The following is a 72,089-nucleotide window of genomic DNA, read 5'->3' on the forward strand; positions in this document are numbered from 1 at the left end:
CATGCATCATTCATTTTCAAAATTCATAAAACAGCCGTAGCGGATTTATAAAACAAAACAACATAACACCAACATCTCAAGGTATAGCATCATAGACATCATGGTTTCTCAAAATAATTCAACAAAAGATAATAAAAAGAAATCCCAACAAAGTCCTAAATCAAAGCCTACAACTAGACTCCAAAAGAAAGCAAAAAGCGAGGAAGCATCAAGCTATCCTCGAGTACTCACAACGATCACACGTCCTCAATCCTGCACGTCTACACCACCCGATCGAATGGCGTAGGCGGAAACTCGCAAAAGGGTGAGAAATACTCAACATAGAAAATCATGAACATAAGAGTAAATTCAAGGCAACAATTATCATATATTCGACCGTTCAATATCTCGGATAATATTCTCTTACAATTAGGCATATCAATTCTCGAATTGCAATTTCAAGATATATCAAACCTTTACATCATCACCTTATCACCAAATCAATTTACATCATTCACAATTCAACACCATCATTACAAGTGCACAAAGATCACCAAGTATTCACATAATCTTCACATTTAATCACATAATTAAATACAAGACTCTCACATCAATCCATATGCATACAATGTGCTTGATAGACACTACTTTATATGCATGTGGTACCATTTGGATGTCAGAGTTTTATTACTGGTTGATCCCATCAACATCAAGACTCGTCGTCACTTAACATCAACACTTAGACTTGACCATGTATGCATGAACATATGACTCAACAATGCATATATTCATACACTACAACACACGTCATCAACATCGTCACTTTATACATATATATATTTACATCGTCGCTATTCAACATCATCGTCTTTCATCATCACTTTATATGTGTATATTCATCATCAAACATATACTTGATCCAGTAAGTATCACTTCATTTAGCATAATTAACATTTGAAAACGATTAATCATTTAAGCCTAGTTAATCCACATTTCAAGCATACATATCATAGCCAAATTAACCATCATTCATCATCTCATCAATAACAAATAATCGTTTTCAAGTTATCATAGCATAAATCATCATTTATCAAAGTCCGTCTATTTCTTACTTATGTCAAAGTTCGTCAATTTTCACAATTCCACAACATTCAATCCAATTCATCCTAAGCTAGATTAAACCCATCATAGTACTCAATTATCTAAGTTTAGGTGTTTGGGACCCATTCATATGTGTTAGGAACCTTAAAATGCAAGAAAAATTGGAGTTTCCCTAGGCAGAGGGGGCGCACAGTCGTGCCACAGGGGCACACGATCGTGCTCCCTAGGTGCGAAACACATATGTGGTTCGTGCCACAGGGGCGCAGGTCGTGCGTGTCCACCTGGACAAGGATTCTGCAGTTTTTCGTTTTCGTGCGCGAGACTCTGTTTTAGCACCTCTATCCACATGGGTGGACAATAAGCTTCATTTGGGTAACGTTGAAGCTCAAGTGTTGATTGTCGCTGTCATCTCATCATCATATTTTTTATATTTTAAATATTTTACTCAAATAAATAACAAATATTCAACAAAAACTAAGTACTACACAATGGTTGACTCTCATTAAAAATATTGATAAACTTTTTTTTATTTAGTTTCAAACATGTTATTAATATTTTATTTAAATTTTTAAAAATTAATTTAAATATTTTGATTTTGTTTTTCTTATTTTTTAGTTTTTTTATAAAGTTTATTAATATTTTGGCAAAACTGTTAAATTTACAAATAAAACATTTATATTTAATCTATTGGATTTATATTGTGATTGAATTGATCCATTGGATAAAAAATACGAGAGGATAGATTCAATCTAATTCATTAACTATTTGTTTGTTGGTGGGATAATTGAATGAATTAATGAGTGCATGATGATTATTGGATCAAATCGTCATCCCTAAATACTAGTATTCATCTCATAAATACCAGTGAAATACTCCCTCCGGTCCTTAATATAAGAAGAAAAACCAAAAAACATCAAAATCAATGTCAGCATTAATTGTTGTAACTTTTTAAACATTTTTACAAATATACCCTTATAGAATATTGTGAAACATTAAATACATCAACTCATGGAGAAACCAAATATTTGATGGAGAAACCAAAACTGTCAAATTTCAAATTAGAGGAACCAATTTTGCAAAATTATGAAAGTAGAAGGACTAAACCTGCAATTAAGCTTTTAATGTACATATAAATATAATCATGCAAAAGGCTCCCACAACCGAATCATGTATGAAAATACTTAAATTTATGAATATTTAGGTTTTCTTTAAGGCAATTGTCATACCCCAATTTTGGACCAGTCATTTCCTTTCCCAGTCGTTTTTAAAAAAAAATCTCAAACTTTTTTCCGCTTTATTCATTTAAAGTCATTTAGTCGTCTTTTTAAATGTTTGAGGCTTTATTTTATAGTTCAAAATGAATTTCTTTTTGTCCAAGTTTCGTGTAATTATTCCTTTTGCACGTCAGTTTTTTAAAATATTTTACGCGCTCTTTTTAAGTATTTAGCGTCTTATTTATATTTTAATTTTCTCTAAAAGCTTTTATTTTAAATCTTCCTCTTTGTCCGTGTTTAAACCGCTTTAAAAGATTTTTATTCGCGTTTTAAACGCCGCGTTATTTTTAGACATTTCAGTCAAAATTTCGGCAGAGAGGTATTTTAAAATACCTCATTTAAGATAATGTTTTCATTCTCGTTATCCTTTTATTATTATTATTAATTTTTTTATTATTATTATTATTATTATTACCTTTAGTATTATTATTATTATTATTATTATTATTAATTATTTTATTTCTTTTTCTTTTAGTCACGTGAGTGACCTTTTTCATTTTGTTTTTATTTATTTTATGTTTTGTGTTGGTTAAGTCCTTGGGTCCCTTTGTGTTCATGTGGCAGTCTCTTATTGGCTCAGTTTTAAAACTTGCTCTCCAATCCTCTTTTTGCCTTGCTGTTCACCTGTATCAGAGACTTTAAGGGTAATACTGTCTTTTGCATCAGAGTCAGGGTTAGCCCTACTTTTTGCTATTTAAGACACTGTTCAGTGTCAGAATTGGGGGGGAATCATTGACTGTAGCCGCAGCTTTTCCATCAGAAACCCTAATTTCTCTTTTCAATTCCCAATTTCGAATCAAACCACAAAAAAAATCAAAAAAAATCAAGAACACTAATCTGTGTTCATCATGAACACATCAAGATCAAAAATTACATAAACATTTCTTTTCAAATAATCTATCTTCGGATCCAGCGTATTCAACACCTTAATCGAATTCACACTAACTCATTTCGAATCATCCAACAATTTCATCTCGTTTTTGGATCTGGTTTAGCAAGCACAAAGAGTTTAAAACCGCAAAGAAGGAGGAGTTTGAAGCAGCTAGTGACTTGAAGTTTTCCCTTCACAGATTTGCCTCCGTATTTAAACGAAGGTAACTTCGTTTCATTTCCTCTTTCCTCTGATCTGTGATGTTACTATGTTTATGTCTGTGATGTTCTTAAAATGATATGAGATTGCATCTTCAAAATGGTTGTCAAAAAATCTAGATCTACGCTTTATTTTCGTGTTCCTTTTAAAAATGAAGTCGGATCCATCATCAACGTAAAAATGGATGTCTAGATCCGTCTCCTTTTTTCAAAAAAAAGTAAGTAAAATTTTTTTTACAAGTGTAGATCTAGACCGTTTTAAGAGTAATCTCAAGTTTTTAAGCCTGGATTTGTGTTTAGTTTAAAAAAGGATGTTCGAAAATGTAAAAAAAATTTAGAAACGGAGAGGTTTTACTCTCCGGTACGGTGGCGCCGCCACTGTTGGCCGGAAACCGCCGTACCGGAGCTATAAAGCTCGCCGAAATCTGGGTTTTGCTTATCATTCTCTTTGAAGAAGATGAAGATATTTAGAGAAAGAGAGAAGAACCGATCTGTTTGGAGAGAAGAAATTGGAAAAATGACTTAAAAAAAAACCAGAATGTGTTTTTATACTCATTTAAACCGGTTCGGTTCGCCTGTGAACCGATCCAGGCTTGAACCGAACCGGTTCCCTCTCTAGCCCATCGGACCTTTCCTCTAGGCCCTGATTTACTCCCTGGGCCCGATATGTTTTCTTCATTTTCTGCTTATTACTTTTTAGTTACTATTTGAACCTCCATTTGTAATCTCTGTACCTTTTCTTTCAATATTTTGTCCCCTCGTAACTGCTTTTCCTTCTTTAAGAACTTATGCATTTTTCCTTTTTTTTTATTAAAACGAAACTCATATAACTTGTTCTTTTTATGTTTCATGCATTTGTGATAATTTAATTTGCATGGTTTACATCCGTTTAAGATTGTTTAATCTCCTGCATCCTCATCTTTCTTACAACTCATATGATGTTTTACACATATTCCTGCATTTTTTTTCTTTGTCTAAATCATCCCTTCATACGCTGCATTACTTTATTGCATTTTGTTTAATTTCTAATCATGCTTCCACGTTCGTTAATTCATAGCCCTTTCTTCGCGTATCACACTTTGTTTTTATTAGGTAGTTTGCATAATTTTAGTTACGCCTTCATGCATTTTTCAGGTCAAATCCTATCTCATATCATGCATTTTTATCTAGTTTACTTAATGATTCAACTCCTATATCATGCATAGTATCTTTTTTTTTTAAAAATCATCACGTGCATATTTGATTCTTCTCATTTCACTTTAGTTAGCATATGTGCTCATTTTATGTTTTTTTACGTTTTATTTTAGTTGTTGCTTTGTTATTTTAATTTCATAATATTAGTGTGTATAACTAGGAAGCGGATGTATATATTTTTTACCATTGGCTTGTAGCTTGGCAAAGAGGCCATAGAATGTATCTAGGAATTTTTGTAATAATGTAGGTAACACAAGCACCGACACAAGCACCGACACTATCATTTTATTTATCGCTTTACTCTAGCTTTATTTTTCACGTTAGTACGCCAACTTTCCGTTAGTTAGAAAAATCACTTTTATCTCAAAATTCAAATAAGTAAAAGTCAAATTATTTTCATAATAAACCTTGGATCCAAATCCAAGTGATTTTCCCTTTATTTTCTTAATCAAATTCCTAATTGAACTTTAATTAAACTTAGATTCAATTTCTTAAATAAAATGAAACAACCTCACTTCTATTTTTATTTCTAGTGCCTTGAGGCCCCTCAATCTCCTTCTTGAAAACCATTTTTCAAAAATAATTAAAATCAACCTAACCCACAAAAATATTTTTTATAAGAGTGAACTACGGTGGTTTTGATCCCTTTTAAGGGTACGTAGGCAGAGGCTTTATTCCTTTCAAATCAATCAAATAAAAATAACCAAAACTCCTACTTCTTCTCCCTCCATTCTTTCACTCATACTTTAATCAATATTTTTTAAAATAAAATAAAGTTAGAAAGAGGTTCTCACGGAGTACCGTGAACGACGCGGGTGCCTAACACCTTCCCGAATCGTAACCAACCCCCGGATCCAAAAAGGGTTTTTCAATCTCTTTTTCCCTTCCCAAGAATAAAATCGAGCAAGTCCGGTAGATTGAAGGTTCAAGTCCAATTAATGGCTTGACACCCGAAAATCTTGGTCTACAAAAATGGCGACTTCACTGGGGATCCTACGCGGGTTTAGCCCACCTTTCTTTCTTTATTGCTTTTGCTTTATCATTTGTATATACTTTGTAAATATTTTTACGTGAGTGGTGAGACAAAGTCCTATACCCGGACTTGAGTGAAACATAGGATATAGGACGGGGTAAAATCATAGTGACATACCAAGAGCATTCTTGGACCATGTTTACAAGTGATAACCCTACTCGGCGGAGGCCTCACGGAAAGTAGTAGTCTTGTTAACATGAGCATTCGTGTTGGCGTTATTACTTTCAATGTGAGTGTCCGGTGAAGCCGTGGACCTTAGTAACCCTTAACCCCACTTGGCCTTTTTAGGACGTAGTGCGGAGACTGAACCAAGAGCATTCTTGACTTTAGTTGTCACGCGATACTACACTCAAACTAGACTTCCTTGTGGATGATATTGGACTAAGAGCATTCCTACGCACCGATAAATTCATAAGGGTAGTTGTAATTTGGGAACTTGGTAGAACCCTTGTTACATGTGCAATTAAAACCATAGTCCTTACCAAATGGCGTTGTTATCCCTTGACTCCAACATTGTTTACCTTAAACCTCATTATGTTTTCATTGCATAATCATGCATACATGCATACATCCATAAACCTTTTGCTCATCAAAAAAATCGAAGGACTTAGACAAGCTTTTGTAAACATTGTAGATATGGCTACTAGGAGTATTAAGAGGTATGGCTTCAAGAAACAAAATTTGGAAGACTTGAGGAAGTTAGCAGTCATCGTCTCTGACCCGGTGGGCTTTCGTGGCCGTCATGGAAAATTGCTAAACATTCTCAACCAGAAGTTTGACGAAGGAGTTCTCAAGACCTTGGTTCAATTCTATGATAACCGTTACCACAGTTTTACTTTCCCTGATTATCAGCTCATTCCTACCCTCGAAGAATATGCTTACCTGGTTGGTTTACCCGTGCTTAATGAAGTACCTTTCAGTGGTCTTGAGGAACCCCCCAAAGCAAAAGCTATTGCAAACTCTCTTCACCTCAAATTGACCGACGTAACGTCTAACCTCACTGCTAAAGGAAAAGAGAAGATCTTAGGTCTCACTTCTGGGTTCTTGATCGGTAAAGCTTACACTTGTGCTAATGCTGGTAACATCCACGCTTTTGAGTCTATACTCGCCCTACTCATCTATGGTCTTGTGCTCTTTCCCAATGTTGAAGGCTTTGTTGATGCCAATGCTATCCACATTTTCCTCGCAAAAAACCCGGTCCCTACCCTTCTTGGTGACATCTACCATTCCCTTCACTATAGGACCGAGAAGCAAGATGGAACTATCCTTGGTTGTGCACCGTTGTTATATCAGTGGTATACCTTACATCTACCCCGATCCTACCTCACCAAAGAAAAAGCCCAATACTCTGAAAAAATCATGGCCCTTACCCCTGACAATGTAGTTTGGTATAACCCGGCTTATGATACTGGAGTGATCATTGATCGTTGTGGAGAGTATGGTAACGTGCCTCTTCTTGGCATTCATGGGGGGATCACCTACAACCCTATCCTTGCAAGACGCCAGTTCGGGTATCCTATGAAGCAAAAGCCCCTCAACATTGCACTAGACAGCATATTCTATCACTATCATACCGACAGCAAGGGTTTGAGGGAGCAATTCGTGAAGGCTTGGCATACCATTCATAAGAAGGATAGCAATCAGTTGGGAGAGAAGTCAGACCTCACTTATGCAACCTATAACCAATGGATCATAGATGAAGCTGCTAAGTACAAGATGCCTTACCCTATACCGAGATACTTATCATCAACCACTCCAGAGCAACCTTTCCCTTTACTTCCTGCCACTCAAGAGAAATATCAGGAGAAAATGGCTGACCTAAGCCGAGTGTGTGATACGTGGAAAAGGAAGTATGAAAAAGCTATGGCTCAAGTAGCAGATAAGGACCTCGAGATAGAACTGCAACAAAGTACCATCCTCAAGCAAGGGGAGCAGCTGATTGAGAAAAATATCCAAATTCAAGCTCTAAGCAAGAGGCTTGCACCGTTCATTAGCACAAAGGAGCGTATGGATTTCTTTGCAGGAACACACCCAGATGGCGAGGAGTAGGAGCGTGAGAATTTCCCAGGCTTTTTTTTTTTATTTATGTTATAATTGTAGCTTTTGTTTATGAATTTTGGAGTCTATCCCTTGGATCAGTCTGTTAGAAAGGGAACTACCTTGTAGTATTTTCTATTTTGGAGTCTATCCCTTGGCTCAGTCTGTTAGAAAGGGAACTACCTTGTAGTATTTTCTATTTTGGAGTCCACCCCTTGGCTCAGTCTGTTAGAAAGGGATTTATCTTGTAGTATTTTATATTTGTAAGTTTATCCCTTGGCTTGGTTTTTAGAAAGGGAATTGTCTTGTAGTACTTTTATCATTAATGTAATGTTTAAGTTGTTATGTTTACAAAATTACTTCTATAAGTCCTTCGATAAAAAATGAAAAATGCATACTTGCGCATCTTGCATATCATGCATCATTTGCATTCATCAAGTGTCAAAATCAAGTCTCACACTTCACTCCTTTTCTGCCGCAGTAATTGAAAGTGGCCCGACGAATTCAATACAAGCCTACTCGCATCCATCACACAAGGGCTTACATTAAGAAGAAGATGGCAAATGCGGAACAGGAAAACGTTCAGCTCAGAGCAGATGTTAGTAATCTCAAGGCAGAATTAGAGAAGATGGCACTTATGATGGAAGTCCTGATGACTGAGAGAGAACAAGCAGCGGTCTCCGAGCCAGCTCCTACTGTGGTCGCTTCTGTGGCACTTAACGGTACTTCACAGCCGATACCTGCTGTTGTTACATCTGCTGGGCCTACACAACCTCTCATGGTGGGTTTCTCATCTGATGATATGAACAACCAGAGTTTCCGTCCTCCTGGTCCTCATGGTGTTACTTCCCAATACTACATGCCTCCCGGCTATCCTTGGGGCATGCCTCAGATGACCAATGATGGTGTCCGTCCTGGTACTACGGAAATGCCGTTCCCTTACGGCCAACAGTCAACCCCATTTGTTCAGCCGGGCCATCCAATTCCTCAGGCTGTTGTGACTCCTGCAGGACCCCATGTCCACGTCACACAACAAGAAGATGAACAGGTTTACCATTCAGGTAGTGTGGCAGGAAATAATGAAGTGGAAGACTTGCGTGAGAAATACGATGAAATGTGGCAAGAGGTGAAAGCCCTCCGTGCAAAAGATGCTGTTGGTCCAGAGGCCCATGAACTTTGCTTGGTCCCAGATGTTGTGATACCACCCAAGTTTAAGTTGCCAGAATTTGAGAAGTACAAGGGAAGCACTTGCCCTAAGCTTCATTTGGCTATGTATGTTCGAAAGATGTCAGCCCATGCTAGTGATGACAAGTTACTCATTCACTGTTTCCTCGACAGTTTGGCAGAGCCCGCGTCAAGGTGGTATATGAAGCTAGAGAAAGACAAGATCCATACTTTCAGAGATTTGGGGTTAGCTTTCATTCAGCAATATGACTACAACGGATTCCTGGTTCCAGATAGAGAACAACTCAGAGCTGAAAGTCAAGGAGACAAGGAAAGCTTTAGGGCATATGCCATGAGGTGGAGAGAGTTGGCATCACAGGTCGTCCCGACAATAGGAGACCCAGAGATGACCAAAATCTTTCTCAGAACTCTCAATCCGTTCTACTACCGAAACATGGTTGCCATAGCTCCTAACAATTTCAATGACATGGTGATTATGGGAATGCGTCTCGAAGAAGGGGTCCGAGAAGGGCGGTTAGTTGTTGAAGATGGGTCGTCAGGAAACTCGCCAGGGGGTACTTCGAGTGGTCCTTCGGGTGGTTCATCAAGTGGATCGTCTAATGGCAATAGGAGGTCTGGAAATGGATACCCAAGGAAGAATACTCAAGAGGTCAGCATGGTGGCCCAAGGCGGTCCCCAACCTGTGTACCCGAACTACCCTTATGTAGCCAATGTTGCACCACAAATGCCCCCTCCACGTAACCCAAGCTACCAACCTCAAAGGCCTCAGGCCCCTCCGCCTTATTATCCTCCATTATATCAACAACCTTATCAACCATATAATCCTCAACCATTCTACCAACACCCATACTACCCTCCACCACCTCAGCAACAACATCGTCCTCAAGCTCAACAACAGCCTCGCCCTCCCAGAAATCAATTTCCTCCGATACCTATGCTATATAAGGATTTGTTACCTTCCCTACTTGCCAGAAATCTGGTGCAACTCAAGGCACGCCCTGAAGTACCAAATCCTTTGCCTGGCTGGTACCGTGCTGACCGCACCTGTGAATTTCACCAAGGAGCTCCTGGCCATGACATTGAACACTGTTATCCTCTTAAGGACGCAGTTCAGAAGCTAATCCAAAATAAAGAACTAGCTTTCTCAGACCCCGACCCTGTTGTTCCAAACAACCCTCTGCCGCCACATGGGCCTGCTGTCAACATGATTCAAGAAGACAGCTATGTGCTCTATGCACGTGACATCAAGACTCCTCTGGTCCCGATTCACGTAAAGATGTGTGAAGCCGCCCTCTTCAGTCACAAGCATGATGCTTGTGTTGTATGTTCAGTGGATCCTCGCGGGTGTAAGCAAGTCCAGAACGATGTGCAGGGGTTACTGGAGAGGAAAGAACTTGTCGTCACTAGAAAGGAAAATGATAAGAATGTTTGTGTCGTTACCCCGGTGTTCAAAACTCGGGAGCCACTTGTGATAATGGTCAATCGTGCTAAGCCGGCCAGTACTCCCCTGGTGATCTGCCCGCCAGAACAGTTGCCTTATTCATCTCAAAAAGCTGTGCCGTATAACTACGAATACACCATTCTGGAAGATGGAAAAAAGGTACCTCTTGATTCGTCAGTCCCTGTAGACAACATTGCGGAAAATAGCAAGATCTTGAGAAGTGGACGGGTGTTCCCGGTTGTTAATCAGAAAGAAGTCGGAGCTCCAGCCGCAGAAACGGTGAAAGAGCGAAATCTTGATAAGGGTAAAGCTATCAGACAGCCCAATGAGATTGTCTATGAAGATAGTGATGAGATCTTGAAACTAATCAAGAGGAGCGAGTATAAGGTAGTGGATCAGTTGCTACAAACTCCTGCCAAAATCTCTATAATGTCTCTCCTATCCAGCTCTGATGCCCACAGAGATGCCTTGATGAAGGTGCTAGATCAAGCCTATGTGGAATATGATGTGACTCTGGGACAATTTGAAAGTATTGTGGGGAATGTGACTGCCTGCAACAATTTGAGCTTCAGTGACGAAGACCTCCCAGCGGAAGGAAAGAATCACAATCTGGCATTGCTTATCTCCGTCCTCTGCAAATCAGATTCTCTCTCTAATGTCTTGATAGATACTGGGTCCGCTTTAAATGTGATGCCTAAGTCCACTTTGGACCAGCTTTCATATCCAAAAGCTCTCTTGCAGCCCAGCACGGTGACGGTGAGAGCATTTGACGGAACTAGAAGGTCAGTATTTGGGGAAATAAAGTTGCCTATCTCAGTGGGCCCGCATGAATTTGAAGTTAAATTCCAAGTTATGGAGATTCAGGCCTCTTTCAGTTGCCTCCTTGGCCGGCCTTGGATCCATGATGCTGGGGCAGTGACATCCACTCTCCACCAGAAGCTGAAGTTTATAAGTCATGGAAAGTTAATAACCGTAAGTGGTGAGACGGCCTTGTTGGTCAGTAATCTGTCGGCTTTCTCTTACATTGGGGGTAGTAGCTCAGAGGGGTCGTCATTCCAGGGTCTCTCCGTTGAAGGGAGTGCAAAGAAAGCTGAGACTAGTATGGCTTCTTTGAAGGACGCTTAGAGGGTTATTCAAAAAGGCAAGACTGAAGCGTGGGGTCAGCTGGTGGAGCTGCACGAGAACAAACGCAAGGAGGGAATTGGTTTCCCGAATAGCAAGCCTGGGGCATTCAACCCTACTGGTTGTACTTTTTACAGTGCTGGTTTTATCTATGATCCACCGGAGACTAATGCGATCATTGAAGATCAATCTGATGAGGTGGCACCTGTCTTTGTGACACCCGGAGGAGTCTGCTGCAACTGGATCGCTGTGGATGTTCCTTCTGTGATACCTCGCTTTAAGTAATATGTTTGTCTTTGTTTTTTTGTTTTTTCTTTAAGAAAACTCCTTTCGTCCTGCCCCAGACGAAAATGAAACTTTGTAGGGCCTTATGTTTTGTTTCAAGTGCTTTTGGTTATTAATGAAATCGTCGTTTCTATCACGACCTTTTGCTTTATTTTATTTTATTTTAGTGCTTTTTCTGGAAAAAATGGTAATACATAAAACCAAAATTGTTTCTCTTTTTCTTTTAAAAATCAAACTCAAAGGTCCTGCATTTACTCATTTAAAATCAATCATAAATCATATGCAGGCTGAACATAAATGAGCCCGTTGAACACGGTAACCCTATGCTTCCTCCCAACTTTGAAGTTCCCGTTTATGAGGCTATGGTAGAAGGAGATGAAGAGATTCCTGATGAGATCAGATGGATGTTAGAACGAGAAAGAAAAGCTATTCAACCTCATCAGGAAGAGATAGAATTTGTCAACCTGGGTACGGAGGAAGATAAGAAAGAGATCAAGATTGGGGCATTATTGGATGCCACTGTTAAGGAAAGAATTATTGAGCTTCTCAAAGAGTATGCTGACATATTTGCGTGGTCATACCAGGATATGCCGGGTTTAGATGCTGAAGTTGTAGAACATCGTCTGCCTTTAAAGCCCGAGTGTCTTCCTGTTAAGCAAAAGTTGAGGAGATCTCATCCCGAGATGGCCCTCAAGATCAAGGAAGAAGTACGAAAGCAGATTGATGCCGGCTTCTTAATCACATCAGAATACCCTCAATGGTTAGCCAACATAGTGCCTGTCCCGAAGAAAGATGGTAAGGTCAGAATGTGTGTTGATTACAGAGATTTGAACAAAGCTAGTCCAAAAGATGATTTCCCTTTACCTCACATCGATGTATTGGTGGATAATACTGCTAAATGCAAAGTGTTCTCCTTCATGGATGGCTTCTCTGGATATAATCAGATCAAGATGGCTCCTGAAGATAGAGAGAAGACATCTTTCATCACGCCATGGGGCGCTTTCTGCTATAAGGTGATGCCATTCGGATTGATAAATGCTGGTGCCACTTACCAAAGGGGCATGACCAAGATATTCCATGATATGATACACAAAGAGATTGAGGTCTATGTGGATGATATGATTGTTAAATCAGGTACTGAAGAAGAGCATGTGGAATATTTGTTGAAGATGTTCCAGCGGTTAAGGAAGTACAAGCTCCGTTTGAATCCTAATAAGTGTACCTTTGGTGTCAGATCTGGGAAACTTCTTGGTTTTATCGTTAGTCAGAAGGGTATTGAAGTAGATCCCGACAAAGTCAAAGCTATCAGAGAAATGCCTGCTCCAAAAACAGAGAAACAAGTCAGAGGATTCCTTGGTAGGCTGAACTACATATCCCGGTTCATCTCTCATATGACTGCTACATGTGGGCCGATATTCAAGTTGCTTCGCAAAGATCAAGGGATTGTGTGGACCGATGAATGCCAAAAAGCCTTTGATAGTGTCAAGGAGTATTTGTTAGAACCTCCAATTCTTGTACCTCCAGTGGATGGAAGACCTTTGATCATGTATTTGACTGTGTTGGAAGACTCTATGGGCTGTGTACTTGGTCAGCAAGACGAGACTGGTAAGAAGGAACATGCAATTTACTACTTGAGCAAGAAGTTCACTGATTGTGAGACTCGATATTCCGCACTGGAGAAAACTTGTTGTGCTCTAGTCTGGGCTGCCAGGCGTCTCCGCCACTACATGATTAATCACACTACTTGGTTGATATCTAGAATGGATCCAATCAAATACCTCTTTGAGAAGCCTGTCTTGAATGGAAGAATTTCTCGTTGGCAGATGTTATTGTCCGAGTATGACATCGTATACCGCACTCAGAAAGCTATCAAAGGTAGTATCCTCGCTGATCATTTAGCTCATCAACCAATTGAAGATTACCAGCCTATCAAGTTTGACTTCCCAGATGAAGAGATCATGTATTTGAAGATGAAAGATTGTGATGAACCGTTGTTTGGTGAAGGTCCTGATCCTGAATCTGAATGGGGTTTGATATTTGATGGAGCTGTGAATGTCTATGGTAAAGGAATTGGGGCGATTCTCATCAAACCCAATGGCGAGCACATCCCTTTTACTGCAAGGTTACGTTTTGATTGTACAAATAACATTGCAGAGTATGAGGCTTGTATTATGGGTATTGAGGAAGCTATCGATTTGAGAATTAAGAAGATTAAGATATATGGTGATTCAGCTCTGGTGATTAACCAGATTAAGGGAAAGTGGGAGACTCATCATGACGGTTTGATACCTTACAGAGATTACGCCAGACGTCTGTTAACTTTCTTCAACAAAGTGGAATTGAACCACATTCCTAGGGAGGAGAATCAAATGGCAGATGCTTTAGCTACCTTATCCTCCATGATCAAGGTAAATTGCCCCAAAATGGTACCTTTGATTAGTGTCAAGTTCCTTGACAGGCCAGCTTATGTATTTGCTGCTGAAGCAGTCTTTGATGACAAACCATGGTTTCACGATATCAAGGTTTTCCTTCAAACTCAAGAGTATCCGCCTGGGGCATCTCGCAAAGATAAGAGGACTCTAAGAAGATTGTCTGGTAACTTTTTCTTGAATGGAGATGTGTTGTACAAAAGGAACTTCGATGAGGTTTTGCTCCGATGTATAGATCGGCGTGAGGCAGATTTGTTAATGCATGAGATACATGAAGGCACGTTCGGGACTCACGCTAATGGCTATGCAATGGCTAAGAAGGCGTTGAGGGCAGGCTATTACTGGATAACGATGCATGCTGACTGTTATCACCATGCCAAGAAGTGTCACAAGTGTCAGATTTATGCGGATAGGATCCATGTCCCGCCAACTTTGCTCAATGTTATCTCCTCCCCGTGGCCTTTCTCTATGTGGGGCATTGATATGATTGGTCGGATTGAACCAAAAGCTTCCAATGGACATCGTTTCATACTAGTGGCTATTGATTACTTCACCAAGTGGGTTGAAGCGGCATCTTATGCTAATGTGACCAAGCAAGTGGTGGTCCGATTCATCAAGAACAATATCATCTGCAGATATGGTGTCCCTAACAAGATTATCACAGATAATGGTACCAATCTGAATAACAAGATGATGAAGGAATTGTGCGAGGATTTCAAGATTGAACATCATAACTCCTCTCCTTATAGACCACAGATGAATGGTGCAGTTGAAGCTGCAAATAAGAACATCAAGAAGATTGTGCAAAAGATGGTGGTCACTTACAAGGACTGGCATGAAATGTTACCTTATGCTTTGTATGGTTATCGTACCTCAGTGCGTACTTCGACAGGGGCAACCCCTTTCTCCCTGGTATATGGTATGGAGGCTGTACTCCCGGTGGAGGTTGAAATCCCATCTTTAAGAGTTTTGAAGGAAGCTGAATTGTCTGAAGCTGAATGGTGTCAGGATAGGTATGATCAGTTGAATTTGATTGAAGAAAAGCGTATGACAGCTTTGTGTCGTGGACAGCTATATCAGTCAAGAATGAAACAGGCATTTGACAAGAGGGTGCATCCCCGCAAATTTAAAGAAGGAGACCTTGTGGTCAAGAGTATCAAGTCCTTTCAACCAGACCCAAGGGGCAAATGGACACCTAACTATGAAGGTCCCTATGTTGTCAAGAGAGCTTTCTCCGGTGGTGCTTTAATACTTACAAATATGGATGGAGAAGAGTTACCTCGTCCTGTGAATTCTGATGCAGTCAAGAAATACTATGTCTAGAAAATATATAATAGAACAGCTCGGTAGGTTGAAAACCCGAAAGGGCGGCCTAAACCAAAAATGAGCGTCTCGATGGATTGAAAACCCGAAAGGGCGGTCCATGCAAAAGTTAGAGACAAAAAAAAAAAAAAAAAAATTTACCCTGATAGATTGAAAACCCGAAAGGGCGATCTATGTAAAAGTTAAGGGTTTATGACAAGTAACTGCATCAGACTAAGCATCACTCACTTGGGGCACCTTAGCTGTCAGAAGTTCTCCTATATCAGAGCATCATAGCAGTGGATTTCAAAGTTGTTAGGGAATATAGCGGTTATTGTGTTCAATGTACCTTCCATATTTTAATTACCATTTTCCAAATTTTGTAATCCGTGGTGCCGTGCCTTTGGCCGGTTACCATTTCTAATACATTAATTTGAGCCTGTGCTTTTGCTTGGAATTCTTATTTATTCTATGTGCAAAATTTCTCCCATTTTTAATATTATTAGTACTTGAAACAAAAACTTTGAAAAATCTTTTAAAATTTTCATGTTTTCTTTGAAAAAAACAAAACAAAAATGACAAACATATTATCTTTACAGTTATGTATCATAGAAGCATGTGTCAACATTCGGTCTAAAAGCAGGTGGATACAACAATTGGACATAGTCATTGCTGAAAAAAGAGAAAAAGAAAAAGCTCGCTAAGTTGAAAACCTGAAAGGGTGACTTAGGCAAGAATGAGCGTCCTGGTGGATCGAAAACCCGAAAGGGCGGTCCAGGCAAAAATTAAGGACATAGAAAATGCAAAAAAAGAGAATATATTCCCGATGGATTGAAAACCCGAAAGGGCGATCCAGGCAAAAGTTAGGGATTTCGAAAGATTTGAAAGAAAAATATTCAAAAGAAAGCAATGACTATGTAAAGCATGAATTTGAGAAGGTGCCTCGATTGAGAAATAACAACTTTTGCCAGTGTTTTGTTTGAAGGGTTGTACCCCGGCTTTTGTTTTGATTTATCCCCAGTGATGTTATTCTCAATGAAGGGTGTTGGATGCTTGTAACCGGATGTCGGGTCATTTTCTTTGGACCTGCCCAATGTCGTCTCAACAATCTTTCTTTTAAGCTGTCATATAAGTCTCATACGCATTCATTCATTCATGCATACATAGCACGCATACAAGTATCACGCATACATAGTGGCATTATTTTCCCATGTTTTACTCCAATACCTAAAAATGTCAATCCCAAGGTGTTTAAATTCACAAATGTCACCAATCAGGTTGTGTTCAAGGGGCAGGTCCCACTAAATGTTCTTTTTACCAGTGGTACTCTAAATCTCTCTGATGATTTACTCAAGCTTTGTGATCGTCTTTATCATTTCTAAAGGTATTAGACGTATGTTTTCTATCTGGCTTTGTTTGTCTTTACCTAATTCACGGTAACAGACAGGTCTTTTACCTAATTCACGGTAATCGACTAATTTCTTTCTTGCATTGTCTTTACCTAATTCACGGTAATAGACAGGTCTTTTACCCAATTCCCGGTAATCGACTAATTTCTTTCTTGCATTGTCTTTACCTAATTCACGGTAATAGACAGGTCTTTTACCCAATTCCCGGTAATCGACTAATTTCTTTCTTGCATTGTCTTTACCTAATTCACGGTAATAGACAGGTCTTTTACCCAATTCACGGTAATTGACTAGTTTCATTCTTGCTTTGTTGGTCGTTACCTAATTCACGGTAATTGACGGTATTTCCTTTCATGTTGGTCGTTACCTAATTCATGGTAATTGACGGTATTTCCTTTCATGTTGGTCGTTACCTAATTCATGGTAATTGACGGTATTTCCTTTCCTGTTTGTCTTTACCTAATTCACGGTAATAGACAGGTCTTTTACCCAATTCACGGTAATCGACTAATTTCTTTCTTGCATTGTCTTTACCTAATTCACGGTAATAGACAGGTCTTTTACCCAATTCCCGGTAATCGACTAATTTCTTTCTTGCATTGTCTTTACCTAATTCACGGTAATAGACAGGTCTTTTACCCAATTCACGGTAATTGACTAGTTTCATTCTTGCTTTGTTGGTCGTTACCTAATTCACGGTAATTGACGGTATTTCCTTTCATGTTGGTCGTTACCTAATTCATGGTAATTGACGGTATTTCCTTTCATGTTGGTCGTTACCTAATTCATGGTAATGGACGGTATTTCCTTTCCTGTTGGTCATTACCTAATTCATGGTAGTAGACAGGTCTTTTACCCAATTCACGGTAATTGACTAATTTCCTTCTTGCTATGTTTGTCTTTACCTAATTCATGGTAATTAACTGATTTCTTTCTTGCTTCGTCCGTCTTGTAATGTCGTCTTTACCAATTCTAAAGGTAACAGACATGTGTTTATCTTTCCTGGGATGTCATCTTTACCAATTTAAAGGTAATAGACAATTATTTCCTCCCCAGTGTTGATTATCAGGTTGCTCCCCAGTCGATGTATGTTTATAGGTGTTGCATTCATAATTATATTGCACGTATGCATACCATAATACTCATGAGCATGGCACTCTTAGCATCTCGACCGGTCCAAAAGTGGCGTACTTAAGTATTTAAGTCTCTTCGACCCATCGATTTAAAAGTTTTCTTTCAAATCTTCGTGACGAAGAAACTTAAATAGGGGCATCTGTCATACCCCAATTTTGGACCAGTCATTTCCTTTCCCAGTCGTTTTTAAAAAAAAATCTCAAACTTTTTTCCGCTTTATTCATTTAAAGTCATTTAGTCGTCTTTTTAAATGTTTGAGGCTTTATTTTATAGTTCAAAATGAATTTCTTTTTGTCCAAGTTTCGTGTAATTATTCCTTTTGCACGTCAGTTTTTTAAAATATTTTACGCGCTCTTTTTAAGTATTTAGCGTCTTATTTATATTTTAATTTTCTCTAAAAGCTTTTATTTTAAATCTTCCTCTTTGTCCGTGTTTAAACCGCTTTAAAAGATTTTTATTCGCGTTTTAAACGCCGCGTTATTTTTAGACATTTCAGTCAAAATTTCGGCAGAGAGGTATTTTAAAATACCTCATTTAAGATAATGTTTTCATTCTCGTTATCCTTTTATTATTATTATTAATTTTTTTATTATTATTATTATTATTACCTTTAGTATTATTATTATTATTATTATTATTATTATTATTAATTATTTTATTTCTTTTTCTTTTAGTCACGTGAGTGACCTTTTTCATTTTGTTTTTATTTATTTTATGTTTTGTGTTGGTTAAGTCCTTGGGTCCCTTTGTGTTCATGTGGCAGTCTCTTATTGGCTCAGTTTTAAAACTTGCTCTCCAATCCTCTTTTTGCCTTGCTGTTCACCTGTATCAGAGACTTTAAGGGTAATACTGTCTTTTGCATCAGAGTCAGGGTTAGCCCTACTTTTTGCTATTTAAGACACTGTTCAGTGTCAGAATTGGGGGGGAATCATTGACTGTAGCCGCAGCTTTTCCATCAGAAACCCTAATTTCTCTTTTCAATTCCCAATTTCGAATCAAACCACAAAAAAAATCAAAAAAAATCAAGAACACTAATCTGTGTTCATCATGAACACATCAAGATCAAAAATTACATAAACATTTCTTTTCAAATAATCTATCTTCGGATCCAGCGTATTCAACACCTTAATCGAATTCACACTAACTCATTTCGAATCATCCAACAATTTCATCTCGTTTTTGGATCTGGTTTAGCAAGCACAAAGAGTTTAAAACCGCAAAGAAGGAGGAGTTTGAAGCAGCTAGTGACTTGAAGTTTTCCCTTCACAAATTTGCCTCCGTATTTAAACGAAGGTAACTTCGTTTCATTTCCTCTTTCCTCTGATCTGTGATGTTACTATGTTTATGTCTGTGATGTTCTTAAAATGATATGAGATTGCATCTTCAAAATGGTTGTCAAAAAATCTAGATCTACGCTTTATTTTCGTGTTCCTTTTAAAAATGAAGTCGGATCCATCATCAACGTAAAAATGGATGTCTAGATCCGTCTCCTTTTTTCAAAAAAAAGTAAGTAAATTTTTTTTTACAAGTGTAGATCTAGACCGTTTTAAGAGTAATCTCAAGTTTTTAAGCCTGGATTTGTGTTTAGTTTAAAAAAGGATGTTCGAAAATGTAAAAAAAATTTAGAAACGGAGAGGTTTTACTCTCCGGTACGGTGGCGCCGCCACTGTTGGCCGGAAACCGCCGTACCGGAGCTATAAAGCTCGCCGGAATCTGGGTTTTGCTTATCATTCTCTTTGAAGAAGATGAAGATATTTAGAGAAAGAGAGAAGAACCGATCTGTTTGGAGAGAAGAAATTGGAAAAATGACTTAAAAAAAAACCAGAATGTGTTTTTATACTCATTTAAACCGGTTCGGTTCGCCTGTGAACCGATCCAGGCTTGAACCGAACCGGTTCCCTCTCTAGCCCATCGGACCTTTCCTCTAGGCCCTGATTTACTCCCTGGGCCCGATATGTTTTCTTCATTTTCTGCTTATTACTTTTTAGTTACTATTTGAACCTCCATTTGTAATCTCTGTACCTTTTCTTTCAATATTTTGTCCCCTCGTAACTGCTTTTCCTTCTTTAAGAACTTATGCATTTTTCCTTTTTTTTTATTAAAACGAAACTCATATAACTTGTTCTTTTTATGTTTCATGCATTTGTGATAATTTAATTTGCATGGTTTACATCCGTTTAAGATTGTTTAATCTCCTGCATCCTCATCTTTCTTACAACTCATATGATGTTTTACACATATTCCTGCATTTTTTTTCTTTGTCTAAATCATCCCTTCATACGCTGCATTACTTTATTGCATTTTGTTTAATTTCTAATCATGCTTCCACGTTCGTTAATTCATAGCCCTTTCTTCGCGTATCACACTTTGTTTTTATTAGGTAGTTTGCATAATTTTAGTTACGCCTTCATGCATTTTTCAGGTCAAATCCTATCTCATATCATGCATTTTTATCTAGTTTACTTAATGATTCAACTCCTATATCATGCATAGTATCTTTTTTTTTTAAAAAATCATCACGTGCATATTTGATTCTTCTCATTTCACTTTAGTTAGCATATGTGCTCATTTTATGTTTTTTTACGTTTTATTTTAGTTGTTGCTTTGTTATTTTAATTTCATAATATTAGTGTGTATAACTAGGAAGCGGATGTATATATTTTTTACCATTGGCTTGTAGCTTGGCAAAGAGGCCATAGAATGTATCTAGGAATTTTTGTAATAATGTAGGTAACACAAGCACCGACACAAGCACCGACACTATCATTTTATTTATCGCTTTACTCTAGCTTTATTTTTCACGTTAGTACGCCAACTTTCCGTTAGTTAGAAAAATCACTTTTATCTCAAAATTCAAATAAGTAAAAGTCAAATTATTTTCATAATAAACCTTGGATCCAAATCCAAGTGATTTTCCCTTTATTTTCTTAATCAAATTCCTAATTGAACTTTAATTAAACTTAGATTCAATTTCTTAAATAAAATGAAACAACCTCACTTCTATTTTTATTTCTAGTGCCTTGAGGCCCCTCAATCTCCTTCTTGAAAACCATTTTTCAAAAATAATTAAAATCAACCTAACCCACAAAAATATTTTTTATAAGAGTGAACTACGGTGGTTTTGATCCCTTTTAAGGGTACGTAGGCAGAGACTTTATTCCTTTCAAATCAATCAAATAAAAATAACCAAAACTCCTACTTCTTCTCCCTCCATTCTTTCACTCATACTTTAATCAATATTTTTTAAAATAAAATAAAGTTAGAAAGAGGTTCTCACGGAGTACCGTGAACGACGCGGGTGCCTAACACCTTCCCGAATCGTAACCAACCCCCGGATCCAAAAAGGGTTTTTCAATCTCTTTTTCCCTTCCCAAGAATAAAATCGAGCAAGTCCGGTAGATTGAAGGTTCAAGTCCAATTAATGGCTTGACACCCGAAAATCTTGGTCTACAGCAATACTTGAGACTAAATATCGACCCTTGGTAATTGAAGTGTCCCCTAGTTTATTATTTTAGTGTCGAATTTACTTGAAACTTTATTCGATATATAACTTTTTTGTCTTAACATGAAAGATATCTTAAGAAAAAATAAATAAATATCAAAATGCCTACTGAAAGGGAGGCATCTCCAATATCTTTCATCCCTAAACTATCTCTAGAGATTTCTTGGTTCTAAACAACAAGCGCATATAAGTATTGGCTAAATGAAATAAAATTTACATGTTGTAATAGGAATATAAACTTACTCCCATTAATCATGAAATACTCACAAATCTACATAATAATGAACTTAAGACCAAGTAAAACAATTACCTTACGAGACTTTGAAATACCACTGATAAGACAACATCTTTAACTCGTAAATGGATTCCATATGTTTGCACTAAAAATTTCTACGGATGTGCCAATGATATTCTTTCATTAATGTCACCGTTAAAAAACATCATATTGACATTCATCTTATATTGATCCAAAATTATGCTAAACAATGAGTGTCATGACTATATGTATTAAATTAATAAAAGCTAATTCCCCTCTATCTCCTCCCTTTCCAACAAGTCGCCATTTGTTTTTTTCTTTCTTTCTAGTTTATGTCTTCCATTTGCTTCATGTATGGGTGGTTTTAAATCAGTTTTTTACCCGAAATCATCTCTCTTCATCCTTTAATCTCTATTTCATACTAAATAAGTGATTTTCACATAGATTTTGATTTTTCTTCATGATTTCATCGTCTGAGCGTGGAGTTGTATTGTTCGTCGTCTTGTGCAGTGTTGTTGGATTTCCTGTTTTGTTTCAGTGTTCATTTGGGTGTTAATGTTGTAGGTATGGAGGCATTGGTATTCTGGTCACTTTAATTTTATCATATTATTTGTAGGCATTTTGGCGTTGTATGCTATTAACTTGGATGTTGTTAGTTTCATCGCAAATTCATCTTTTACATTTTTAGCGATATTGAGTGATACATTTTTAGCGATATTGAATGACGTAATCTATCAATTTATCGTTTTATTTTTGTAGAAAAAAGTGTCATGACTATTCAAACATAAATCTTTCAATAATATCAAATATTATTTGTCTTTCTAGTCAATCATTTCTAACATCTGATGCTCTGATTCTTAAGGGTGTTGAGTTTGATTTCCATAAACCAATTTTTAAAGTCGATTGAGCGGAAGAACAAAAGTTTCTCATAAGGATCCAAATTTATTATATCAATAACAACTATAATATCTGGTTTGTAATAAATTCTTTTTCACCCGAGTTTGTTTTTTTTACCATATCTCTTTCTCAAACTCAATAACCTCAAATAACTTTGTAGTTTTGGTCTCAAAATACTCTTTATCTTGTAGGACTAAAATTTATATTTCTCAACTATTTCAACAATTATAGATTATCACAAGTCATGATTGAATGGGCTCTAACAATATTCGAATTTAAAGAACATTGTGTCTATTCAATTAAAAAATAAAATCTAGAACATTTTATTTGAAATCAAAACGAAAACTTTTTTTCAAATAATGATTCAACCAAATTGCCTTTTAATTCCAAATATAAATCATTGACGACAATCTAAGAATACTTTTCCAATTTTGTCCTCCATACACTGATGCATCTTTATATATCATTTGATCTATGTTAGTACAAATTAGACGTTCTTTATTTTGCCCTTATATTTTAAGGTATGTTTCAGACGAGCATTATTCTATTTTATTTTATCTTATCAAGCAATCATTTCTAGCTTTAAATTTTTTAGGGGCTTTCTAACTTTAAAAGTTACAAACTTAATTGTTCTAAGAGAATATCAAATGGTAAAATTTAAGCACGTCATCAAACAATCAAAGTTTTATCACTTTAGTAAGATTACGTATTTACATAATGTGTTCCCTATATTTTTTTTGTTGTATAATAATCTTAATAAGATACTAACTTTGTAACACCTTAAAACGCTTCCCAATGTACAATGAAGGATGTTTAGCTCTTAAGTGTGTAGGATTGACTTGAGAGCCTTACAATTAGTAAATACTGAGTTATTGAGCTTTAGGATATCTTAATCCTTGAGAAAATTTAATTTTTTTTATTATGTCTCTTATTAGGGTTTGGAAACATTGATACAATGAAATGTCATTTTGTTATTGTACCGATTCAATGAAATGTCATTCTATTACGATCCTATCAAAATTTGATTCTTTGAAACTTCGTAAATGGAAATCTATCTACTTTCAAAATGTAATCGATATCAATACATGTCAATTACTTATGCGGAAAGTATCCCATAATTTGTTATAAAATGTTCATATAAAATTTGTTGAACGTAACTTTTACGATAAAGAAAAAGAAGAACATACTGCTAATTTTGTTAAGTAATACATATTGCAACGTTAACATTTTTATGGTACATATATCTTTGAAAGATAAATATAGCGTAAACTTGAAATTTACAACATAAAATTATCATCATTTGATAAAATTATCGGTCTTTATTGTAGTTTTTTTTACGGTTAAGTTTTACCGTTTTTTATAGTAAGAATCGTATATTTTTTTTCTTTCAATATTACGTATTTTTGGTTCCATTTTTCAATATTACTATTATTAGATAAAATTATAGATCTTATTATAAATTTTATTTTATGAATGATTTTTACTTTGTTGCGGGTGAAGGAAAAAATTGATAAAGTTGAGATAAAAATAAATGAAAGGCGGATGGGCCAACATTCTTTTTTATACAGATGTTTTTTTTTGTTGCTAAATTCATCAAAAAAATTTGTGGCCCAAACATGCGGTGCTTCCCATGCCAACTCAACCGACCCACTTGCCACCCATCCGATCCAAGACCCACCCAACCCAAACAAAATTTGGCCACACGTCAAGATGGTTTCTCAATCCACCTCACCATAGGTAAAAAATATCAAAATACACTATCAGAAGTAAAATACCACACTTTAAGGAGCGCGTATTGAGCAATCATCCACATCTTTTTTCTAGGCTATCTCTTCCATTTTCTTCATTTATGGGGTGGTTTTGGGTCGGTTTTTGACCCAACTCTCTTCATAGTTTTCTCTCTATTTCATTCTAAATAAGTAATTTTCGCACAAATCTGGATTTTTCCGTGATTTCATTGTCTAAGTACGACATTGTGTTGTCCGTCAACTTTACGGTGTTGTTAGATTTGTTTTGTTTCAGCGTTCATTTGGTTCTTATTGAAAGATCGGCTATTCAATCAAAGATTTGAGCGTTAATGTTGGGTATTCCGCTCACTTTAATTTTATCATATTATTTGTATGTGTTTTGGTGTTGTATGTTATTATTAACTTGGATGTTGTTAGTTTCTTCACAAATTCATCATTTACGATTTTAGAGATGTTGAATGACGTAATCTATCAATTTATCATTTTGTTTTAGAAAAAAAAAAGTGTCATGATTATCCAAACAAAAATCTTTCAATAATATTGAATATAATTTATTTTTTTAGTCAAACATTTCTAACATCTGATGCTTTGATTCTTAAGGGTCTTGAATTAGATCTCCATGAACCAAATTTTAAAGTTGATTGAGAGGAAGAACAAAAGTTTCTCTTGAGGATCCAAATTTACTGTATCAATAACAACTATAAGATTTGGTTTGGAATAAATTCTTTTTCACTCAAGTTTGTTCTTTTGTCTATATCTCTTTCTCAAACTCAATAACCTTAAATAACTTCTCAGTATTCTTTAACTTGTAGGACCAAAATTTATATTTCTCAACTCTTTCAACAATTATAGATTGTCATAAGTCATGATTGAATGAGCTCTAACAATATTCGTATTTAAAAGATATCATATCTATTCAATTAAAAAATAAAATCCAAAAATTTTATTTGAAATCAAAACAAAATCTTTTTTCAAATAATGATTCAACCAAATTGCCTTATAATTCCGAATATAAATCATTGACGACAATCTAAGAATACATTTTCAACTTGTCCTCCATACACTGATGTATCTTTCTATATCATTCGATCTATATTGAGCATTATGCGACAAGTATCCCATAATCTGTTATATTGAGCATTATGCGACAAGTCTCTTGAGCATTATTCTATTTCAACATTCTATTAAGATCCTACCAAAATCTGATTCTTTGAAACTTCGTAAAAGGAAATCTATCTGCTTCCGAAATGTAATCGATATCAATACATGTCAATTACTTATGCGACAAGTATCCCATAATCTGTTATATAATTTTTATATAAAATTCGTTGAAAAGTGGCCTTTACGATGAAGAAAAAGAAAAACATATCGCTAATTGTGTTAATTAATACATATTGCAATATTAACATTTTTTTGGTGCATATATCTTTTAAAGACAAATATATCATAAACTTGCAATTTATAACATAAAATTACCGTCCTTTGATAAAATTATCGGTCTTTATTGTAATCTTTTTAACGGTTAATTTTTACTGTTCTTTATAGTAAGAATCATATAATTTTTTTCAATATATATATATATATATATATATATATATGTTCCATTTTTCATTATTACTATTCTTAAATATAATTATAGATCTTATTATAAATTTTATTTTATGAATGGTTTTTACTTTGTTGTGGGTGAACGAAGAAATGGTTAAAGTTAAGATGAAAATAAATGAAAGGCCAATGGGCCAACACTCTTTTTTTTTATACAAATAATTTTTTTAATGCCAAAAAAATTTGTAGGCCAAACACGTGGTGCTTCCCACGCCAACTCAACCGACCCATTCACCACCCGTCCAATCCAACCCAAACAAAATTTGGCCACACATCAGGATGATTTCTCAATCCACCTCACCATATGTAAAATACATCGAAATACACTACAAGAAGTAAAATACCACATTCCAAGGAGCGTATTGAGCAATCATCCACATCAGAGGCCTCAATATGGGCCGAATCCACCCGATGTCCAACCCTAATCGCGTCGGCCCAAATCCATAACCACCTATAGACTCACAAGTCCAAAATTTCAACTATAAATTTAACCAAAAAAATGCCCTAACAAAATAACCTAAGTAAAATTTCATTTCAGACAAAAAAAAAAAATAGCTTAAAATTAATATTTTCATTTCCTCTGTCCCTTTCTCTTTCATCTGAGAACAGTTTCTTCTCCCACCACAAGCAAATCGACGGCACCGAACCACACCACCGCCGGCGAGCTGCGACTGCGACCGCGACCACTCTCCTTCCATCATCTAAGTTAGAACTAAAAGTGCGTTTTGTGTGAGCGTGAAGAAGAACAATCGGTGACAAAGAAGAACACTTTCTCACCAAAATTCCCAAACACTTTCTCACCAAATTCATCATTTCATCATTTTTCTTCAACGATCTTAATTCCTTCAATTGTAAGTCACCATTTTTCTTCTTCACAATCAATAATAATCATAAAAAGATAATCAAAAAAATTTCATTTTGTTTTTCATTTTCATGACCCTTTAATCATTTACTTCATAATTCTCATTTTTCATGCTAAATTTCTCAACTTTATCAGAATTTAGGGTTACCCAGATTTTCATTTTTCAATTTTTTTTCTTCATTTTTATGATATTATTATTAATTTTAGGGTTTTGTTCGTTTTTCTTTCAGAGTTTCACCAGAATTTGCATTGAACTTCAGGAACTTGCTGTAATTTCTAGAAGCTTGGTGGTTTTGAAGTTATTTTGATTTGGGTAAGTTAAGATTCTTCTTGTTAATGTTTTACTTGAAACAAGTGAATTTGATTTTAAATTTTTGAATTTTTGAACTATGAACTTGTTTGTGTTGTGATGGATTAACAAGTTGATGAATAAGTTCAATTTTGTAATAATTTTTTTGGCGCGGTTGTTTGTTTATATCGTTATTTAGTTGCGATTGATTCTGTTATTTATGCATGATTTTGATTTCATTTTCACGCGCGAAATGTAAGAATTCAATGTAATGTTTTGAAAAATTTAAAACCCTAGCATGCTGATACCGGTAGTCAACGGTTTGATTGTTTGAATTTATGGTTGACGAGTGATCTGACTTGAGATACTGCCAAGCCAATTCACGGTCTGACCGGTTGAACCGAGTGGTCTGATTAGGGTTTTAAAAAATCTAAACCCACATCATGCTGATAGTTATAATTAATGGTTTGTTTGTTTGAATTTATGGTTGAGGCTGAAGATACGGACAATTCACGGTCTGACCGGTTGAACCGGGTGGTTTGATTAGGGTTTCAAAACATTGATATAATGAAATGTTATGAAATGCTGTTTCGTTATTGTACTGATTCAATGAACGCTGACGTATCTAAAAATTAATTCGTTTTCAACCATTCCTTTTCGATCCGACCAAAACTTTATTCTTTGATACTTCGCAAAAGGAAACGCATCTGTCTCCCGACATGTAACCGATACCGACACGCGTCATTTACTTATCCAGAAAATATCCCATATTTTTGTATATTACTCTTTTTTTTTTATATATTTTTTATTTCACTGATAGTTATCGAATACAGTTTCAATACATCGTGCCAATTAATGACACGGTTGTCACCCAGATACGACGTGACTCATTTGTAGCGCCATTTTTAACCTACTTTTTGTACCGTTGTAAGTTTGTAACTCATGAATTTTCTACCTATTGTCTGTTTGATTGTTAAGGTCCAATGTGTTCTTATTATGCTGCCAGACTTCTTTTGCTGTAAATGTTCTTGTGTCCAACTATGGAGTTGATCTGGTTGCAGAATTATGGATTTCTGAATTGCATTGTTTTGTAGCTCTTGCTCATTATTTACTCTGTTTCTGTTGTTGATATCACACTATGCTCTAGGCTGTATATCATGCATCTACTTCATTGGTTTGGTTTGCACTTTTCCTGACTTAATGTGTTTCTATTTTTCTGCTCTAAGCTCCTTTCATTCTCTACTCTACTATTTTGCCTATCTATTTACATATATTTTGCATTTCTGTTACATATATTTATAAATTTTTTGCGTCTTATGTCGAGTTTTTTAAATGACAGATATCCTTGTATCTTATTGTGCCTTTATTGTGTTATGTATTTGGGCTTCTTGATACCAGTACTGTCATTCGCGGATCGCGGAAAATAGTAGTTTGTTCAAATTCTTGTATGCAACAACGCTATGACGCCGCTATTTTACAATATTTTGTATTAAATAGCGAAGTGCAAAATAATATGGTTTTCTTTGAATTCTGCTATGTTTTAGCTGCTATTTAACAACACTGCTTGATGATACCCTTTTTATTGGTATTTGTCAATTAAAAGTGATCTTGTTCTAGTACACACCGTTTGGGTGTGTTTGCAGTTGCATTATGGTGCGTACTAGAACATAATGCCACTGCAAACACACACTCAAGCGGAAATATACTTTGATGTTTGAGTTCTGCTGTGATAATTTTTTCTAAAACTTGTGTAGGACCTACTCGTTTAAACTGTATTGCTTTTGACTATTTTGTAATTACGGACCAATTAACATGCCTTTGTAAATCTGATTGTGTTATAGTATCCCTCAAAAGATAGTGCCTTTGTAAACTGTATTTTCTCTATTTGAATTTGATTGAATTCAATTTGCAATGCAAGTTATTACCTTATTAACTAAAATCTACTTTTACCTAACAGGGTTTTACCTAACAAGGACGGATCACTTGCTGAAGCGGTATGTGAACTCAAACTATCTATAAACTGGTCTATATAGAAAATAGACGTGAACGCCAAGAAGGCAGGTGAGTGAAATGGAGTGCAATAAGGATGAGGCCACCAGAGCTAAAGAAATCGCTCGGAGGAAGTTTGATGAAAAGGACCTTTTGGGAGCAAAGAAGTTTGCTTTGAAAGCCCATAATTTATTTCCTTCCCTTGAGGGTATTCCTCAAATGATAGCTACACTCGACGTGTATATTTCTGCCGAGCATAAAGTAAAAGGAGAATCAGATTGGTATGGTATACTCGGTGTGAATCCCCGTGCTGATGATGATACGGTCAGGAAGCATTACAGGAAACTAGCTCTAATGCTTCACCCTGACAAGAACAAGTCCATCGGATCTGATGGGGCCTTTAGGCTTATTTCAGAGGCATGGAGTATACTGTCCGATAAGGATAGAAGAGCAGCTTATGATGCGAAGATAAAAGCAAAACCACAGAAAGGTTCAACCATTTTTGGTGGTTCATCGACAAAAGCGACGGCAAACGGGGCTAACAACAGTAAAAAGAAAACGCCTTCAAGCGGAAAGAGTCATAAGAATACGGCTAAAGAACCCACTTCATCCTCTGCCAATGCATCAAAATCCACATTTTGGACTACTTGCCATCGATGTCATATGCAGTATGAGTATCTTGTAAAATATCTTAACCTTAAACTCGTCTGTCCTAACTGTCATGATGCATTTGTGGCTGTAGAAACTAATCCGCCTCCCAAAAGTGGTATCAGACCTGGAACTTCGTGGAATTTTAAGCAAAAGGCTGATAACCAAGGACCTAATAAGAGCAAATTTAATGCCGGAAAGAACAACATGGCAGCTCCAAATGTTGGTGCAGGGTCTAACAGTAACAGTTTCCAATGGGCTCCATTCACGAAAACTTCCGGTGTTTCTAATGTGGCTCAAGCTGCAAATGTGGTTCAGCAGGCATATGGTAAGGTGAAACGAGATCGCGAGGAGGCACAAGCAGCTACCAAAAGGGAAGAGGCTTTAAGAAGGAAGCAGAATGTTTCGAAAAAAGGTTACTTTAATCCGGCTAAGAGGAAAAGGGGGGTCATGGAGGCGAATGGAGCATCTGACTTAGGCAAGAAGTTCAACTGTACTAGAGATCTTTCCCCAGTTGAACTTCAGAATATTCTTGTTGAGAAAGCTAGAAAAGTAATTACCAAGAAACTCAAGGAGTTTCAGTCAAATACTGTTGGTAAATCGGTGGGGAAAAAAAGTAGAGACTGCTTTGAGAAAGCTAATCAGAAAGGAGAATTTTCCGGCAGAAAATCTGAGATCTGTGCTCAAAATAAAATCGGGAAGTCAGAAGATGTGGGGAATAGATTGCAGGCTTGCAAGTCAGTTGCAGCTCCTACCATTGATTACAGCTGCACGGAAATTTTGGATGCAATGCTAGTAGATGTTCCAGATTCTGATTTTGATGATGTTTACAAGGATCGAACTGAAACTTCTTTTGGTGAAAAGCAAGTATGGGCTGCATATGATATTGGTGATGGGATGCCTCGACGTTATGCTATGATTCACAGAGTGATCTCTCTAAATCCATTCAAGTTGCAGCTCAGTTGGCTCTACCCAAATACCAACAATGAACCAGGCCCCTTAAATTGGGTTGCTTTAGGCTTTTCAAAAACTTGTGGCGAATTCAGAATTGGCAGACGCGAAATCTTTAACTCGATCCATTTTTTCTCTCAGAAGGTTAGGTGGAAAAAAGGCAATGATGGAGCCATTTGTATATATCCTCGAAAAGGGGAGGTATGGGCCGTCTATAGGAATTGGTCTCCTGACTGGAACGAGCGAACAGCAGGTGATGTGATACACAAGTTTGATATGGTTGAAGTACTTGAGGATTTTGTTGAAGAACGTGGTGTAACTGTTATTCCTCTGGTCAAGGTGGCTGGGTTCAAGGCAGTATTTCACCATCACTTAGATGAGAAAGGGATCAAGATCATTCCAAGGAAGGAGATGCTTCGATTCTCTCATCAGGTACCTTCCCACTTACTTGCCGGCGAAGAAGCTCCTAATGCTCCAAAGGGTTGCAGGGTTCTGGACCCAGCTGCTACTCCATGTGAACTTCTCGAGGTAATAAAAGTTGCGGAGGAGGAAAACATGGTGGACAACGTGGATAGTGTTGTAAAGGAAACTAATCGTGAGGAAATGATCGTTGATACTGGAAAACCTGGTGGAACGAAGGAGGTAATGAAGGAAGTTGATACAGGAAAACTTGGGGGAACAAAGGAGGGAATGAAGAAAGTTATCCGTAGAATAACTCCAGAAGAGGACAGAGGGAAGAGGATATGCAGAGGCTTGTAGCAAGGACGTTCTGTATGTACTATGTAACATGATAAAGGAAAGCTGCATGATGACTATGTGGACTGGAAAGCGCTCAATAGCCAGAATTAATTTGACAAAATAGGATCCAAAATGAGTTAACATTTTGATTCTTTCTTGGATAGATGAGAAGTTCTGATTTCTTTCTCTATCTAATAATCACCATTGAATACAGGTGAGTTTTGTCAAATTTTTTCTAGCTGTGTAGTGTTACTGTGAACCAAAAAGGGAAGATTTCATTCCCAATCTGACATTGCAATTGCTGTTTTCAACTGTTGAAGTTGATTGGTTTAGCCTCGTGTCATACCAAAAGTTAGTACTGGGACGATGAGACTATTACCTTCTGCAAATTGTTCTATATTTGAACTTTGTCAGAAGCCGAACTCTGCAATTTGCAGAAGGGTCTGGCTCTGGCTTTAAATTTTATTTTATTTTAAATTTATTACTTTATAGGTTTCTTACTCAATTTTGGCACTGTAAATCCAATTAGTGGCATGTTTTCCAATTGTTGCCCATGTGTTTGTAAGAAATTTAGCACAGTTAATGATTTATACCAGTACTTTGACCTTACAAAGTTAATCCTTGTTACTTCTATAGTTTTTCTTTCAATTTCAGGCATGTTACATGTATGTAGGTAATTTATATGAATGTTCAATGGTGAAAAGGTAAAGCATGTTATTCTTGCTTTAATCTTGACCATTGATCAAAGATCTAATGGCTATAAGGGTATGTCTACCCTTACACCATTCTTCAGGTGTGTAATGGGATATGATGCCATGTTTTATACAAATATTTACTCAACTTCTGAAAAAAATTGAGGTAAGATATTGAGAAGACCCATCTTTGGGTTTTACCAGACTTTTTTCCCAAACTTTTGATTTGTTGAAAATGAGTAATTTTTTTTACCTCCAACATGACTTTGGATGAACATATTTGGATAAAACAAATTTTGTGTTGTATGGAAGTGTATTTCTGAAAAAATTATGCTATCTGAAGGTGTACCTTCAGAAAATGGTAGTTTCTATTGTTTTTTTGCTAAATATGGGGTGTGAAAAGTAGTGCCCTTGTTTAGTTTTTTTTGAAGGATTGTTTAAAGAGGTGTTCTTTCATGGTCACAAGACCAAATAAATAGTCTTTGGACACACCCATGTTTAAATTTGTTGGTTGTGTTTGATATATGAAATGATGAATTTTAAAGATTTTCGTGTGAACCGGGTATTCTCTACATACAATTGTAGAGACTATTCTTTGAGCCGGATAAGATTGTAATAAGCGACAAATTTTTTAATGGCCGGTAGAATTTAGAAATTATGCCCTTTACCATACAGGTAAAGATCATCTCCAATGAGAAATGTTTTGTCTAATAGCACATAGAGCTTTTTTTTTGGTTTTGTTGACAAATAATAGCACATATAGCTTATTAGCTACTTTCATTGGAGAAGAAATAAGAAGGATTGCTATTGAGATGCAAAGCTTGTACAAACATTGTCTCTTTCTCTTGCATAAATGTGGTGTCATTGCATTTTTATTCAACTTCTTTCATCATATTTCAAATAAAAATTAATGCATGAATTCAATGTAAAAAATGGAGCCATTTTTTTAAGACTTGATTATTAATAATAAATGAAAATGATTAGTTGTTGGATTTTGTTGTTAATTAGGGTATCTTAAGTAGGAAGTCATAGACTAATATTTTGAGGTTCAAAGATGCATTTAACATATCAAAATCTTTCATCAAATACTCTTTATCTCTCCTTAGAGATGTTGACAGATTGAAATTTGGAACCATCCCTATCTCGTTGCACCACCCAATGTTGTCTTCTTCATATCCCTTGGTGAATTGTTATTATTCACCACTTTTATTGGTAGAAAATTGTTGTTCACACATTTGAGAAAGCTGTGGCACACATGTAAAATACGCTTTTGCCCCCTCGGCAGTTAACTGCCGAGTAATTCAAAATCCGGCTGCAGTTAACTGCCGAGGAATTCTTCGGTAGTTAACTGCCGAGTAATATGTTTCATCAGATGAAACAGGAAACCTGCTCCCCCTACACACTATTTTCATCATCTTCCATGCCATTTCATCCAATCCCCCCAAATCCAATAATTTTTTTTTTCATCAAATCTTCATCCAAATGATTCAAGCATCAAGCATAGGAGCTATCAACACACTCTTGACGTAAAAAAACAGGTATTGAACATTTTAATTGGTTTATTTTTTGATTATTGTATGGGTATCTACGTCAGTTACGTAGAACCCTGTCATGGGGAATCTCGGTAGTTAACTACCGAGGAAAACCTCGGTACTTAACTACCGAGGAAAACTTAGGAAAAATTTGAAGGACGAAAAAATGGCAGCTACTGCCATTTTTTCAAAAAAAAATTTTCTTTGTTTTTTTTCTTTGTTTTTTTTTGTTTTAGTTCATTATGGCATTGATGTTTATGCATTAGTTAGTTGTTAATTTATATTTTTGTGTTGTTTAATTATAGTAATGACCGATAACGCGGAAGATGTTTCGGGAGAGACAAAACGTAATTTTGTCCAAATTTTCGGAGATGTCAAACCGCCTAAGGTTGAAGTCAAACCAAACATTGATGGAGCTTCCGTCCATGTTGAAGCTTCTAAATATGTTAGCCCCGGTGTCGTCCCACTTCAAGCCCACGAAGTTGACACGACTAGGTTTTTTCTGACGACGTTAAGTTTAAAGATAGAGAAGAATTGCTTGGGTGGGTACGTTGTCAAGCAAATAAGGCGGGATTTACAACTGTTACACAAAGATCAAACTTGATCCATCCAATTTTGCGCCTAGTGTGTGAAAGGAGTGGAGCTCACAAAGTGCCTAAAAAAAAACCGAAGCATGCGACAACGGGCTCAAGAAAATGTGGGTGCTTGTTCATGATTAGTCGATATCAAAGTACACAAACAAAGGAATGTGGATTGAACATTCTTAATGGAGTTCACAACCATGCGATGGAGCCGGCTTTAGAAGGACACATTCTTGCCGGTAGATTAAAGGAGGACGACAAGAAGATTGTACGTGACTTGACCAAGAGCAAGATGCTTCCAAGAAATATTTTGATACACTTGAAGAACAAAAGACCACATTACATGACAAATGTGAAGCAAGTGTACAATGAACGTCAAAAAATATGGAAGGCAAATAGAGGTGACAAGAAGCCGTTGCAATATCTAATCTCGAAGTTGGAGGAGCACAACTATACTTATTACTCAAGAACACAAAGTGAAAGTACTACAATCGAAGATATCTTTTGGGCTCATCCAACATCCGTTAATTTGTTTAACAATTTTCCAACGGTTTTGGTTATGGACTCCACCTACAAAACCAACATGTATAAGATGCCAATGTTTGAGGTAGTTGGGGTAACTTCGACCGATTTGACATATTCGGTTGGGTTTGGATTCTTGATGCATGAGAAAGAGGAAAACATTGTTTGGGTTTTAAAAATGTTGCGTAAACTTCTTACTTCAAAGATGAATATACCTAAGGTGATTGTTACCGACAGGGATGGGTCTTTGATGAAAGCGGTTGGAATTGCTTTCCCGGAAGTTATGCTATGAATTGTTACTTTCATGTGCAAGCAAATGTTAAACAAAGGTGCGTCTTAGATTGTAAATATCCTTTGGGAAAAAAGGATGGGAAAGAGGTGAGTAATCGCAATGTTGTCAAGAAGATCATGAGGGCATGGAAAGCTATGGTTGAATCGCCCACTCAAGAGTTATATGCAAATGCATTAGTGGAGTTCCAAGATGCTTGTAGTGATTTCCCACCTTTCCTAGCCTATGCCATGACCACCTTGAATGAAGTGAAGGAGAAAATAGTGAGGGCATGGACAGACCGTGTGTTGCATCTTGGTTGTAGATTCACCAATAGGGTAGAATCGGCTCATGCTTTGGTGAAGAAATATTTGGACAATAGTGTGGGTGATTTGGGTACTTGTTGGGAGAAAATACATGACATGTTGTTGCTTCAACACACTGCGATACAAACAACCTTTGGTCTGAGCGTTACCGTGTTGGAACATAGATTCAAAGATGTCACTTTGTACTCCGGCTTAGGTGGTCATGTGTCTAGATATGCTTTGGACAACATTGCTATGGAAGAGTCACGTTGTAGGGAAACGTTGTGCATGGACAAGGAAATTTGTGGTTGTGTTCAAAGGACATCTTACGGCCTACCATGTGCATGCGAAATTGCAACTAAACTCCTTGAAGAAAAGCCAATTTTATTGGATGAGATTCACCACCATTGGCGAAGGTTACACATGGGTGAAGAAAGTAATGAACTTGGTTTTTCTGTCGATGATGAGTTGAAGGGTATTGTAGAACGTCTCAAGAAACTCCCTTTCCAAATGAAGCTTGAAGTCAAAAAGGCTTTGCGGCAATTGACATTTCCTGAAACCACCATGATGTCTCCACCACCACAAAAAGCAACAACCAAGGGAGCCAAGAAAAAAGTGGACATTGTGAGGTCTAAAGGAAGAATTACATCGACTAGTCGGATCCCTTCTTCTTGGGAGGTTGTTGATTCCCAAAATCCCGAAAGTCAATCGTCACCATCACCAACAACATCATCATATAAAAGGAAAAAAGGTGCTCGTCTTGGTAAAGCACCAATTTCCCCACTTCCACCACCTTCTCGGTATCCAAAGCCTAAGGCTATCTCGGTTATGAGGCCTATTGATTATATGCCACGCTTCATGCTTCCATTTATTGAAAAAGTGGTGGATGTTATTGGCGATGGACATTGTGGATTCCGGGCTATAGCCGAGTTCATGGGCTTAACCGAACAAAATCATCTCATGATTCGTACACATCTTATTCAAGAATTGAAAGATCATAGAGATGATTATGTTGAAATATTTGCGGGTGAGGATCGTTATAACTACATTTTAAATGTCTTACATCCTCCTGCAAATACAAAAAGTTGTGCACATCTTGTTGATAAGTGGTTGACTTTTCCGGACATGGGGCACATTGTTGCTAATTATTACAAAAGGTGTGTGGTCGTGTTGACAAATCGTGAAGTTGGTAACTCGGAATCTTTTTTTCCACGAAGAGGGCCACCACCGCCGGGTAAGCAAAAAACTCCCATCATGTGCCTTGGGGTAATTCCGAATCACTTTGTGCTTATTTACTTGAAGAATGGTTGTCCACTACCTCCATCATCTATGGAGTGGCACAATCACAAGAAAGAAGATGCGGTGACTTGGGAAGATGAGTATTTGGATCAACATGAGTTGTTCCAAAAGCTCATGGCTATTGAAAATGGAAACAAACCGCCGAAACCACAAAAGGAATCAAACAAAGCGGCGCCTATTTTGTTGGACACTCCCGAAAAACCAAAGCAACAATTTGAAGTTATTGCGGAAGATGAGGAAGATTTTATGTCACTTGATCTTCTCCAATCACTTGGCCTTTAACGAGTGATTTTTTTGTCGGTGTTAGTCCTTTTTTTTGGTAGAAATTACACCGACGTATATTTTGGGGTCAAAATTGTAATGCCAATTTTTTGTGGCCAATATATAAGTAACATTATGTAATTTATATTGATATATATATATATATATATATATATATATATATATATATATATATATATATATATATATGATAACATGACTTTTATTGACTTGAAACTAATGCAATACTTATTTATAGCTTATTAATGTTTACGCATTTGATTTATTCGTTATTACATTCCATTTAATTTTGTTCTAATCTATGATTATTTTGTTAAAGCTTTTGTCAAGTGAAATATGTCTGAGGTTGCAAGAATTGAAGGGCGTGTTAGGTACTGCGCGTTTAAGAAGACGGTTAAGGTTATGATAACACCGACAGACTCTCTTGATGATTTGAAGACACAACTTAACACTTATTTTGAGCATCTTGGTGAAAATCAATATACACGTCACTTGTCTGCTCTAATGCCATGCATAAACCTAGGAGAAGATAGAGATGAATTCGCATGGAAAACGGCAAGCTATATGCCTTGGCTTATTAAAGACGATAGCGACGTCGGATTTATGTTTAGGAATATGGTGGAAAATAATGTATTATATATGTATGTTCGTTCCATATGCAGTTGTGATGAATGTAAGTAGGGATTTAATTTAATGATGTGTAATGAGTTGTAATGTGTTGTTTGATTATGGACACTATGTTCTGTTTTGATGAATTTCAAACTTTTGTGTAGTTTGAACCAAATGTCGGTTTGGTTTAATTATGGACAAATGTAAAAGATATTGTATTTTTCTTGTTTATGACCGAGTTTCTTTGTTGTATAATTTGAATTGCCTTTGGAAATGCTCTGGTAAAATTACAGGTAAAAGCTGGCCGAAAAATGGCTTGGAAATGCTTAGCATTAATGCAGAACCTGCTGTCTGCATTAATGTTTTACTCGGCAGTTAACTACCGAGGAATTCCTCGGCAGTTAACTGCAGCCGGATTTTGAATTACTCGGCAGTTAACTGTCGAGGGGGCAAAAGCGTATTTTACATGTGTGCCACAACTTTCTCAAATGTGTGAACAACAATTTTCTTATTGGTATGCACAATGAGGTTGTGGTTATCTTCATCATAGTATCACCCTCAGGGAAAAAAAACTTGATTACGTTCAATCCTTAACATATTAATAATGAAGTAGGTCAAGCAACTCATTATGATTATTTATCTTGTCATATAATTTTAAGTTTTCTATCACTCCCATCTAATTTTTCTCCTTTTCTGTCTTAAAATAATTAGCATTTTAAAAGAGTATTATTTTTTGACAAATTCTTATTTACTCGTAACAAATGGTGGCTAGAATTGACACCAATCAAAATCATTTATTTGTCTTCATTATTTATACGCTATCTAACATCAATAAGGAAAGACAAATGAATGGTTTAAGTTGATGTCAACTCAACATGGGTAAATTTACACACCTTTTGTTCATAGATAATGTATTTGTCGTCTTTTTACCCATTAATATAACCTTATTTATTAAGAATGTTTTGATAAATAATGCTCATTTTACTATTAAAATCAACCAAACTAATCATTTTCCTAAGAATAACATACAAATCAAATGTCACATTTAGTTTGAGACAGATGAAGTATATAATTACATATACACAATCTTCAAATTTTAGATCTATTTTACTTGTCAACCGTGTCATGCGACATCATTATGTATTAGAAGGTGTTGTTCTCTTTATAAGGCTTTAGTAGAAGGTGCCAATGGAGATCGTTTAAGTAAAGGTCAAGGTAGATATGTGCTCTCTCAAATCTTGACTCATATGTACCATGTAGCCTACAATATAAAAATCAACGTGGTATTGGATAGAATTTGATTATTTTTGACTCAAGTGATACCATTTGATAAATGATAAGACAAAGAAACCCCAGCTCAATTGAAAAAAATATATTGAAAATGATAAATCAAACATTGTGGCTGAAATCCAAAGCTCGACTATTCTATTTTTGACTTGTGATTTTTTAATGACTATTGCCGTTTTGTCTATTTAAAAAATGTTTATTTTATTTATAGTGTTATCAAAAGTAAGATTATATTTAGAAGATGAGAAGTGCGGTTGAGACAATTATACTTATCTTTTATCGGATGCCGAGTTTCGATCACAACTAATTTTTGGACTTCAACTTGACCTTAAACATAAAAGGTCAATAAGTGTGCTGATTTTTTTTTAACATCAAGTTTAAATAAAAAGTGATTTTTATTAAAAAAAATCTTCAGGTGAGTTGGGTCTCAAATGTTCACTAGAGCTAAGATATGATGGTTGTTCAATAGACTTTTTTAAAATTGTTTACTTTTTTTTTTAAAAATTCATCGAAAGTTACAATCCGATTGAGATTTATGAAGGAAAAAAAAAACGTTGATGGAAAGTTACGATCCGATCAATTTATCAATTTTAAGGAACTATTGAACAACCATTCTAAAACATACCCTCCAAACCCAAAGAGTTGTACTTGTACCCACCAATGAGGTGATCAAGAAGGCAAAGAGAGTTGAAGAGTTGATCTTTGCGAGATATGAACAAAATCTTACCAACTGAACCAAAGTCTGTTGTTGGTTATGATTGAATTTTTTATACAAATAAATTAAAACAAAATACGATTGAATTCTCTACAAACATATGGTAAATAAAGTTATAAGATGATAATATGCTTATGTCTGACAGAAAACATTTCAAACAATATTTAGTTAGTATTTCATCATATACATCAACTTTTCTTTTAGCATTGAGTATAACATTTTAGATTATTATAATTTCAGGATATATTGTTAAGAAAAAACAAACTAACCATTTTTACTTAAAATAAATGAATTAAATTTATTGAAACTAAACTTCAAATCTTTACGAGCATATCTCAATTGTAAGGACCGAAGTTCGAACCTGAATTCGTCATTTATTCACCGATGAATTTTTAGTGATTAAACTGATTGAATTTTTTTTTTATAAATCAAGGTTCACTTTATATTTTATGAGTTGTAGGAGTGAAGATGCCATACCACTTTTTACCACACCATATCACTTTTAATACTTTTTTGAGTTGTAGGGTAAAATTTTCAATCCTATTCACTTGAAGACCTTCTAATAAACCATAGCACTTTATTTTTAGGATTAATTAAGTAAATGGTCCCTATAAATATTCAGAATTTTATTTTTAGTTTCTACAAAATAAAATCACACTTTTTAGTCTTTGCGATATTTTCCTTTAGCATTTTAGGGACCGAAAATGTTGACGTAAAATTTTTACAGGAAATTTTTACAGGGAAATTTTTACAGGGACTAAAAATGTTGATGAAAATTTTTACAGGGACTAAAAATGCTGACGAAATTTTTTACAGGGACTAAAAAGTGCCATTTTATTTTGTAGGGACTAAAAATGAAATTCTGAATATTTATAGGAACCACTTACTTAATTAACCCTTATTTTTAATACAATAATACAACTCATTATTTTTATTTAGTGACAAAATTATTATTGCAGTATTTTCTCTTTTGTTACCCTTGAGTGTGCCATCAATTCATCACTTGTATCATGTCTTCACTTTCCTTCTAACCTTCTTACACTGGTTCAAAAGTTAAAGAGTAAAGGGTTAAACAAGAAGGTACCATATACGGTGCCATTTAGCCTGGGAAAGGAGACTTTTTTCCCACCATGGGAAAGGCCCCTTTTCCAGGACAGCTGTCAGTTACAACAGTTTGTGAAAAAAAATAAAAAATTCTGAGCTTAATATTTTAATGTTGTTTGTATCATTAGTAATACACCTCCCCCCTTTTCTCACAACATCATAAAGTACACCTCACGTCCTCACCCACCTTTAGTACTGTACATCCTTTGTAACAAAACCCAGAAGAAACTTAGCAGTTAACTCATTTTAGAAGATGACAATGTGAATAATTAGATAACTTGGTCAAGTAAAAATTAACAAACTTAACACAAATTAATTAAACATTTTATCTGACTCAATTTTTTTTAGATCTCTTTATCGTCGTGCTTTTGTTGATTGCATCTCATCATCTCTTTGTCTATTAGAAATTAGAATCATTGTTTATTTATTTTGTACTAATGTCAAAATCATTGTTATAAAGCATAATCATAATTTCACTTATCATGGAGGAATCAACGACATGTTGTTCTTAAAATATTGATTTTGAGTAGAAAACCGTAACACCCAAAAAAACCAATTTCACCATTTTTGCATGTGAAAAACCAGTGAAAGAGATATATGTCCAGCTTGTTTGGGAGACTGAAATCACCTTGTTGTACGGTAAAAAAACTCAAGTGAACAACAACAACAGGTGAAGAAGAAAACCAGGAAAATGAAGATAGATGCTTTTCTCTCTCCTCTTCAAATGATATAAGGTTATTTAATCCAGATGTGGGGTCACATTTTTTGTTTGATAGATTCAACCAAAAAGTTGTTGCAATTAACAGGTGACAAATCTCAGCCGTTGGAATAAAAAATGAATATATCTATGGTCCTGCTTAAACTTTCCCATCATGGGAAACAACTCTCCTTTCCCATACTAAATCCCACCTAACTTATACGGGTCAAACCATCTTGGCTTTGTTTGTGGTCTAATCCAGTCCCCATGCAAAGTGGTCCCTTGAAGACTTGAAGGACATAATGCCTACATTTTGCATGAACAAAGTTATGATGAACGAAGTACAACTATAAGTTAGTTCAAATAAGACTCAACCAAAGAGGTGATCAGAAAAGAAGTGGTGATAGTATAACTCATAACTTGAACTATAAGTTATGCACAAAGTTATGATAAAGTACAACTATAAGTTAGTATAACTTGAAGTTGGTTTCATTTATTCTATCTCAAACAGTTCTTAGGTCAGTCTTGCCCAAGTTTTTCCTAATAATAAGGCTGGACTATGGTGGTCATGAATGAGAAGAGTGTGAGAACTAATTTTGCAAAATCATTTATGATTTCTATTTCGATACAAAATTAACTATTTCTTATATGTAAAAAATAAAAAAAAAAACATAAAAAAACGGAGAGAGTAAATTATTCTATTTTTTTGTCTCTGTTTTTTTTTTTTGTGTAAAGAAAATATATGTCACGTAACAATTATTCTCTAAAAAGGTCTACTATGGTCATAATCCCAAATCAAAAGGATTTAAATACACTCACATAAAATGAAAACAAATAAAATAAAAAAATTTAGTCACATCAATTAATATAATTGAACTTTATTCTCTTTTGATTTTTTCTATTTTATGTGAATATGTTCAAATCTTTTTGATTTGAGGTTGTGACTATATAAGACTTTCTCTCACTCTTCACTGAATGACACTGGAATGAAATGATCAAGATCTATTCCACCTTAATCAGAATTTTTAAGTTCGGATTAGGTCTAAGAATGCAACTTTGAGACTACTCTAGTGTTAAATCTTAATTTATGTAGTTTTGCGTTCAAGATGATATTTGTAAAAAAACAAGTTGTAATAGACATTTTAGTCCATGTGTGTGTAACGAAGTCACAATAGTCTTTCAATGTATCGAAATTTTAAAATAGTATTTGATTGAGTCCATCGTTAATCAAAATAATATATACCGTTAAAATAGTTTTGACAAGATTAACTCTTTTTCATATTCATATATGGATTGATATAACAATAAATAACTACTTATAAATACTATTAATGTTTTTTGGTTACAACTTATAAATATTAATACGATAAATAAATAAATATATCGAGAGAATAATAAATAACGCAAAAATTTGTCAAAAAAATAAATAACGCAAAATACTATTTTGATCGGAGACTATTTTAAAATTGTGATATATTAGTATCCTAAATAACCAATTATTCTTCAACACATGTATTCTTTCTTCACTTTCGTTCTTTTCTTTACAATTGCAACAATCATATAAAATTTGAAAAACCATGCCAGAACATTAACCAAAACCAAAACAAAAATCAATCAAATGAAACGAAACCTAAACGAATTAGTAACAACAATCTTAACCAAAATCAATCACATAAACCAATTAAAACAACTTCAATCACACTTAACAACACTTGGTCATTCTCAAACCCATTTCTATGCTTTCAAACTCATTCGTTTTTGTTCCCTCAATCTATCAAATCTTCACTATGCTCATCAAATCTTCAACCACATTCATTCTCCCAATATCTACCTCTTCACTGCCATCATCACTGCATTTTCATCTCAACAACACACAGCTTTCAAACTCTTCAAAACCATGGTCAATAGTAATATTAGGCCTAATAATTTTATATACCCCCATGTGTTGAAATCAGTAAAAGAACGGTTTTTAGTTGATTTGGTGCATGCCCAGATTGTGAAAAGTGGTTTTTTGAATTACCCGGTTGTCGAAACGTCGCTTGTTGATTCTTATTCGAAGGTTTTGGGTGGTTTAAGGGATGCACATAAGGTGTTTGATGAAATGTCTGAGAGAAATGTTGTGGTTTTTACTGTTTTGGTTTCTGGGTATTTGAGAGTGGGGGATGTTGAGATGGGATTGAAGGTTTTTGATGAAATGGTTGATCGGGATGTTCCGGCTTGGAATGCGGTGATTAGTGGGTGTACTCAGAATGGGTTTTTTCCGGAGGGGATTAGGTTGTTTAGAGAAATGGTTTTAGCTGCTGGTTTGGGTGAGGGAGGGTTTTGTAAGGGGAATAAGCCGAATCAGGTTACGGTTGTTTGTGTGCTTTCGGCTTGTGGTCATGGTGGTATGCTTCAGCTTGGGAAATGGATACATGGTTATGTTTATAGACATGGGTTTGTGGTTGATTCGTTTGTGTCGAATGCGCTTGTGGATATGTATGGAAAGTGTGGGAGTTTGGAGCTGGCGAGGAAGGTTTTCGATATGGACCGATGTAAAGGGTTGACTTCATGGAATTCGATGATTAATTGTTATGCATTGCATGGGAAATGTGAGGATGCGATTGCGGTTTTTGAGAAGATGTTGGAGTGTGGTGGTGGCGTGAGACCCGATGAGGTAACTTTTATTGGGTTGTTGAATGCTTGTACTCATGGTGGATTGGTTGAACAAGGTTGTGGCTATTTTGAGATGATGGTTAAGGAGTATGGGATAGAGCCACAGATTGCGCATTATGGGTGTTTGATAGACCTTCTTGGTCGGGCGGGTCGGTTTGACGAGGCGATGGATGTTGTAAAGGGAATGAGCATGGAACCTGATGAAGTAGTTTGGGGTTCCTTACTTAATGGATGTAAAGTTCATGGCCGTACCGATTTGGCGGAATTTGCAGCCAAAAAGTTAGTTGAAATTGATCCAGATAATGGAGGTTATGGTACAATGTTGGCTAATATATATGGTCAACTAGGAAAGTGGGATGAAATGAGGAATGTGTGGTGCAAATTGAAGCAACAAAAGTCTTATAAGATTCCAGGATGTAGCTGGATTGAGGTTGATGATAAAGTTCATCAATTCTTTTCACTTGATCAATCTAATCCAAAGACGGAAGAGTTGTACAATATTTTGGAAAGTCTGTTTGGTTATGGAAGTGAAGTCGTCGTTGAAATGTAAACCTTAATCATTTGATCTTATGACTTTTATGAATTCACCTTCATAGATAGATCTAAACAAAGGAAGAGGAAGAGGCTATGTAGGTTAGAGAATACAATACGGAAATAGATCACAAAATCCAATGCTTAGCTTGCTGTTGATCACTAGTACATAATAACACAGTCACAAGACCGATGATTCTTATGGTGGCACTTAATTGTTTGAAGCATGTTTTCAAATTTTGGATGTGGTTATGCCGCAAATCTTTATGCCGCAGGAAAATGTAGCTGATATGGTCGACATTGTAATTGCAATGCCGTTGCGGAGACTAAAACATCTTTTTTATTTTGCGATTGCAATTGTGGTTGCGACCGGAATTTAAAACCATGGTTTGAAGGAATGCTCTTTGTTCGGAAGATTTTATAAGAAAAGAGTGGTCCTTGTAATTATGTTAAATCCGAGCAATATAATTTATGTTTTGTTTGGTGACCTTCAAAGAGAAAATGAAGTTTAAGAGAAAAAAACCGAAACTTCTGATCCAGATTCCCTTTGCTAAAGGACTAGTATGAAGTATTCCAACTAGAGCCCTTATTTTTGGATATGTTTTATTCATTTTGGTTTGATTCATTCCATTCTTTTTGTGTTGGAAAATATAAAAAACAACAAGGATTCATAGTTATTGAAGATTTTGTAATTGGTCACTTTCTGCATCATATCAACTTGCTTTCAGCAGCTACAGATTTCCCCCCTACTTTGTAATCTTGCAAAGTAATTGTTATACGAACTACTAACAAGGTTGGAAGTACGAACGCTCCTCAGATTAGAGGTGTCATGGTGTCTGACACCGACACGTCACCGATACATATAAATACACTAATTTATGTAATTTTCGAAATTATTAGCGGTTTTAGCGTGTCAATGTCCGTGTCGTGTCCGGTATCCGTATCCGTGCTTCATAACTAAACAGGCACACTTTTACTTGATTCTCTGTCATGTATTTGTCTCAAATATGATGTATCAATAAGATTATAGTTGTTGACTGAAATATTCAACTTTTGTTGTTCGTAGATTCATCATGTTCAGTTTTAGCTACATTGAATTTATGTTGTTTTCGATGTATTCTACCAATCTGAACAAATGAATATCTTTTTTGGTTAAAAAATGTGCAAAAAAGGAACACGCAACAATATATTATTCGACTCATTAAATGCCGGCTTAAATTGTGCAAGAACATAATTCATAAAAAGAATATAAAAAGAATTTAAAGTTACATAATCTAGATAAAATTCAAGTAGCAATAGCAACAAACACAACCTCAAAATCTTCGGTAGCATTAAAAGTCAAACGTCTACCTCTTTCTTCAGCTATACTCACAGAAAATTGCTCTTCTCTCGATAGAAATCGCTCACGCCTACATGAACTTCCCAAAATGCCCTCCACATGACTTAAGTCACGCAAGTGTTATACTCAGTGTGACTTAAGTCATGTTGAAATACAATCTACATGACTTAAGTCACGTTCGGTTCTCCTTTTCCGCCGTTCTTTCTTCCATACACAGCCGTATAATCTTTCTTCCCTAAAACCTCTTCCATCCACAACTTGCCTTTTAGCATCTGTTCTCTGCAAGCAGGACAGATAGACAAATGGGAAGGGTTTCTGATGATCCATATTCTCAGATATTACATCTATCTAATCCTCTAAAAGAGTGAATCTTACTGTGTATAACTTATTATTTGTCCTGTTAGGATTCGTAAGTGAAATTGTAACCGAACAAAACTTTAGATTAATTATTACTCTATTAGTTGAATGAATAGGTATACATTTGATTCAACTAAACAATCTACCAGATATGAACCAACTCAGAATTATAGAACATAATTATGAAATACTAGAGATGCTGCAGCTGATTCATTGCATACTTCTTTATTATTTAGGTTGACTTAAACATCAATCCTCACCTCCCTTCTGAATACATAAATCACGTGATGTTGCAGCTGGTAAGGGAAGAAAGATTATGCGGTTGTGGATGGAAGAAAGAACGGCGAAGAATGAGAACCGAGTATAACACCTGTGTGACTCAAGTCCCATGGGGGGCATTTTGGAAAGTTCGTCAGGTGGGTGCGAACAATTTCTGTTGGGAGAAGAGCAATTTTCATACTCATATACCTTGCAATATCCCAACAATTAGGAGTTTCCTTATCACAAAATCCAAACTTATAAGCATTTCCAGATCCAGATTTCTTAATATTAAATGTGCCATTCAATATTTGTGTACCTTCATGATAGTTTTCAGGACTATACCAATACCAAGAAATGATTTGTTATTAGATAGGACTTAGATAGGGAAAAAAGTAAAAAGATTAATACAAGTCGGAAAAAGTATCAGCGATAATCGACCCATCAAAAAGACTCCACACTAAATCACGACAAAATACAAAGCAAAGTTTCGAAAACCGAAAGTTTAACTTATTATTGAATACTTAATTGGAGATTTTATTCAAACTACAGATCTTCCGGATCGAGGAGCATCTTCAACATCAACGAATACAACTTCAAAGGGTTGAAAATTTTTACTAATGATCAAACGGACTCCATTTTCATTATCAAGAAATCTTCCAATATTATTACATAAACCAGGTGTATCACTGGTGGTGGGACAAAACACAAGCTTGTATCCAAAAAAACCACTTCTCTCAATCTTAAACAAACCATTTATAATACTCTTACCATTAACACCACCACCAATACCTACCCATGGTTCAATGAAACCACCTTTAACTACCACCCACTTGGAGGATTCAGCACATTTTGTCTTCTTTTCAAATACAATATCTAGTGATGAGAAGCCAGTAAAGATGAAATCATTGATATTTTCTGTTGGGATAAATGTTAGTGGCAGGCTTTTAACATCCTTAGAAAAAGCTTGCTGTACAACAAGTGGACATTCTTCTGTCTCATTAAGCCTCAGTCCACCACTACTTCCATCGGCTGGCCAAATAAAGTATTTCTTACTCACAAGAACGGGGTTTCCATTTTTATCCTTCACTTGTTCAACAAATTGAGTAAAGGATAATGGAAAGTAGGTGGCTAGGGCAAAGAGGAAGAAATAGAGGGTGGTAAGTAATGTAGGGTTCATGGTTTGTCAAGGATATATCAATGTTGAGATATGTTTGTGTGTATTTGTTTTGCAATTGTTGAATGGCCTCAAACTCTTCTTATTTACAGACCATTTCTTATTAAAAAATCATTCATGTTTATCTAATGTTATATAAACAAATATATAGATCACATGCATGAAAATAATAAATTAAGTTGGAATAAAAAACGTTCATATGACCTGTCTCTCACATGATGCCACTCACATCTTCTCTTTAAATTATTCTTGTATTGCTATTTGGATAGTTTTTACTCAATTTATGAGCTCCTCATGGGAAATAATATATTCATCCGTATAACAAAAGCTGATTCAGGTCTTGGATTCATAATCTTAATTTTGTAGCACATTATTCAGCTCCTCGTGGGAAATAATATATCTGTTTTGGGAGCACATTTTATTTTTTTTAATATCAAAGGGATAACATTAAGGGGAAACGCAAACATCACAACTAGGTTGACACTTCCAAACAACCCAATCATATGTTGCCTACTGCATAATAATATATATATACTAAAAAAACCGAAAAATATATGTAAGAGGGAGGCCAAACCAAAACCTTAAAAAAACCATCACAAAATTAAAAGAAAAACAAACTACAGGAAAAAAAAATCATCAAACTGAAACAATCTCTGTGGCCATGGTTCACGGTCACAATATTTAGTACTTGTTCTATGAATAGTTTTACAGAATTAATTAATTTGTTTTGAAATCATTCATGTTTATCTAAAACAAGTATTATAAAACAAATTTATAGATTCTATGCAACGTTCACGGCCTCTCACATGATGGCCAGCTGTGAAGCCCCGATACTTCAAAATGGATGACGTACCGTATCTCCTGCGTATCCTGCACCGATACCTGCCCGATACTTCCCGATACGTATCCGGAGAGTATCCAAATATTAAATTTTATTTTTTTAAAAAATAATGATCCGATACTTCCCGATACATCCCGATACACACGGATACTTGTGTTTTTTATATTATTTTGATTTCTGTTTTTTTTTTTTTAAAAATAAGAATAAAAACATTATAGTACTATAATATATATACATTTCATTTATCTTTCTTTGGTGCCAGTACGACCCACACCACACCACACAAACAATTGCATCTTTCCCTTTCTAAAAAAGTAGGGTTTCAACTTTTTCTTCCAAAGTGGTCGCCATCCACTTTGGCCACCGTCGAACTGCTCGGCCATTTTCTTGTCAAGGAAAGAAGATGGATATAAGGAAGGACAATCAAGAATGTGGGACATTAGTAGAGATGCGCATGAACCGCTTGATGATGTTGGAATTAAGTTAGCAGAGTTGTCTTTGGATGAACCGGATTTGGAAGCTGATTTGTATCTTGATGATGGGAATGAAGGAGAGGAGATGTAAAAGTTAGTTACATGTTAGTGTTAACTCTTGGCACTGATGTGTTCTTTTTTGGATATAGTGCTTCTTTTTTGGATCGATATAGTATAGCACTAAAAATGTTCCTTTTGGATATAGTGTAGCATTGATGTATAGCACTGATGGTGCTCTTTTTGGTATATATTGCGTATGTAATTGACTGATGACCACTCTCTTAATCGTCAATATTATTTATATTTATGTTAATGTGCTACGAGTCTGGTTTCTTGTGTTTGTTAATATATTTGCATATTAAAAAAATGGTTATAATTATATTGTACATTTAATTATATAATTTTTTTTATTAACGTATCCCAGCCGTATCGTATCTTGATTTTTGAAATTTTTCCGTATCGGCGTATCGGTGCAGTATCGTATCCGTATCGTATCTCGTATCTGGGCTTCACAGATGGCCAGTCACCACTTTAAATTATTCTTGTTTTATTGTTCTTTTTTATTAAATTAGTGTCCGTCTTCATTCCATTATTTTTGAACTATGTTATTGTTTATTGTCGATAAAAGCAGATAGACGGACATATTAGTGTTTGTTTTGATGCTAGTTTTTAATAGTTTTAACAAATAAGCTCATTTGTGATAGCTAAACATTTTTTTTTTGTTAGATCTCTTGTGATAGCTAAACATATATACTATAAAGATAGCTAATTATATAATAAATATTTTTTAGGGTAGACTGGTAGTCGAAGCTACATTATTACAAAGTTTTGCCTCTGATGTTGGGTTGATAGAGCCGTTATATTTAAGTGCTTTTTTTTTTTAAGGAATATTTAAGTGCTTTTTTTTTTTTTTTTTTAACTTTTGTATATTTTCAATCTTAACACAAAATGTGTTTTAATTGTTTAATCTTTTAGCCTCTTAAGAAACAACGGAAATAGAAGATTTTGGAGAAGTATATAAAAATTAAATGGAAAATGCTAACATATTTTCAATCTTAACACAAAATGTGTTTTAATTGTTTAATCTTTTAGCCTCTTAAGAAACAACGGAAATAGAAGATTTTGGAGAAGTATATAAAAATTAAATGGAAAATGCTAACAAGTGCCCTAAGGGCATTGTTTAAGCATCAAAAAATAACAACTTTTGCAATGGAAATTGTACGGTTATGACTTTAATATGTGTTTGACTTGTATTTTCAAGACACAATTTCTATTTGTGGGTTCCTTAAACAATGCCCTTAGGACACTTGTTAGCAAGACTCAAATTAAATTCGCCAGCTCCTCGTGGCCAAAATATATTCAAAAACCTATTCGACTATTTTTTATCATGACAAAGCTGACTTTGCTCTTCTAATAAGCATATGCTTAATTATTTATATATTTCCACGAGGAGCGTAACCTTTATATTTATTTTGAGGGGACGTAACCATTATTTTTATATCTTTGTTTTTGAAGTACCATGTAATTTTACCATTATTTATTAATATGGCTTCACATGATCCTTAAATTATTGATGGCGATGCGTTTAACAAGTTAATGTCGTTGTTTAAGCCATTGCTTCGAGCATGCGCATGCATACAATTAATGGAACCTAACATATCTAAAAAAGCCTTGCGTTGCGCCTCTCCCATTTGTAGGAGATGTTCAATGTATTCATCTAGAGGCCTTTTAAGATACGTTGCCTCAAATATATCGTACATACCTATTGAAAATCTTTCTAAGCATTTGATTGAAGTGCTTTCACCAATTCGAACATGTTATCAACATTGCTAGTATGCATTCCATATGACAATATATGAATAACAAATATGCATTTTTTGCAATCGTGAAAGACCCATTTTACCAACAACGCCAATCATCATCTGAATGTACTCACCGTGATTTCCAAAGGTTTTAGTAGGATCTTCATCGAAATTGAACCTTTATACATAAGAAATTACAAAAAAAATAATTTTTAAAAAAACTATTATATTGTGTCTATCTTCACGATGTTTATATATCATTGTTCTTCTTTTTCTACACCTCGGTGTTGTGGGCTTTGTCATTATCTCTTGCGTATTAGCCTTATCACCACCTCATCAATGTTCCTCAAGGATATGTGATTTGGTTTCAAATTGTATCAAATCTAGTGTTTAGGTCCATTATATTAGAGAAGAGGGAGTGAGAAGGTGATATTGTAAAAAGGACAATTCTTATAGCTAGGAGTGAGAGATATGGCTTTTTGGGTCTGGCTAAGAGAAAAGGTGAAAAGGGTCGGCGTGGCTGATGCCGACGACGTTAGGTTGAGAAATGAGAGCGTGACAGTCACGGTAAAGAGAGACAAAAGAGGAATGATTTTGTCGTCACATGTGATAGAGGGAAGTTTTCATTGACCCTATAAAGAGAGAGGGAGAAAAAGAGTAAATAGCCAACCCCTCAAAAGTGTAAATTCTTACAAATACCCCCTCAAATTAGAGAAAAGGGAAAAAAAACATGGAATAGTTGAACGTCTGTCAGTTTGAAACCTTGTAAATATGGTTTCAATATCTTCATTATCCTTCACTTTGAATGGTTGATATTGTGAGAAGATTTGTCTTGGCTTCCTTTACTTGTTAATTTCCTTCATATGTGGTACAGAGGTAATCAAATATATTATTAGCAGTAAATTTATTAACTATTTTAGTATATTCAATGAAGGAATTAATATTTAACATGATATTTTAAACTTTATGATGTTTCTTGTATATATTTTTCTGCTCTTGTCAACCCTTTCCTCTCTAGAGCTGCTCCATCTTCATTGACTAGAATGTTGTAGCCATCTCCCACCAGAAAAATTTCTCAGCATCTCCATTGAAGATGAGAGGGCTAGTCAGATAAGAGTCAGTTTTGGAATCTGAAGCAGTGTTGTAAGTTTCACTAGGAGGAGAATAACTGCCATTGCATTGGTTTTGCTCAAGATCTTTAGCTGTTACTGTTGAAACAAAAATCTTTTTGATGAATGTTTTAATGATAACAAACCTTATAGAATAAACACTAAGTTTTATGAATGATGATCTACTGATGTTTGCACTTAAGTTTTTTTCACAGAAGTTGACAAGAAAGAATCTCTTACAAGTGCATAGATATACTCATTGGTAGTATACCAAAACAGTAGTATCACAAGTTCAAAGAAGATATAAAAAGAATATTGTTTGAATCAAATGAGTGTTGATTGAAGATTCATCAAGAAGATGAATTATATGATTAATTGATTCATCCTCGTCACCACATGTTTTTCAACAAAGCCTTAAAGATTCTAGGAAGAAAAGGTTAGTAGTTGAAAGGTACACAAAATCACTCTTAAAGTCATGTGACAGAACACATATTGAGTTTTGTTACATACTTTGAGTATCTACAAGATATGAAGATTCAAGAATGATCTTCAAATAGTTTATAAAAGAGTTTAAGGAAAAAACATGAAAGTTTCATTCAAGAGAATGATTGATCGTACCTTCATGATTACATGCATGCTTAAACTAAAATATCTCAAAGATACTCAATGGACAAGAAAAATTGTGTGCAATCACCAAGAGGAATTATGTGATAAGTTGCATCATCAAAACAACTCAAAGTTAATTAACCGAGAATGTATTATTATCTCATATAGAAGAGAACATTATCAACTTTGATGAAAAGAATGTTCTCATGATAAAGATGCATATTACACTCGAAATTATTCTCATCATTTCATCAAAATGATTAGAATCAACTTTGAAGAGAAACCAATTCATGGATGAATTATTTATCAAGTCATTCATTAATGATATTGATTGGAGAAATATCAAAGAAGAAAATTCATGATCATATGCTTGGAGATTCTATCATAAAAGACTTATGATGGTCCAAGAATCTTCCATCACTATTCAAGATATGATTTGGAGAATGGAAATCAATCAATGGAATTTTGACTTTGAGAAAGGTTTCTCATGATCCTACAAATATCATTCTGGTCATACAAAAACATCGTCGTTTGATGTTTTAAAAGATAACAAAAATATTACAATTATTATTTTGTTATCCACTAATGTGTTTTGTGAGAATGTTTCAGTGAGAATGATCTGGAGAACGTTCTGGTCATTGTTCACAAAGCAAATAAATAATTTTCATCAAAAGACAAGTCATCAAAATGGAAAGCATGACATAAATCCAATACAAGAATTTGTCTTGGGCCTTAATGATTTTTGATTCATTTGAAGCAAAGCCCATTAAGGAATATGTCTCCAAAGTTACTACCATATGACATCATCAAAGACATCATCTTATGACAACATGTAATGACATCAAGATTACATCATCATAAGTGGCCTCCAAGCTTCTACAATCAAGAGAACAGTTGGTTGCACTTTTACAACCCATTACAGCTAGCAAAAGCGTGTCAAATATTTCTCAAGTCTAGCTGTATGCAGAGAACGTTCTGCAAGTGCAAAATTTCATGCTTTCTCTCCAAGCAACTAAAGGAAGCACATTCTACATAGAAAAACGTGTCCCAACAGCTCTTTTATGTAGTGGGCAGCAAGTCTCTCATTCCTATAAATAGAGGAAGGCTATGAAGGTTAAAAGCAAGAGTTTTGATAAAAGCTTTGATATCTCTCTCTCTCTCTCAAAGCTAAAGAAATCAATCTCTTCATCAATCTCTTTCAACAAACACAAAGAAAACTCCATAATCTTTCACTATATTTATCATCTTTATCTCATTCATTGAGAACATCTTTTTGAGTTTGTATTTGTAAAAGGATAGTTTGTTTGAGACACAAAAATCCAATCAACATCCTACATATTTTTGTTTGAGACGCTAGATCCAAACAACATCTTTCTTATTTTTGTTTGAGACATTAGATCCAAACAATCATCCTACAAAGTGATAACTAGATCTCAAGTCTATTGGGCTTAATAGTTTGAGATAGGAAGAGTTTCAACCTTTCTTGTGCGAAAACAAAGAATTGTAGAAGCCTGCCGAGGTTGATAATACAGGTGTACTGGATTGATCTGGTGTGATCAAGACCTTATAGTGTTGGTTAGAAGTTTCTACCAACTGTATACTATAGTGGATAATCTCACATGAAGTGTGGGGGACTGGAAGTAGCCGGGTTTGGTGAACCAGGATAACTCTCCTGTGTTATTCTTCTCTCTCTCTCTCTCTCTCTCTCTCTCTCTCTCTCTCTCTCTCTCTCTCTCTCTTTCTCTTTTATTTTTACACCATATACACACACTATCACTTCTAACTAACTTTCCAGAGTTCTCTGGTCCTTTTATCGCTTTATTTATTCCTGTCATATATCCAGAGTTCTCTGGTCACTTTATTGCTTTATTTATTTCAATTATATATCCAGAGTTCTCTGGTCACTTTATTGCTTTATTTATTTCAGTTATATATCCAGAGTTCTCTGGTCACTTTATTGCTTTATTAATTTCAGTTATATATCCAGAGTACTCTGGCCGCTTTACTGCTTTATTTATTTCAGTTACTCATTCCAGAATCTTCTGGTCCTTGTATTACTTTATTCATTTCAGTTATATAATCCAGAGTTCTCTGGTCCTGTTTATATATTACTTAGTTATTTATTTAATTTATATTATTACCTGCTTAACCCTTACCAAGAATTTTCTTGAGTAATTATTTTCTTTCAGAATTAAAATTAAAAAGGGTCACAATTCAAACCCCCCTTTCTTGTGACTATTTCTTCCACTTCAGTTACATGGTTAAGTGTTAAGACAACAAACCATGTGCCCTGATACCAACTGAAGGTGAGACAAACCCAAGAAAGAGGAGTTTGAATTGTGATGGGTTTTTCAAAAATCTTTTCTAAGTAAAACACAAAACAAAGTATAAGAAAGAAAAGATCAACACAAATATTTATCATAGTTCACCCCATAATCTGGGATTACTTCTAGTCCCCTCACACTTTAAAAATTTTTCAACTATAATCAAACTTGATTACAAAAGGAGTTAAACACCACGTCTACGATTTCCTGCCTCTCACCTAGAAGACTTCCTTTATTAATCATACATGATTAAGAATTTACAAAAGTTTAATGTTTGTTTTCACTTGAGATCAAATAGTGGTAAACTAACTTAGGCACAAAGTATGTTTAAACTCTTATGAAATTCTTAGATAGAATTTTGATGAATTTTTTGAAGTATTTTTGTACAAATATTTTATCGTAGTTTTGGCACAATTTATTGAATCTTTGTTATTATTGTTGTGTTTTGATGATGGAACATCATATGATATTTTAGGCTATGCGTTTAGTAATTTTCTTTGCATTCGAAGGAAATGAAGAGGTCATTTAGAGAAGTTGTCAATGCTTTGAGGAACATTTTGATTGTTTTTATTCGAGTCATTGTAATTCAGTTTTATCCTAAATCATGTAACTCCATGAGTGTTTTGAGTCTTTTTAATGAGTAATCACATCAATCGGCAAAACAAGGCATCACGTGAAGGATTGAGGATATGGATATTTAGGATTAATGGTTCTTGAAAGATCTTTAAATACAAAATGACGAAAATTCATATCAAGTTCCAAGGCATTACAAGATGGAAGAACGCCATAAAAAAGGGACGAAAACTTTGAAATTTGCACAGGAGTTGCTGCCTAACGCGCTCCTGTGCATGAGGCAGCCTTGGCTACTGCCTCATCCACCCGCTGCACCTACTCTTATGCGCCCTGTGCATGCCTTGCTGGCATAATGTGATGTTTGCTTGTTTTTCAAGCTGGATTGATGGAAAAGCCCAATTTTCCCCCTCTTAACCCCTAAGTAATATTGCACTATAAATAGAGACCCTTGGACACTCTCTTATTCATTCTAAAAGCTAGCGGTACAAGGCACAAGTCAAACTATAGAGCTTATAGGCAGAGGATCTCCATCCTCATCTTCTTATATATAGGGTATTGTTCTGGACTAGTTAGAAGACCAATCACACATTAACATGTGGCATAACTTACACTGCCTTAAGGCTTCGCTTCTGAGGATACAAGCCAGCTCATATGCACTGTGCCACACAAAAGCGTGCCCCTGTGCGAGGATCACCCCACACATGTCCTTTACCGTCCCTAATCACACGCCACATAATCCGGAGACTGGTATGCTCAATGTGCGCCTATATAAGGGTGAACTTGCTTTACCCTCAAGATATGATTCACTTTTCAGAACATTTTCTACACACTCTCTCTGTGTTCCATTATTGACTTGAGCGTCGGAGTGCTAACGTGCCTGCAGGCACCTTCCGTTTCACCGCGAAGACTCAACGCCGCCGTATCGAAAGCCATTATCGTCATATCAGAGCATTATCCGCTACCGCTGCCACTCAACCGTTCTCACTGGATAGATTATGTATGTTTTTATATTGTTTTGTTATGTCCAAATTTACTGCTCTTAAAACTAAGGTCTATAGATGTTTATCCAATCTTAATTTGAAACAAAGTCAATTTGTTACTTAATTTATAATATTGTTTATGAAATATTTATCTATAAAGTTAAAATTGAATAGGGAAATAAGAATAAAATAATGCTTGTAAGCAATAATGTTTTGTATCATAAACACTTTTTGGATCTTCAACCTTAATGTTAAATGGTTATGTAAGCAGCTTTTAACAAAGTTAAATGAAAAAAGTGATGAATTTGTAATGAAAAAAAATTAAAGGATTAACTGTTCAATTTTACTCACATAAATAACCAATTCGAAACCAAAACAACTAATAAAGATAATACAGTACAAATGTTAAACTTAATGGATCATAATGCATTTTACCTTAATTAAATTACAAATATGAATTTTTTTTGAGAAAAAATATGAATAATTTTTGATGTTGAAACTAAAAGTTGTAGGGGCCTGTAACCCAAAAAAAAAAAAAAAGTTGTAGGGGCTTTTCTTGTAAATTCACTAATGTTAATTTTTATATCATCAAATCGTATGGCATTTTGTCGCGTCATTTTTCGGAGATCAAGGCTATTTGACTAGCTTTTGACTCACTTTTTCATTTCACGACTGAACATTTATTTTTTTAAGAAAAGGGGAAAAAAGTTCAAAACTACCCCATATTGAAAAGATTTAGGGTTCGGGGGTTAGTTACATAAAGGGAATGTATTAACACCCTTTATGTTCGTAGTACTCTACGAGAACCTCTTGGTTTTATTTATGTTGCTTGCTTAAAAAGAAATGGAGTTAAAGTGATAAAAAAAAATAAGGAAAAAGAGATTGATTTTATTTACATTTTTTATGATTTGAAAGGACGAGTGTCCTCTGCCTACGTACCCGTGAGGGATCAAAACCTCGTAGTCCTGGGTAGAAATCGACGTTTGATTGGTTTGATGTTTTTTATTTGTTTTGAAAAAAGGTTTTAAAATGAAAAGCCAAGTAGCAAAATAAGCTAGTTTGTATTTTTTATGTTAAAAGAAACTGACTTAAAGTATAATTAAAGTTGATTGCAATTTTGATTTATGAAAGAATAAAATAAAAGGATCACTTGATTTTTTTGAATCATGGTTTATTGTGAAAAAAAGTTTTTTTTTGTTTTGTTGTGATTTTATGGTTTGTTTGCATTAAATTAAAGCTACAACTATCGGAGCAAGAAAATAAAAGCGTAGGCACTTTGTGTTGATGTTGGATCACCACAAAGACCATTAACCTAAGCTAGAAAGAAGATAAAAGGCATACACACGCGCGCACACACATGCATGGTTTACATCAAGCCTACTATACATTCTAAAGTCTGCGGAAAATAAATGATAAGAAAAATAAATTATTTACATTAAAGCCTAGTTTACATTCTAATATTCTTGCTTTAAAGTAAATGACATAAATAAATATATGAACAAAATAACAAATCTAATCCAAAAATATGCATGAGAAAATATAAAACAATTATGATGCTAAGAGATAAAAAATAAAATGCATGCAAGGCTCGAAATAAAAAAAGTTCAATCACAAGGTCGGGGGGTGCAGCAGTATTCAGGGGGTGCAGAAATTAAACAAAAGTGGAACTGGGCCTAAACAGATGCTGGGCGTTGGGCATTGTCTGATTCAGTCAGGGCCCTTTGATCTAGATCAAGTGGTCTTGATTTGGGGAGAGACCTCAGGGGGCGCTGGATCAATCACACGCGCAGGAGGCGAGGGAGTACGTTGTTAGCGTACACCCACACACAGGTGATTACAAAGGCTTATAAATAGACTATAAACTCAGAATCCTTTCATTTTTCTTTTAGTTTCTCTCTCTTCAATCACAAAACAGACTAAAAGCTCTCCCCTTCTCTCTGTTCTCTCATCCTCGAGTTCATCTTCTCTGACGGAGAAGTGGTGTTAGGTATTTTCTGGCGCAGTGGTTCGCCGGATAGCTGCGGCGGCGGCGCCGCATCGGACTCTTATTATCTCTTTTTTTGCTTTTTTTTTTTATCTCTCTCTACTCATTCTTTTGTTTCCTTTCTCTTTTAAAACCCAAAATTTCTTCCTTTTTTCTCTTTAATTGTATACGGTTCTAATAAATAAAGAAAAAAAAATACTACCTTTTTCTTCTGGATCGGTTCTTTGACGGTTTCACCTCGATTTCTTGCTGTTTGAGACTGTGGGTGATGAATTCGGTTCGAATTTTTTTTTGCCACGCGTTGTATGGTGCGGTGGTTGATGATTAGTTTGAATCGGTTTGTGTTGGCCGATCGGTTTTGATGAGGTTCTGACGAGTTGGTGTTGATGATGTTGGGTGTTGATGGGTCGATTTGTATCAGATTGAATTGTGTTGTGATTGGACCTTAAATGAATGTTAGGAATTGGTTCTCTGTATTGTTTTTTCTTTTTGCAGGTTTCTTGGTTGATGAATTTTGTGTTCGCAGGTTTACATGCTGGTCAATTTGTGCCTATTGTGTTCTAATTGTGAAAAGTGCGTTGCTGGGTTCTGTGAATTTCCGGCCCCCCTTTTCAGTGTGTTTGCAGCCTTGATTTATAGTCTTAAGTTTTAGAAATTAGGGTTTGTTTGAAAAATGCAGGAAAACCTGCACTTCAGATGAGGATTAAAGAACGCGTTCCTTGTTCCTTTTCTTGTGAACTTGATTTACCTGGCTTGAGGCGTGTGACAGCCTGTGTTTGGATTTGGACCAACTTTTGAACATTTTGGACTTATCGGATTAAAATAAAAATAATGATAGTAAAAAAAGAAGATAAATGATAGTAAAAAAGAAGATAAATACTAAAGAATAAAATAACGTAAAATTAAAAAAGAATAAGATTAAAAATAAAAAATAAGGATTAAAAAAAACAGAGTTAAAATTAATTAAAAAAAACTTATATAAAAGATGGAAATTAAAAATGAAAAATAAAATAAAAAACAAAGAGGGAAGAGGGCCCGACTCGGAACCAAAAATGAGATATTTTAAAATACCTCTCTGTCGAAATTTTTACTGAAAAGTCAGAGATCGATCAGGGTCAAACGGCGTATGAATGTAGGGTCTTAGGTCAAAAATTGGGGTATGACAGATGCCCCTATTTAAGTTTCTTCGTCCGGAGATTTGAAGATGGAATCTTTGATTTGACGGGTCGAAGAGACTTAAGTACATAGTGCACCATTTTTGACCTAAGATGCTATGAATGCTTGTAATGCAATTATGAATGCAGGACGGTATATGTGACTTGAATGAGAAACAACAACGCGTTACCCGATTTCTTTGAAGAAATGGATCCCACTCGGCTAGGGGAATGTAGTTTCACTGGGGAAAAGGTTGTCTACTACCGTATTGGTTTGGGACGATAGCTTAAACTGGGGACGACAGCAAAAGAACTCAATTACTATGGCAGCAAAACCTTCCATTTCCACTCCCACCCTTATACGTGAACTGTATTGCCAAAAATATCAAAGTGGAACCAAAACACATTTCCAAAAAACTGTAACAACAATGGCGTTTTGTTTCTTTCTTCTGGAATTCATAGAAGTCGATCAATTTCAAATATCACAGTCATCTTCAATTGCTTCATGTAGACCAATTTGAACTGATGCAACAATACAAAATACAACAGTTGTTGATGTTAACCAGCGATCGGTGCCTCCGGCGAGAGAGATGGCGAGAGGAGATGTGAGATCTGACATCAAGGACGGCGGAGATGGGGCATAGGTAGGAGGCTGAGTGTTGGAGAAGAGGAGAAACCGTGAAAAGCTACAGGAAGGGAGAAGAGGAGAAGTGAGAGTTGTTGTGAGATGAAATTCCTAAAATGTCCCTTGCCACATTAGCAGTGGTACAAAGGGGTGTACCAACACTACTAAAAAACTTGGGAATAGAGACGGGCAAAATCCGTCTCTAAAACAAGAGAAATCTGTCTCTAAACATGTCTGAGACGGAATCAGAGACGGAACTAGGTCCGTCATTGTTTTCATCGTCTCTAAACTACTTAGTGACGGAATTTAAATTTCCGTCTCTATTAGAGACGGAATAAATCCGTCGCCAGTGTACATAATCTGTCGCTAAGGTTTTAATGAAATAAGAGGTGAATCCGTCGCAATTAGACACGGAAACCACCGTCTCAGATAAATATATTTCCGTCTCTAAACTCTGTCACAAAAATTATAAAATCCGTGTCTATTCAGTGAAATTCCGTCTCTATGGAGACAGATTGCAATTCCGTCTCTAAAAACCTTTTTTTTTTTTTTATATTCTGCCATAATATCCATAAATTTAGTACTAAAATATTGTTTATAATATTCATTATGTTTATCTAATTCTCAAGAATGTCAATTATATTTTGATAAACATCAAATTTACAAAAGTGACATGAAAGAACACTCATTCAACAAAATATCACTTGATATCAAAAGTTAATGATTCAAAAGTACACTCATACAATAATGTTTCTTCTCAAGTAATAGTTAATGTTTCAATCTTTGCCTCCATAGCAGCAACTTTTAACGCCAAAGGTTGTATACATCTATCTTAACTTGAACAAAGCGTTTTTTCAATGCCAAAGACCCCCTCTGTTGTAAGCTCTTTCTAATAATAGCTTCATCATTTGCAAGCAACTTGAATTTAGCCTATGAACAAAAAAATATCACGAAGTTGTGTATTTTGAAAAGGACGATAAACTTTCAACCTAAGTAATAATATGAAGCTTCATATTTCATATCATATAAAGAAAATAGTATATCCCCTAAATAACGATATATCTCTATTTATGTAACTGCCACTATTTATAGCAATTGTTTCAACCATTTGCCATTTCAACTTTCAACCAAAATAACAACAATATTAAAGCTTCATATTTCACATTATATAAAGCAAATAGGTTCAGAGAGCAGCAATGCAATAAATATAACCAATCTTCACCAATATAAATACAAGGAGAATGCTAGATAAAATTGAAAGGAAGAAAACTGAAACAACTAGAGCCACAATTGCTGCCACATTAAAACCCTTAGAGTAATAGTAAGCACCGTAATAACAGTCCAAAAACTTATATTGGCAGTTAGAAAAGGGAAGAATAAAGACCAAAATTCTGAATTTGAGAGTTTATATGATAAAGAGAGCATGTCACCAAATCCACCAGCTTTAACATGAGACAAATCAAGAGGAAGGAAGTGAGAAGAATGAGTATTGGAGCTTAGTACCTCTCAAGTTCTCTAATCTAAGTTTCAATTCCCTACCAACCACAGCCATCTCTAATCCAAGTTTCAATTCCATAAGGCAAAATCTGTTAGCATAAGGCAAAAATGTTACATTATAGTTAGGCTCAATCATCAAATCAAATACATGGATGCATAAAACCAAATCAAAGTAGGCTAATAAGGTCGTAAGTCACACAACGCAGTCAACTGATAATTTTGGTCAAAATATAAAACTCCACAAGTTTCAATTTCCAATTAAAAATCAAAACTGCACTCAAAAATCAACATCTAACAATGAAAAACATAACGTTCTCAAATTTTCAGCATAAAATCCCAACAAAAATAAAAAAATGAATCAAAAAATAGTTATCATGCAACTTACACAAGTTTCTAATGATTTGTCTATTGTTAAGTGATCTAACACCTCTTTACTTTTCTAGCAGTCTATCTGTTTCACCATAAACAACATTAACATTCAACTTTCACCATAAATAGTAGTCTATCTGTTTCACCACAAACAACATTATACTACATTCAACTTTCACCATAAAACTAGTAAGTAGAATTTTTCTCAAGTAGTACCTACAAGAGTATTTGACTTCAATCTCGTATCTTTAGCATTAAGATCAATAGGCTTAACAAATTCTTACTGTATACAATACAAGTTTCATAACCAAAATGGAAAAAAAATTAAAATTCAATCACTCAGATCTGAAATGCATTATGACCATATCAGATTTTCAAGTATGAATACTTCAAAGCTGCAATATAGAAGAACACAATTTTTACTTCTACAATTTAAACAAATTTTTACTTATACAATTGAAAACAATTTATGACATGTTCACAATTTGTTTTCAACTTATTTCCATAAACTCTCCATGATGACTTACAAAAACAACTTATAAATTATACGAAAATTAGTTCAACTTTACTTTATCTTGTGTTATAGAAACCTGAAAAAGCAGAGATCTTTGCTTGTCAGGATCAAATTGCTTAGTCACACGATACCCAGGCCTCCCAATCTTAACTGAAACCAAAACCAACACAAAAAAACATTAATTTCAATTAACAAATAATTAAACAAGGATTAAGGGTTTCAACGATTCATACGAGATTTCTTCATATTAAACTTCCACTTGAGTTTTTTAGAACACAGTAATAGAGATTTTGGGGTTTATATAATACCTTTTGAACTTGAAATATAGGGGTCTCCCTTACCTCCAATAAAACTAGTTGTGACGACGACAGTTTTCTGAAACAACAGAGGTAAATTTGAAGCGTCAATTTCATCAAAACCCATTTTAAATATCAAATGGAGAATGAACAGCATGGTTTTCATTGGTAAGATAAACTCAGAACGCATATGCTTAGCTATTTCACTCTTTAAAATCAAAACCCCCAAAAGTTATGAAACTAGAACAATAAATCAATTGAAACAAACAACACTAATTGGATGAAATAACCATACATGTATATATCTCTCAACACGTCTAACACAACAAACAAATTTTAAACTAAGGAAACCAAAGCATACTATAAATAAATACCCAATACCTGAAATTTCTTCAAGAATCTCCTCAAAGTCACAAAATAAATTTAAGATTTGATGAACGAGAGAAAAACCAAAACCTAACAAAAATAAAAATCTAAAAGTATGAGTTTTTTTAGAACAAAATAATAGAGATTTTTGGGTTTTAACAGATGTGAAGTACAGAAAACATACTATACCAGATTGAAATACAGATGTGAACCACTTTTTGAGACCTGCAATCAGAAATTTTGTTAACATAACCATACCAGATTAATTGAAGTACAGAAAACATACTATCTTTTCAAAAAAAAAGTCAGAATAAAATCATTGAAACAGGTTTGTCAGCATCATGATATAAAACCATATGAGAATTTGATTAAGTAAATAAATATTTGAGATTGTAAATAATATTGTCATAGTTGTAACAAAGAAAGGAATAATATTGGAAATATAAAACAAGACAACAAAAACATTAAAGCAAAAAATAACTTACCAATGGATGAGGTTGACTCAGTTTCACAAGAGGGAGTGAGAGGCTGAGACCCATTGAAACATCAGATGAATCCTTTGGAACTTGAAATATATGTATAACTCCATAAAAGCTAGAACTGATTGAAGATTGAAGATTAGTTTTGACAATGACTGAATAGGGATTTTGAAATCTTGAACCGATTGAAGATTGAAGGATTGAAGGGTTGAATGAAGAAATCCCAAATTAATTGAATGGTTGTGAGAAAAACCCCTAAATCGATTTGGGTTGTAAGAAAAAACCCCAAATCAATTGAAATCTGGAATCACTTGAAGGGTTCAGGGAAGGAACTGCTGAGTATCATTATGAGAATCGATTGAGAGAGGTGTGATAATCAGATGGGATCGATTATTGAGAATCAATTAGGGTTGCTGGTTTTGTTTTGTGAGAGAAAGGAAAAGGTGAAAAAACATTAAAACAAGCTGAAAATTTGAGCGCGTATAGATTTTTCATTTTGGAGGTTCATGAATATTTGGTGAAAATTGGGGGCGCGTATTCTCTAGTACCTTCTACCAACAGCTGAGTTTTATTTTATTTTTTTATTGGAAAAAGCTGAGTTATTTTTATTTTAGGATGGAAAAAACTGAGTTTTTTTTTTAATAAAAAAATAGTAAAGGATGACGTGGGTTCCATCAAAAAAATAAAATAAAGAATGACGTGGGTTTTAATTAAAATGATAAGGGTAAAGGCCTGTTTGTTTTAGATTTTAATTTTAAAGAATTGATTTTTCTTTGTATTTTTAAAATTAGATTTTTTTGAAATTTACTCAAAAATAGTAAAAGTTATTTCAAACTCATTTGATGTAAGTTAAAAAATAGATATTGATATTCACTAACTTAAACATTAATTGTTCGAAATTTTCCATAGTAAAATTCATATATTTTTTCAAAATAACATATTTCAAAAATGATTTTTATGAAAAACTATTTGAAATAGCTTTTTTTTTTTAGAGATTTTTTTAAAATTTTAGTATAAAAAATAATTATAACCAAATGATGAAATACTTAGAATGACATTTTAAGATAAATTATTCAAATAGATTTTTCATTTGAAGTTTTCCTTGAAAATTTCGTTCTTAAAAAAATTACAACAAAAACATATTAGACTACCAAAATCTATTTTAAAATAATTGTACATTGACAGTTTTTTTAAACAAAAAATTGTACATTAACGATACATGATAATTATATTGCTTAGTTTAAAATAAAAGTATATTTTTAGTGGAATTAAATAAATATGTGAATTATTTGAGAGAAGAAGTGTTGGAGGGATGCCTTTTTTAATCTAAAAATATTGGAGGGAATTTTGACTTTTGGTGAAATGAAGGCTTTGGAGCCAACACAGAGGGAAAAATTACTTTAGTTTATATCTTTCAGTTAGAGACGGAATAATTGGGTCTCTAATAACATGTTTATCACTAGAGACGGAATTAGACACGGAACTAATTTGACACGGAACAATTCTGTCTCTAAATGTGGTCTCTGAACAATTTCTGACTTTATAAAAGTGAAGTTTGACCTAATAGAGACGGATTTTGTCACGGAATAGAGTTGTGACGGAAAAAGGCGTCTCTAAATTCCGTCTCCAATACTAAAGATAAACTTCCGTCTCTAATAGTAAAGTTTCGTCTCTAATTCCGTCTCTGGTAGAGATGGAATCAAATCCGTCTCTAAATTCCGTCAGTATTCATAACTTTTCTAGTAGTGCAAAAGAGTGGTCTATTTATCTTTTTCCTTAAAATAATGGATGACATGGCTAAGTACTATTGGATGTGTTAAAAGAGAGTGTTAGTGGGTGTGACCCTAACATTTCTCTATGATAAAATATAGAAAACTCGTGATTATTTTTAAAATATCAACATCACTGTGTATTTCTCCAAAATACCGTTAAATATTTACGCCGCACTCATTGTAGACTTTATGTGCTTATATCTCCAAAATCAAATTTTATGTATACCGATATGAGAAAGTTGATATGCTTAAATTTTGAAAACTAATGATTATTTTAAAAAATTTAACATTATTGTATCGTTTCTATTAATTTTTTAAATATGCAAATTATTAAGATTAAGAGATTAAAATAGATGAGAACAAAATGACGATATAGAGAATTATTTAGTCTTAGAAGTGATAAATCTGAAAAATGAAGATACATAGAGAATTAGTTATGCTAGAAAGATAAACAAAAATATATATAATAATTTTTTTAAAATGAATAAATTTGTATTTTATTTTGTAAAATGACGATTAAACCCATAAAATTAAGAAGATTGTGAGTTTGATTGAGGATAATTATGAAATTTTACTTGAGTAAGATTTTCTAATTTTCTTATTATAGTATTAGTAGTAGTAGATTAGTGGTAAAAATAGATATTTAAATTTGTTGTGTGGAATTGAAAAAATAGTTGTCCATAATTATCATGATAATATATTGGATTTTAAGAATGATAATTATGAAATTTTGTTGGATTTTGATTTTGATATATATATTTTTTAATAAATATATTGCTTTTTAATAATTTTTTTATATATTGTTAGTAGATTAAAAAAACAAATAATTTTGCAACAAAAATACAAATATTGGTGGAAATTTGTTATATCAACTTATACAATTATTTTTTTTAGAGAAAAAATTGGCTACACCTTTTTGTTTTTAATTAAAAAACAAATAATGTTTTAAAAGTATTCCAAAAACTTATTAATTTTGCATCCTAAAAAATAAATATTTGTGGAAATTTGTTATATATGTGGATAGTTCCATAATATTTGTTTTGATGTCATTTTAAAAAAAAAATTGATTCCATAGTTATCCGTAAAATTTGTTATAGTTGTGATGATAATTATCTGTAATTTTTTTAACAAATTAATTAATTTCATAGTTATCCATAGAAATTTGTTACAGTTGTGATGATCATTATCCATATTTTTTTTAAAAATAATTAAATTAAATTTTGCAAAATGACCATAATGCACATAAAATTAAGGTGATCATGAGTTTTAAAAAGGACGGTTATTTCATGTGATTATGTTTGAAGTCATGAGACTGTTTGTAATTCTACTGCACACTCTTGAGGGTGCAATACTTCATGTGATCATTTTCCCTTCCCCATTGCTTATTTTCCATTATTGTGTGTATATAACATGAATCGACAAAGACAACAATGATTAAATTCAAGGAAATGTGTAGCCATGCCCTTAATCTTGTAAAATAGGCAAATGGAGGGAAAATGTTACCAAAAACTCTCTACTACTAATATGTAGTTAATTACGACGATTCGTGTTGAGACATATACACTTGAAAAAAAATCATGTTTGATGAGTAATGACGTTTAAAATTGTGGTTAAGTGTGTTCAATAATAGGAGGCTTGTTAGAAAGGTTACTGAAGGTGAGAAAAACACAAGAAGGGGGGGGGGGGGGGGGGGGGGGTTGAATTGTGTTTTTAAAAATTCATCGTTTCTCCTAAAAACTGAACACACTGATCAGAAGCTAAGTGAGACAGCTTCTGAAGTGATAATCAGAATCTAAATGTAGCGGAATAAAACAGAGAGAGAGAAGAAGAACGACACAAAGCAATTATACTGGTTCCTTCCACAAACCGGAAGTAGTCCAGTCCCCCTTGCACTTCCAAGGAGATTTCACTAAGAGTAATATCTGATTACAATTGCTCAAGCACACAAGCAAGAGACTTCCTTTGCTCAAGCACACAAGCTAGAGTCTTCCTTTGCTCAAGAACACAATCAAGAGACTTCCTGCTCAAGCACAACTGCAAGAGACTTCCTAACTAAACAAAATTACACAGAAAATTGTTTAAGGTTGAACACTTGATATACAATCAGAGGTGCTCACAATACAAATCAGATACACACTCAATGGACTTAAGAATTTCTAAGATATGACTTTGAGACATAGAAATTCTAAGTGAATGCAGAACAATTTCAGCAGAGGTTTGGCACTTGTAAAAATGTTGTGAGTCTTTCGTTCAGCGTTCTTGCATTACCAAAACTCTAAGTCTTCACTCCTTTATATAGAGGTGTGAAAGAGACGTTGTGAAATTGCCAGCACACCAAAGAGTCGTTGTTTGAAGCTTGATCTTTCACCAATGATCTTTTGCCTGATTTGGTTGTTGTCCTATGAAGAACCAATTTGAAATCCATTCCTTATCCAAAGGAACATCTATGCAGGCGAAGCCGTATTCTGGAGCTGTTTCTTGTCTTGTAGCGTGGACACAAAACAGAGTAGTGGAGAAGGTGGTTGTACAGTTCGTACAATAGTACAATGTCAACGCTTTCGTCCAAATTGCAAGCACATGCCTTCAAACACCTTTGAAATGACCGTTGCAATGTTCCACTAATTTTCTGCTGTGTTTTCGAATCCAATAGACAGCTTTTGCAATGTAGATTATTCAATCTTTGAATCTTCTGCAAATCCAGTTGATCTTCAGCTTCTGGTGAAATGACTTCTGATGAGGCAGCTTCTGATGATGCAGCTTCTGATGAAGCAGCTTCTGCAGCTTCTGATGGTGCAGCTTCTTCAGCTTCTGATGATGCAGCTTCTGATGATGCAGCTTCTGATAATGTGGCTTCTGGACCTCTTGTCTTCAGGAGCACTATTTCTTCAGGAGCGCTTTTACTATCTTCAGGAGCAGCTTGACTTCAGGAGCGCTTTCCACTTTCAGGAGTGTATTGCCTTCAGAATCGTCTAAGCTTCATTTTCTTTTGCTCTTTATTTGCTCATTCAGAACCAATTAATGATGTAACTTTTTAACTGTGGTCCTGTACACTTGAACAAATATTAGCTAGTCCAATTTACAATTTTTAATACCTTGTTATCATCAAAACTCTTTGAGGTTCATTGTTAAACACATTTTGTTCCAACAGTTACGTGTTACATGTATGGTGTCCACTGTCTGGGTTTGTGTCTATGCTTAATAAGAAATGTGTATCTCAGGAGATAGTAGGAGGTAACAAAATAAACATATGTTTTTGATCTCTAAATATCAAGTATAACAACTGTAACAAAATGTACTAAATAGATAATAGAAGGTAGTTAGAGATTGTCTAGTGAGCTTGTTGAATGTGAGAGACTTTGGGGACACTCAAGATCATTAGCCCTATTGTTTGTTTTTACATTAATTCCTTCCTCAAAATCTCATTGGATTTGGAAGAAGTCTCAACAAGATTCATATTGTTCAATTCTTCTCTTAATACAAGTTGAAACTATCATACAATTTTTAATGTTTCCTATTTTGTAATACTAAAGTTATTATGTTATAAAATGTAGGTTTAGAGGAAACAAACGTGACTCATTTACTTCTTGGAATTTAATCACAAGAAGAATCGGCAGATCAAAAGGTCTTGTCTGCTTTAGGTTTCAAGTTATATCGCAATAATACAATGTTTTAAAAAATAAACTGGAGATCAAACCGGCAAGACCTCCGAGTCATGTTTTATTTGGTTTCATCGGTTCAACCACAATTGAACGAGATAATAAATAAATAATGCAAAAATTGTAAACTTTTGAATCAACCGAGGTTCATTTTTGGTTCAAGCTAAATCAACCGGACTTCATGATAACCCAAATCAAAAACCGGCGTTCCCAGTTCAATCGGTTGAACTAGCCGGTTTGGTTTGATTTTTTAAACATTACAATAATATTCACTTCGACCAACGGACACCTCAATGACAAAAATATGTTGTGTTTCTGGTAGGTTACTGGAGATTGATTGGAATTTCAAGAAGCAAGCGTATGAATTTTCTGGGGATAAATGGTTGATTGATCCCTATTGAACCCTGGTTCTACAAGTTCCTCTAGAGAAAATTGACTATATTTTAATGTTGTACTACACTGATTAGAGATTATAAATTGCTCATTCTTTTTCATACATGTTTTTTTGAACTCAAATACTTATATATAATGCAGATGAGATAGAACTTGGTTTCAAATAACCATTCCCCAACTAATATGAGCCATCGACCTTAAACAAATTCAATTTATTGATTTTGATTTGAAATACAAAAGAAACATTAAAGCACAAAATCAACATCTCAATAAACTTAAAGTGAAAAGAAATTATTTATTTATTACACCGATCGATTGGAAGAAAATTTTCCTTGTAAACTAGCATATTAAAACTACAGTCCCCTCCTTTTACACCAAAATCTTCAATCATATGTGTAGTTAAGTCAATCCAAGCTAATTCTTTATCTATCCTTTTGAAAAATAATTTTCCCTTTGCCACTCCAATTGGGTACTCAATGGAAGGCAAAAATCCAACAGTGAAGAGTTTGATCCATGATTCTTTCACATTTAATTCACCTAAAATTGATATGTTAAAAGTAGTCATCTTTTCGTGATATGTGACCAGGGCAATGGATTCGTTTAACACAATCAAGTGTCTCCGAAAACATCCTTTATCAAGAGTACCATCTATGTCTGATGGTATAGCTGTGGTAAAGAACGTCTCATTGCTTAAGTCAAATGACACTAAATATGATTCAAATTCGAAGTCTATAGATAACCAATGACACACTCCATCCATGTACACTCTAGCATCAGGAGTACGGTAAAATGTAGGCATAATGACATCAAGTTTTCTCCAAGAATTACTTCCCAAGTTATATATCTCCCAGAAGGGTTCGAAAGTTATATCTCCCAATGACACATATCCGGTGCTGCTTGGAGACATATTTCGCATAGAAAATCGTATATGTTGAAGCACCTTATAGTCATGCTTAACACAATCATAACCAAATCCATGAACACTCACATACACATCAACCCGTTGAGACTTAGTCGGACTTCGAGGAATGACCTTTGATTCATCCGTAGTAGGATTCCACAGTAAAACTCTTGTATAAATTTTCCGATCGTTATCACGAAAAAAACGACGAAAACATATAACTTCATTAATACCACCCATATTTAAAATATCAAACATGAAGCAAGTTTCAGTTTGCTCTTGAAATGGATTTGGAATATTTAGCTTGACCATATTCTCAATCCTCTCATCTAAAAGAGAATACAACGTGATTGTTGGTAAACACCCCTGTCGTAGAAGGAGAAAGGCATCACGGCGATGAGAAGGGTCTTTGGATAAAAAATAATTGCAGACCATGTTCATGAAATAAGTGTTTTCAAATAAGAGGGACCATGATTTGCGGACGCATCCAAATCGTTTCAAAGATTTAAGAGGTAACTTTGATAGAATAGAGAAGACTATATCATCATGTAAATAGTTGTTTACCTTTTCATTCGTCACGATGAAAGGTTTCTTCTGGTGTGACATTGATTTCAGTGGTAACACGAACGGGTGAATCAGACTACTGAGAGAGAGCACTCACGCTCAACCAAAACCAACCTAAAACAAAGGAAGCGATGAATAATATTTGTTTGGCGATATAATTATAAAACGTAATCAAGCAAAGTGCTTTTATATATTTTTTTCTTTTGAAACAAACCCAACCGCATTATATGTCTTACTAAACTAAACAAATTTCGTAACAAAAAAGACTAAAAAAATTTAATGGATAATATCATTGGTTTTTTTTTTCTTTAACAAAAAAATCATTGATCTTCTTTCTTTTTTATTCCTTCAAAAAATCATTTATTTTTTAAGGGTGGATAATAGCATTGGTGTTCCTAAAATTTTATCTTTTTCCATGACATCAATAATATAACAATATTATAAAAAAAAATTGTTTAATGATATCATTAGAATAAAAAAATAACCTAACCTAAAATCTCATATTTCTTTAGTGTGCTAGCAAAAAGACGGGCACGTACTTTCCGCTCTTTTTACTGCGCTAAAATTTGTAAATTATGAACTATGTTTCTTTAATGAGATTTTGATTAAAACTAAAAAAATAAGTATTTATTGCTTTCTAGTTATAACAAACCAAATTAACATGATTATCTATTCCAATAACACCAATAATATAACAAAAAAAAATTAATCTAATTTTTTTTATGACATCAACAATAATCTTTATTATAGAAAAAGTGGTTTAAGGGTATAATTGGGATAATAAAAATGTAAGTATAAATATACTCATCTAGTTTGTTACACTTTCTAAATGATAAAGGAAAAAAAATCAAACATATATATATACATATCGTGTTTGTTACATTTTTTTAATATTTAAATTTATTCTTATCTATTTCTTACGTATGTTATTTGTATTGAAAATTGAGGGTATTTTTGGAAAGAAAAAAATTCAGCCCAAAAGTGCTGAAATGGGTTGTTTTCTTTATATATACTAGCGAAAAGACGGACACTCATGTGTCTATCTTTTCGTACTTCTTATTGTGCTAATGTTTGAAAATTATGAACGATGGTTTTTTATGAA

The 72,089-nt window shown here is 34.7% G+C and overlaps 7 protein-coding genes across 25 annotated transcripts; 4 read left to right on the plus strand and 3 right to left on the minus strand.

Annotated features, from left to right (window-relative positions):
• The first annotated feature begins 2,881 nt into the window (after nt 1-2,881).
• On the plus strand, nt 2,882-11,876 carry LOC146916898 (uncharacterized). The gene is made up of 2 exons (XM_085718766.1): nt 2,882-3,448; nt 8,189-11,876. Exon 2 carries the CDS (start codon nt 8,264-8,266, stop codon nt 11,456-11,458), a length of 3,195 nt encoding a protein of 1,064 aa, XP_085574892.1. The 5' UTR covers nt 2,882-3,448; nt 8,189-8,263; the 3' UTR covers nt 11,459-11,876.
• LOC146916899 (uncharacterized) lies at nt 6,307-7,719 on the plus strand. The gene has a single exon (XM_085721764.1). The coding sequence runs from the start codon at nt 6,307-6,309 to the stop codon at nt 7,717-7,719; it is 1,413 nt and encodes a 470-aa protein (XP_085577890.1).
• A 14,743-nt stretch (nt 11,877-26,619) lies between the features above and the next one.
• LOC146916900 (uncharacterized) lies at nt 26,620-32,112 on the plus strand. Of its 2 annotated transcripts, none has more exons than XM_085718767.1 (3): nt 26,620-26,873; nt 27,115-27,197; nt 29,131-32,112. In XM_085718767.1, exon 3 carries the CDS (start codon nt 29,244-29,246, stop codon nt 31,518-31,520), a length of 2,277 nt encoding a protein of 758 aa, XP_085574893.1. In that variant the 5' UTR covers nt 26,620-26,873; nt 27,115-27,197; nt 29,131-29,243; the 3' UTR covers nt 31,521-32,112. The 2 variants fall into 2 exon arrangements, with proteins under 2 accessions (XP_085574893.1, XP_085574894.1); XM_085718768.1 differs by having other exon boundaries at nt 27,145-27,197.
• A 10,791-nt stretch (nt 32,113-42,903) lies between these two features.
• LOC146916901 (Pentatricopeptide repeat (PPR) superfamily protein) lies at nt 42,904-45,312 on the plus strand. Its single transcript, XM_085718775.1, has one exon. The coding sequence runs from the start codon at nt 43,011-43,013 to the stop codon at nt 44,595-44,597; it is 1,587 nt and encodes a 528-aa protein (XP_085574901.1). The 5' UTR covers nt 42,904-43,010; the 3' UTR covers nt 44,598-45,312.
• A 1,606-nt stretch (nt 45,313-46,918) lies between these two features.
• LOC146916902 (kunitz-type trypsin inhibitor-like 1 protein) lies at nt 46,919-47,795 on the minus strand. Its single transcript, XM_085718777.1, has one exon. The coding sequence runs from the start codon at nt 47,710-47,712 to the stop codon at nt 47,074-47,076; it is 639 nt and encodes a 212-aa protein (XP_085574903.1). The 5' UTR covers nt 47,713-47,795; the 3' UTR covers nt 46,919-47,073.
• A 13,073-nt stretch (nt 47,796-60,868) lies between these two features.
• Nucleotides 60,869-64,271, minus strand: LOC146916903 (uncharacterized). 18 transcript variants are annotated; one of them, XR_015015389.1, is made up of 8 exons: nt 63,708-64,269; nt 63,412-63,447; nt 63,238-63,312; nt 62,902-62,935; nt 62,637-62,710; nt 62,063-62,128; nt 61,684-61,766; nt 60,869-61,110 (listed from the first exon to the last, which is right to left on the minus strand). XR_015015389.1 is itself a non-coding variant. In XM_085718780.1 (5 exons), the coding sequence occupies exons 1-4, from the start codon at nt 63,759-63,761 to the stop codon at nt 61,716-61,718; spliced, it is 267 nt and encodes an 88-aa protein (XP_085574906.1). In that variant the 5' UTR covers nt 63,762-64,271; the 3' UTR covers nt 60,869-61,110; nt 61,684-61,715. The 18 variants fall into 18 exon arrangements, 3 of the variants coding, with proteins under 3 accessions (XP_085574906.1, XP_085574905.1, XP_085574904.1); XR_015015384.1 differs by having other exon boundaries at nt 62,869-62,935; XR_015015385.1 differs by lacking the exon at nt 62,063-62,128 and adding an exon at nt 62,267-62,329 and having other exon boundaries at nt 62,869-62,935.
• A 5,546-nt stretch (nt 64,272-69,817) lies between these two features.
• Nucleotides 69,818-71,029, minus strand: LOC146916904 (F-box only protein 8-like). The gene is made up of 2 exons (XM_085721765.1): nt 70,639-71,029; nt 69,818-70,590 (listed from the first exon to the last, which is right to left on the minus strand). Exons 1-2 carry the CDS (start codon nt 71,027-71,029, stop codon nt 69,818-69,820), a joined length of 1,164 nt encoding a protein of 387 aa, XP_085577891.1.
• Nucleotides 71,030-72,089: the final 1,060 nt, after the last annotated feature.

This window comes from Medicago sativa, chromosome 6 (genome assembly GCF_051527215.1).
Source record: "Medicago sativa cultivar Bolivia chromosome 6, Bolivia_mono, whole genome shotgun sequence".
Taxonomy (NCBI): Eukaryota; Viridiplantae; Streptophyta; class Magnoliopsida; order Fabales; family Fabaceae; genus Medicago; species Medicago sativa.

Excerpts from the sequence above, each read along its gene's own strand:
- LOC146916899 (XM_085721764.1), top strand. The coding sequence starts at position 6,307 with ATGGCTACTAGGAGTATTAAGAGGTATGGCTTCAAGAAACAAAATTTG.
- LOC146916898 (XM_085718766.1), top strand. The coding sequence starts at position 8,264 with ATGGCAAATGCGGAACAGGAAAACGTTCAGCTCAGAGCAGATGTTAGT.
- LOC146916900 (XM_085718767.1), top strand. The coding sequence starts at position 29,244 with ATGGAGTGCAATAAGGATGAGGCCACCAGAGCTAAAGAAATCGCTCGG.
- LOC146916901 (XM_085718775.1), top strand. The coding sequence starts at position 43,011 with ATGAAACGAAACCTAAACGAATTAGTAACAACAATCTTAACCAAAATC.
- LOC146916902 (XM_085718777.1), bottom strand. The coding sequence starts at position 47,712 with ATGAACCCTACATTACTTACCACCCTCTATTTCTTCCTCTTTGCCCTA.
- LOC146916903 (XM_085718778.1), bottom strand. The coding sequence starts at position 63,046 with ATGCGTTCTGAGTTTATCTTACCAATGAAAACCATGCTGTTCATTCTC. Across the intron at positions 62,711-62,868 it reads CTATATTTCAAGTTCAAAAG|TTAAGATTGGGAGGCCTGGG; the intron begins GTATTATATAAA and ends TTTTGGTTTCAG. Across the intron at positions 61,767-62,636 it reads AAAGATCTCTGCTTTTTCAG|ATTTTGCCTTATGGAATTGA; the intron begins GTTTCTATAACA and ends TTATGCTAACAG.
- LOC146916904 (XM_085721765.1), bottom strand. The coding sequence starts at position 71,029 with ATGTCACACCAGAAGAAACCTTTCATCGTGACGAATGAAAAGGTAAAC. Across the intron at positions 70,591-70,638 it reads TGGTATTAATGAAGTTATAT|TTTTACTGTGGAATCCTACT; the intron begins GTTTTCGTCGTT and ends TTTATACAAGAG.